We start from the raw sequence: 72,089 nt of genomic DNA, 5'->3' as shown, positions 1-72,089 counted from the left end.
GACCAGATCTGATACGTTCCACTCTCTTCATCAGCAGATTCACCCTTCGCAACTAGAGATATTCCTTTTGTCTTAGCACGCAACTCTTCAATCTTTTCGGAATCGTATGCTTCATCTTTAACTTTTTCCTTCTTCTCTTCTTTCTTTCGCAACATGCAATCGGCTGTGAAGTGATTAGCACCATTGCAGTAGTGACAGTAAATTCCTGAGTCACCTTTCAGCTTTTTCACTTCTTTCGCATCTTTTTGTTTCTCATCAGCTTTCTCCATTTTCTTTGTCACACCCCCGAACCAGACGGCGGAAACGTCCGAGGGCTGTTGTGACTCAATTGAATACCATCACAATGAATATACATGAAACATAACATCATTCATCACCATGCATTGAAATAATACAACTGGTAGCGTTTACATTTAGTACATTGTTTCATAACATTACATTCCCAAAAAGTAGATTGTTCGATACTAGTTAAACTAACAACAAGACATCACTGGGTACATTTTTCCTGTGATTTACCTGTTACCTGAGATTACAAGTATTTTGAAAAACGTCAACATATGAAATGTTGGTGAGTTCATAAGTAATGTTTGAAACATGATGTTTTGTATTATTTTGAAAAACCACCAGAAAATCCGATATTTTCTGTAAAGATTATTGTAAGTAAGAAAAAGTGTGAAGATCCGTAAGTATGCTTGTTTATTTCTATAAGTGTGAAAAATTGTTATACTTGGTATGCATCACGTAGGTGTAAGTGTTGAAACCCCTAGGAAAACCCGATGTTTTCCTAATACTTTAAATTACGCGTTTTATATTTGGTTATACCGTTGCGACGTGTGTATTCGATAATTCCAGGTGACATTGGATCATTTCAGGGTGGTGAGTTGTTATAATCACGCATTAATGAAAATGACTAGCTTACAACTATACAAACGATCCCTTAGGCGTCGTCCGTACTACTCACCTAATCCAACCACCCTGACTTCCCATAGCCCCACAACCTAGGAAGAAAAGAGGTGCGAAGTCCCCGTTAATTCCACGAGTCGTTAAAGGCTATCGTGAATGCGAAAGGCCCTTGGCCCGACTCGCATTTGTGAATTCTCGACTTTGCTAGCAGTACCAAAGGACCCTTGGGGCCCAATAGCACATGAGCTATTGAAAGTCCTTTTACACGGTATTAGGTCGTATAAGACCCAATATCATGTAAGCGCGTTTCCTTCGGGCCTAAAGATCATGTCATTGGGCTAGCTAGGCCCAACAAGCACGATTTGAAACTTTCGGGCCCAAAGATGGTGTATCGACGTCTGGTGAATTCCCACGTGTGTATTGACTTCCCGTAATTTCAGCGTGTGTATTATAGTATCGTCGTGAATAGATTTTTGATTCATTATTGATTCGAGACCGAATCAATTCGTTTGGTAACGATTTTTGGTGTTGAAGGTGTATTATATTTTGTCGGTAATCGTGGTACTAGTATTTTGTCATAAAGGATCTATTGTTTAAAACCTTAGAAATTTTCTTTTTGAAGCCCTTTTCTTGTATGAATTTACACTTTTCACCCTTTATATATAAAAATTTCCATTTTTGTCCTTAAGCCATTTTTCTTGACACTTTAGTATCAAAACTTGTTGAAAAGGTAATTTTCAGCTCAAGTTTACTTGAAAAACAGTTTTAGTCCCTCAAAATGAAGTTTTCTCGGTTGAAACCTCTAATTTCGCAATTTTTACAATTTTGACCCAAAATGGAAATTTTTTGCATTTTTGGTCCCTCTTAAATTTGAAAAGCATTTTTAACCCTTGAAATGGACTTGGTACACTAGTAGTCCCCTGTTTTACAGAAAAGTGCAGTTTCAGCCCCTCTAAATTAAAAATCCCGCAATTTGGGCTATATTGGGCCGAAAATTCATTTTTGGCCCATTATGTTTAAAAATTCCCATTTTAATCCTTCAAAAGAGTAAATTTTCAGAAAATACATTTTTAAAACTGTTTTGACTCATCTCAACCTTCAGAATTTGTATTTTGTCATTTTGGGCCCTTTAGTTTTATATTTTTAGCATTTTGAGCCCAAAAATGGGTTTTAAGCCCAAAGATGTTCATATTAACCAACTTGGTTATTTTTCTAGAAATGATTTGTGTGTAATAATATAATTTATACTTATTTCATACAACTTAATGTAGATCTCGGTTTTAAGGTCTTTTTGACTAGATCCAACACCACAATCACATAAGAACATATATATAAACATAGAAATCACACAAAGCATACATATACTCATAGATCTACACATTTGCTTGTATTCTCCCACCACAAAACTTATAAAAACCGAAAAATAGGGGGTATGAAGCTCACCTTTGGGTGTGGTTTCGGCCTTTAGAAGAAGTGAGAAGAAAGTTTGGCCTTAGTACCTCTCCTTGGAAGATCTCGAACTTAGAGAGTTTCTAGGAGAGTGATCAAGGTTTTTACATGGATTAGAAGAAGATTTTGATAAAACTGTTGGGTTTTGAGCATTCTAACACTCCTAAGTGTACATGCAACCCTGAATACCTTGGATCTATGTTTTCTCTATTATACATGAAAATAAGAACTTCCAAGGTATTATCCTAATCTAGCATACAAAACAATGAATGTAACAAGATAGAATACATACCTCTTTGATGTAGAATATCTTCATGAAGCTTGAGTGCCTAGTGCCCCAAGTGTGACACCTCAAATGGTTCACACAACATCAAATACACTTGGAATAACTTGAGAGAAATCTACACTTCATGAAATCGGCTAGCCCTTCACTAGAGTGATACTAGTCACCGATTTTGTCAAGAATAAGATCTTTATATAGTGTTACAATTGGGGTAAACCCTAATTGTCATGACTTTCCATTTCCTTGGATCCATGGGTTCAAATACACCATGGAGCATCCATGGACCATCCTATGGGTTTTAGCCCAACTTGATTATCCATGGAGCATTAGCCCACTATACAAGTATGGATGATTTACACAATCAACCCATATATTTAATTAGTCTTCTTTTGATCACTTAATTAATCATAGATTAATACTTGATCAATACTAATTAAATAATCTTATTATTCTTATTATTAATATACTAGAACTTATAATATATTAATAACCATAAGTGTCTTCTTTCTCTCATTATAGTCTATCCAAGTGCATGATGCCATGCAACCCAAATGGACCATGCCGGGTCGGGTCAAGTCTTACCAATTATAGTTATGGACTTAGACATTAATCCAACAGTCTCCCACTTGGATAAGTCTAAAACTATTATTGCGTATGACTTCAGGAACCAACTGGCAATCGTAGCTCTTAAAAGCTTATGTCGAACTCTGACCTTGTCGATGAACTCTGACCTTTGTCAATGACTTGTCCATTAGATAAGGGATCATATATTCCTCCATTCTAAATATCCTATGGACTGAGACATGGATTGTAATCATTCTCTCTGTCCATTGGTTGTTTCCCGATTTCCGATTTATGACGACTGACTAATTAAACAAATCAAATCAGTCCTGGCCCGGCCGAGCACTTCCATTTGTCATCATCAAATCATCAGGGGCCCACAGATATCGCTTTTATCCCGAAGGTAAAAGGAATGGATAAACTTCGACTCATATGGCTTGTTCTACTACTTGTTGAATCATACACAAAGGCACGTTTTATAGCACCGAGTTACCAAATGCGTTTTCGTGCAATCAATGTACAACCAACTCATAGTAACAACTCATATCTCTAGGTTTGAAGAATATAAGATATTATCGTCTCATGATCACTCGTGATAAAATCCATGAAGTGATTTCAATGAGCGCGGGTTGAATCCAATACTCAGAACTTATGAGCACTCATGAGTGTTGTAGCCCTTTGTCCAACACCTTAGACCTCTACAAGCCAACCCATGACAGTCTTAATTCATATCTACTTCCAACATATGACCGACTGTGGATGGTTTGAATAACTTAGTCATTCCGGAGGAATAACTCAGTTTATTCGAGAAGTCAAAACATGCAAAGTGAAACACAATAATAATTGAATCCAATATGGTATCAAAACCTATGAACATAAATAAAACACCTTTTATTTATCACCATATGATTACACATTATTCATTGTATACTGTTTCAGCTGTCAACTTTATTCTTGAATTTAAAAACAATAGTTGTCCCATGCTCCAAGCATGTACACTATGTTTTCTAAACACTAGTCATGCCATACACCAAGTATGCATACTATGTTTGTCTATGATCTTTACTTTGTGAACTAGATCAATTGAACATAACTTCAATGATTCTCTTTTCACACTCCCAAATCCTTACTGCAAATGCAAGAATTCCAAATTCATGCCATTTACTGAAATCTGTCAGATTTTAAACTTATATGCATTGAACCTCTTGTAATGATTATGCACAAAGTCAGAAGGACTTGACAACAACCATTACAGACCATTCTAAAGGAGATCAGCTCCTTGGGAACATCCTTCTTGCATTAAGTTTCTTAATCTTAAACAGATTGAAAATTCTAACTTTGAAACATTTCCAGATTCCATTTTGACTATCACTTCTGAACAAGAGTTGCCTCCTTACAGATTATGTCAATATGGTCCTTCCAAAATTATCACTATACTTCCAACTGTCCTTGAGCAACCAATCTTTGGTAAACCTTAGATTGTCCTCGACAACTGTTTAATCCTTTTTAGTCACATCCAGTTCTAAACCTTTTCACTTCTTAATGCCCTAGGCATTTGGAAAATTTTAGAAAGGATGAATATAGCACATGTAATCGATCCTATATCCGAAGCATATGGGACACGATTCGTGATGTCTCACATAAAGACTAAACCAGTCTTTTGCTATAATATTTCCACTTCTATTTGCCAAGTTCTCATAATTCAGATTATGAAAAGGGATGTCGTAATCATAATCAAATTTTAGAACGCAAATAATGGACCCATATATAGAATTTCCTTATGTTGAGCCATTCCAACATGAAATTCATATATATATATATATATATATATATATATATATATATATATATATATATATATATATATATATATCCTTGACTAAATGATTAAAACCTCACGATCTAAGCTTATAGATTTGAGATGAAGTATAATTTCCTCTCCCTTAATTATAGCAAAACAACTCTTTCCCAATTGAAACCTTTTGTTTTCTATAATTAACATTGCTAACTTGCAATACTTATCATAATTATCATGCTCCCACTAACATGATGATTATTAGCATAACACTTATGCTCCCACTAGCATTGACATGTACTCAGAAATCAGCTGACTTTCTTACCAAAGTTCAGATTTCTGATACTAGATTGTTTTGATAAGACTTTATCAAAATCACACACCTTCCCTTAGATAGCACACTTGTGTGTCTAAACAATTATGAAGAGGGATGCCGTAATCATAATGGTTAGACCTTTTTGCCACTTCTCACTAGTCCAGGTTAGTGTGCCGGTAAACCACACACGCTCCACTAACGACTTTGAGAATGCAAATATCACAATTGCTATCTAGCTAAAATCTACTTAGTTAAAGTGTTTCCTCACCATCATTTTCATGAATCGGAGAGAAACCTTATGACACTTAGATTTAATGGTGTATGTGTTCTTATCCATGTGAATTGTCAAAACCATAGTCACAAGACAAGGATAATGACAAATCCAAACTCATATGGATTGAACTCAATCTTAACTTCTTGCCACCTGGCAGCTCAAGGGCCTGCCATTGCTTCCAAGTTGTTGTGCAACACATTGAGAACTCTAAGAACTCATATGCAAAGCCAACTTTAACTGGAATGGGCACAGAATATGTCAACATGATAGGTTGTAAACCCCAAGTCGTGTGCTGGTGAAGAACTTCAGGTTCTCTTCTTGATTAGTTCTTGAGACTTTCAAGAACTCTAAGACTCCCACTATCCTCTTGACCTATAAGACTCCCTTGTCAAATATCCAAGAGATAGTGTAGATTCTAATCAAGACAAACACTTCACACAATTGGCCTAAGTTGGTCTTTGTTTTATCCAAAACATCACAACTTACCCATTTCAAATGTACAAGAGTAGAAAACTTTTACTCTTACATTTGACAAGTGTTTTTAAACATTCTTTAAGACATGTCACTCAAGTTACAATCTTGGATTATGACTCTAAGACTTGTATTGGAACGAAGTATGACTCATCTTTTTGATTTAACCATTTCAACAATTCAAGTTCCTCTTCTTAGTCATAAGAATACACTAATATTTCCTTAGAGAACTAACTTTGATATGGTTTCTTAATCATTAAGATGATCACAAAAACTGATACTAAAGTACTCTCTCATCTTTTCAGATTTGAGAAACTTCTATCCTTCTGCCTAATTTGATTCTTCTTATTCGCTCTGCCATACATTGGAACCTTTTCCAATGTCTCAGAATTACACTTAAGCCTGTAAGTATAACCATATTTACTAAGCTTTAGTAAATTATGACGAATAATCTTATCGATATTTTGTGTTGGACTTAATCAGTGCACAAGAATGTGTACTCGATCCCTTAGTTCGTTACTTGACTCACACATCCATGTGAACAAGTAGTTAGTCTTAATTTTCCAAGACTTGAAAGTTCTCATTCATCATGCTATACAACTTGCATGATTCCAAGTTCCGGTCCAATTGAAACTTGGGTGATGAGAATCTTTCCTTATTTGATAAATTTAGACATTACCACAAATGAAAGAATCAATTTCATATTTCCACTCTTGCTATTAATGGAATCATATAAGCAACAATTTTTCCTCAAATGCCATTGTAAGGATATTTTAAAATAAATAAAAACAAAAATTTTCTTTTATTTTAAAACTTTGCGGAAAAACTTATTCTTATAATCCATATGAAAAACTTGTTGTTATCTATTCTTAAGCAATATCTCATAACTCCTAAGAAGTAGCTCAAGAATCTGATCTTCAACCTATGCGATAGAAATCCATCTACGCCATCAGATTTAGCATATTCTTTCTTTAAGTTTCTTCACTTTTCTTTGATTCTTAAACATCACCATGTAACCCAGTCACATCATGTATCAAGAATCTCAGAATAGAAACTTAGCAGAGTTAGATAGTGGGCTTTACCTGAAGTAGAGTTAAACTTATTGACTTTACCAGCCTTAGGTAAATTTGGCAGCTTCGCAACCAATGCCCCTTTCTTTGGCGATATAAACATATGGACCCTTTGATAATGGTATACGGGACTATCACAGACTTAGCTTTTCTCTTTACCATTTGGTCAACCGAGTTGACTATGGCCGATCCATTTCCATTGGGAAGAGAAAGCTTTACTGGATATCCAATGTCATTATTGTCAATGTCCATCAAGTTTTAAGGAAGTTGATCTTAACAAATAGATAAGATCATTAAGGGTCTTGTCATAGTCTGTTTCATAGGTGTCCCAAAGGAACTCATTATGTGACTTAGAAAGTAGTTGAACCACCAACTTTCTCAAGACTTTGACCCCCAACTCTCCCGGCTTGTCAATATGTGACTACATCTCCAAGATGTAACCACACCTAGACCTTGCCTTGCCAATAGGGCTTGAGTGACCTTAAACTTTTCAAGAACTTGTGGGTTAGTGAGAATAATTTGAAGAGGTGAAGAAGTATGATTTCCAAGGGACATCATCTTCATTTAAGAAAGCTTGTTTCAAGAGATTTGGGAAGATCATAACTGTCTAAACCAGACATTTTTTTTGGAAGATATTTGAAACGACCCAAAAACATGACCCAAAAATTTCGTTTTTCAACATAACCAAAAACCGTAATTTGAGTATCATATCATAAAACCATACATGATGTATCTCAAAATAATAATAAAACACTGTGCGGAAAACTGTATCATATCCATGTCATATAAAAAAATCAAGAACTAAATCAACTCCCAGGATAAAAGCTGAAGCTGTGGTGTGTGCGATGCCATCAACCCAAGCTCTTCCCTCTGCTAGCGGAAATACCTGAAACCAAAACTGAAACTGTAAGCACGAAGCTTAGTGAGCTCCCCCAAACTACCACATACCAAATAATAACATATCAAGCACATATTGGGGCCTGGCCCCCTCCATCGAACCGAAGTCCGAAGCTGACTAACTGGGACCTTGTCCCCTACATCGAACCGAAGTCCGAAGCTAACTGACTGGGCCTTGCCCCCTCCATCGGACCGAAGCCCGAAGCTGACATCAGACCGAAGTCCGAAGCTGACTGGGACCTTGTCCCCCACATCGAACCGAAGTCCGAAGCTAACTGACTGGGCCTTGCCCCCTCCATCGGACCGAAGTCCGAAGCTGACATCAGACCGAAGTCCGAAGCTGACATCAGACCGAAGTCCGAAGCTGACTGGGACCTTGTCCGCTACATCGAACCGAAGTCCGAAGCTGACATCGGACCGAAGTCCGAAGCTGACTGAACATAGCATAAACATATCACTAGCATGAACACACATAAATCCTGTCTGAGCCACGAAGGCATCAGACATGCTAACTACTGGAAGGAAACTCACCTCGTGAACTGGCTGCTGAGTGAATAGCTCTGAGGGCTAACTGCTGCTGCTCCGGTATCTCCCCGGCTACAAGTCCACAAACACACTCAATCAAATACTAAACACTACACTGGGTAAAATGACTCTTTTACCCTTGATCAAAGTCAACTCTCGGTCAAAGTCAACTCACAGTTGACCTGACTCGCCGAGTTGGGCCGCCAACTCGCCGAGTCCCTATTCTCACTCCTCGACCCTACTCGCTGCTACTCGTCGAGTATGGCATCGACTCGACGAGTACTCATTCGATCCAAGAACTCAGACAATCTTCATCCGACTCGCCGAGTCATGTGAACAACTCGACGAGTTGTTCTTGAGCTTAAGGAGATTGCCTTGGACTCGCCGAGTTGTATGAACAACTCGCCGAGTCCCTCCATTACTGAGTCTACCCTCAAACTCGCTGAGTCCACTCCACTACTCACTGGTCCAACTCGACACCGCGAAAAAGGAAGAAATCGGGGACTCGCGACTCGACTCGCCGAATCGTTCTTCCGACTCGCCGAGTCACCGCCATGCAACTAATCTACACTCGATTCTGCTCGAATCCAATACATACAAATGATAGATCTGAGTCCAATAAGCTGATTTACCACGTAAAGTTTCCAACTTTACGTGTACAAACCCATGAACAAGGGAATAAAGGCTAAAAAGGTACTTAAAAGGGTAGATCTAGGGTTATGATGCAAAATAGCTCCAAAAAGACAATAGATCTGGGCTCTACAACCCCTAAATGAACAGATCTAAGGATATCTCGACATAAAATGGCTTCCATATCAACATAAGGCTTGAGAAAAGCATAAACAAGATCTAGAAAGGGTTTTAAAGCATAAAAGGGAAGGAAATCTGAAGAATACCTCAAAGAGCTCTTGCTTTCCCTTGAATCTCTGCTCTACAATCCTTCTCCTTGTTCCTTTCTTCTTCTCCTTCTTCAAGCCTTCACAATTGCACACAAAAATCACTTAGAATCACTCAAGAACGAATTAGGGTTTTCTCACAGCTTTTGAGGGTGAAGGAGGCGAGATTGGGGGCTATAAGGTGGCTTAAATAGTGGGCAACCCGGGGATTTAGGGTTTCTCCCAGACGGACAGACTCGCCGAGTCGCCAACTAACACGTGCTCGAAATCCCGTCCCTACTCGGCGAGTCAGGCTATGAACTCGCCGAGTCCCTTTAACAAAACTTGAAAATAAATACCAAGGAATCATCATACCGGGAACGGGTCGTTACAATATTCAAGATAGTTGATCTTAAGTCCTTAATATGACACCCAATATGAAATATTAAGGCTAGGACCCAACAAACTATTTTATAACTTAGAAGAGGTATGCCGTAATCCAAGCTATAAAATATTTGAAGGTAGGTGAATGACGATTCACTAATTTCCACCAAGATAAACGAAATGTATTATTAGGTTTTTAATTGGTTTTTGAAACTCCTAGATCTTTGAGATTCATTGAACTGTTCAATGGCATGTTTCAATCTCGAGTGTGCCCTTCAGGTTTTGTGACTGGGATGCCGAGGATCACAAAACAAGGTGTGAAGTAACCATGCAAATTACTTGGTACCCTTAAGTGTTTACCCCTCAATCGATGTGCCGGTTAACCACACACGCTCCATCGATACTATGATAAACATCAAGTTACCCTTTGCCTACCTTGTTAAATACGAGTTAGTGTGCCGGTTAACCACACACGCTCCACTAACCGACTTAAACATAGTGCAAAGTGTAATTTCATGGATTAGCACCTTATTCACATTTTCCTAAGTAACTAAGATGGGGTATTACAAAGAGTTTAGTTACTTAGTATTTATCATTAATACTTTTAATGAAGGGAGAATTCTAGTCCTGTCAAACCCGTTCGGCTAACGACCCTCCACTAGTCAAGCAAGCGGTGGGTGAGAGTGGACACCCATTAAGTTGCCATTTTATAGGCAACAACCTTATACCCACCTTATAGACCGGCTTCGTGAATGAGGCGTACTAGCGGTAAGACTGACTTTACTCTTATACATATATATTATTAACTTATAATATTATAAAGTATAAGGGTTGAATTTTAACTTTTAAAATTCTAAGGGCTAACTTGGAATTAAAGTATTCATAAGAGAAAACTTTACAAATTCCAAAACTTGAGGGCAAGTTTTGAAACTATTCAAAACTAATTAATTCCATAACTTATGTGTTTACAGTAGTTTTAATCCAAAAACTCTTCAAGTTCCATAACTTGAGGACAAGTTATGGAAGACTTTAAACTAATAAAAGAATTAACTTTTCTTTATTTTATAACTTATGGAATTAATTAAGGTTACACTTTTTTTTAATTTATTATTTAATGAAGAGACTCTTGGTCCTCCATAACTTAAGGAAAAATTATGGAGTCATAACTCCATTTAATTAGAACTAGACTCTTCATTTTGTAACCTTTGCCAACTATTATGAGTTTTATGAAAATTAAATGTGACTTTTCATATAACTTGACGACAAGTTACAAAAACACATTTTAGAATCAACTCTTAGATTAATTTGGATTGAAAACAACTATTTCACTCAACTTTTCTATTAATCTAAGCAACTCATAAGAACAAGATAATTCAAATCAAACTTTTTCATGTAATTAGTCTAAACCTTAAACTAATACAAAACATGAATCTATTGACAATTATCTTTGAAATTGGATTAGCATGAACATTACCACATCAAAAACAAGTTTATAAGTCCAAAAACATCTTAGGGTATTGTTCCTAGTCCAATTCCAGCCAAAAAAGTCGAATTTATGCTGTCTGGGGGTCCAACTCGTCGAGTGCATGAACCAACTCGGCGAGTTGGATGCATTTTGTCTTGGACTCGGCGAGTCTGCTGGGCAGACAACATGAAAACTCGATTTTTCAGCTCCTTTTGCAAGTATAACAAGAAAACAAGCCTAGGCTCTGATACCACTGTTGGGTTTTGAGCATTCTAACACTCCTAAGTGTACATGCAACCCTAAATACCTTGGATCTATGTTTTCTCTATTATACATGAAAATAAGAACTTCCAAGGTATTATCCTAATCTAGCATACAAAACAATGAATGTAACAAGATAGAATACATACCTCTTTGATGTAGAATATCTTCATGAAGCTTGAGTGCCTAGTGCCCCAAGTGTGACACCTCAAATGGTTCACACAACATCAAATACACTTGGAATAACTTGAGAGAAATCTACACTTCATGAAATCGGCTAGCCCTTCACTAGAGTGATACTAGTCACCGATTTTGTCAAGAATAAGATCTTTATATAGTGTTACAATTGGGGTAAACCCTAATTGTCATGACTTTCCATTTCCTTGGATCCATGGGTTCAAATACACCATGGAGCATCCATGGACCATCCTATGGGTTTTAGCCCAACTTGATTATCCATGGAGCATTAGCCCACTATACAAGTATGGATGATTTACACAATCAACCCATATATTTAATTAGTCTTCTTTTGATCACTTAATTAATCATAGATTAATACTTGATCAATACTAATTAAATAATCTTATTATTCTTATTATTAATATACTAGAACTTATAATATATTAATAACCATAAGTGTCTTCTTTCTCTCATTATAGTCTATCCAAGTGCATGATGCCATGCAACCCAAATGGACCATGCTGGGTCGGGTCAAGTCTTACCAATTATAGTTATGGACTTAGACATTAATCCAACAAAAACAAAGTACCAAAATCATAGATCCTAACTTGATCTTACCTTAGGTGAAGAATTTGTGGAGATATCTCCTTGAAAGCTCCTTAGATCTCGAAATTTTGGAGGAGAAATGAGAGAGTTTCTTGAGAGAAAAAGATCAGTGAAATGTGTGTGTGTGTGCTTGAAATCGGCCGAGAGCAAGAGAGAGAGAAGGAGAAAGGAATGGCTAAGCTTGGAAGTATGTGAGTGCATGGATGTTTGAGTTCTCATGCATGGGTGTCCCATGGATAATGATGAGGTGTCACTCACAAGTCAACTCCTCTTTCTCTTGGGCTTGGGCCGAGAATGGGGAGAGTGAGAGGAGGTTTTTGGGCTTTTTGTCCTTAAGCCCATGTTCTATTTAGGTTGAATGATTTTTGGCCCTATAAAAATATAAGTGTGATTTTTATGCTTTATTAGGCTAGATTAGGTTAATTATGGTCCAAAATGGTTCATATAATTAATCTATTTCATTCTAGGCCCAATATGGCCCAATATATTGAATTAAATGGAAATGGGTCCAATTAGAGCCGATTTAAGAGTTCTAAACCCAAGATGGTCAAATTGGAAGCTTATTGGTCCATTGGGCCCAATAAGGAAGTCCTAGTCCAAAAGTGGACTTAAACAAGAACTTCTAGGGTTTCCAATTGCCTATTGACTACTTGAAATGCTTGCATGGTGTATTTGATTGAATTTTTGTTGTCATAAAGTAAGCATCATACATGCTCTTAAGTCTTTGATTCATAATTTTACTTAATTGTTGTAGTTACAAGGCACAAAATTTCTAGTTGTGACATCATCCTCCCGTTAGAGGGAATTTCGTCCCGAAATTCTGTTTGAAAGCTAGATTTGAGAATGCTAGAATAGGTGAGGGTACTTTTGATTCATTTGATCTTCACGTTCCCACGTGAATTCTGGCCCACGCTTCGCGTTCCACCGTACTTTCACGATCGAGATGCGACTTTGCTTAGTACGCTTCACCTCCCTGTCCATGATTTCAACCGGTTCTTCAATGAACAGGAGATTCTCGTTGATTTCAATCTCTTCAAGGGGAATGAAGAGTGTTTCATCCGATAGACACTTCTTTAGATTAGAGACATGGAACACGGGGTGCACACTGTTTAGCTCTGCGGGTAGTTGCAGTTTATACGCCACTGGACCTATTCGGGCGACGATCTCGAAGGGTCCAATGTATCGTGGGTTCAGTTTTCCCCGTTTCCCGAAACGAATGAATCCTTTCCAAGGTGAGACTTTTAACAGTACTCGATCCCCGACCTGAAATTCTAAGGGCTTTCGCCGTTTATCGGCATAGCTCTTTTGTCGGTCGCGCGATGCTTGTAATCGAGCTCTGATTTGAACGATCTTTTCCGTGGTTTCACGAATGATCTCTGGTCCCGTCAGCGCCTTGTCCGATGTGAGTGCTTTTGCTAGCTGGGTGTCGCCCACCTCAGCCTAACATAACGGTGATCTACACTTATGCCCGTACAGTGCTTCGAAAGGAGCGACCTTGATGCTCGAATGGTAACTGTTGTTATACGAGAATTCGACTAAAGGTAAGTGGGTATCCCAAGACTTCCCAAAGTCTATCACACATGCGCGAAGCATGTCTTTGAGCGTTTCAATGGTTCGTTCGCTTTGACCATCCGTTTGTGGGTGGTAAGCGGTGCTCATGTCGAGATGGGTTCCAAGTGCTTTCTAGAGTGATTGCCAAAAACGTGAAGTGAACCTACTGTCTCTATCCGAGATAATAGACACTGGTACTCCATGGAGTCTCACGATTTCTCGAATGTATAAACGCGCCAGCCTTTCCATCTTGTAGGATTCTTTTATTGGCAGGAAATGAGCGGATTTCGTCAGGCGGTCGACTATTACCCATATGGTGTCTAGTCCATCCGGCGTCTTGGGCAGCTTGGTCACAAAATCCATAGAAATCCCTTCCCATTTCCACTCAAGGATCACCGGTTGCTGTAATAACCCCGAGGGCTTCTGGTACTCCACCTTTACCTTGGCACAAGTAAGGCACTTACCGACATAGGTGGCAATCTCTGCCTTCATGTTAGGCCACCAATAGTATTGTTTAACATCTAAATACATCTTGTCCGAACCGGGATGGATGGAGTATCGCGTCTTGTGGGCTTCCTTCATAACTACCTCCCTAAATCCTCCGAGTTTAGGGACCCAAATACGGTTCATGAAGTAGTATACTCCGTCCTCTTTTACCTCTAGATTCTTCTCCATTCCGCGTAATGCTTCGCTTGCTCTATTTTCTGTCTTTATGGCCTCTGACTGGGCTACTCCAATCTGAGTGGTTAAGTGGGATTGGATGGTTATTGAGAGTGTTTTCGCACGACGATTAAAGTACTCCTTCCGGCTCAATGCGTCAGCTACCACATTGGCCTTGCCCGGGTGGTACTTGATTTCACACTCGTAATCGTTTAATAATTCGACCCATCTTCGTTTCCTCATATTCAGCTCTTTTTGATTCAAGATATGCTGGAGACTTTTATGGTCCGTGAAGATGGTGCACTTCGTACCATAAAGGTACTGCCTCCAAATCTTCAGAGCAAAGACCACGAATCCCAATTCCAGATCATGGGTTGTATAATTCACTTCGTGCGTCTTTAGTTGGCGGGATGCGTAAGCTATCACTCTTCCACGCTGCATGAGAACGCAACCTAAGCCCTGATTCGACGCGTCACAGTAGACCACGAAATCTTCTGTTCCCTCCGGTAGAGATAGTACCGGGGCACTACAGAGGGCTTGCTTCAGGGTTCGGAATGCAACCTCTTGCTTGTCCGTCCATTTGAATGGTACGCCCTTTTGCGTAAGTGAGGTAAGTGGCTTGGCGATCTTAGAAAAGTTTTGAATGAATCTCCTATAGTAGCCTGCTAGACCTAAGAATTGACAGATTTATGTGGGTGTTGTCGGGACTGCCCATCCTTCAACAACTTTGACCTTAGAGGGATCCACATGAATTCCATCTTGGCTAACAATATGACCTAGGAAGTTCACGCTACGGAGCCAGAACTCACACTTGGAGATTTTTGCGTATAGCTTTTCTGATCGCAGAGTTTCTAGAATTTGTCGGAGATGTTGACCATGATCTTTCTCGCTTCGGGAATAGACGAGAATGTCATCAATGAAGACAATGACAAATTTTTCGAGGAATGGTCGGCAGATTCGGTTCATCAGATCCATAAATGCGGCAGGAGCATTCGTTAGATCGAAGGGCATTACGACAAATTCATAATGTCCGTAACGAGTTCGGAAAGCGGTTTTAGGAATATCCTCTTCCCGGACTTTGAGTTGATGGTATCCGGACCGTATATCTATCTTAGAAAAGTAACTAGCTCCTTGGAGTTGGTCAAATAGATCGTCGATTCGTGGGAGTGGATAGCGATTTTTGACAGTGAGTTTGTTTAACTCTCTGTAATTGATGCACATCCTAAAAGATCCGTCCTTCTTTTTGACAAACAGGACCGGAGCTCCCCATGGCGAGTAACTAGGTCAGATGAATCCCTTGTCCAGGAGTTCGCTGAGTTGACTGGACAATTCCTGCATTTCAGCAGGAGCTAGCCGGTAGGACGATTTAGCGAGAGGGGTTGCTCCTGGAACGAGGTCAATTCGGAATTCAACTTGCCTTTCTGGGGGTACTCCAGGAAGATCTTCAGGAAATACGTCTGGAAATTCACGCGCTACTGGAATATCTTGAATGTTAGTCTCTTCCTTGGTTTTATCCACTATGTGAGCCAGGAATGTCAAATCTTTCTTTCGTAGATGCTTTTGTGCCTAGATGCACGAGATGAGGCGAAGGTTCGTGTTAGGTTTGTCTCCGTAAATAACTAGGGTTTCGTGATTAGGAAGGCGAAGGCGAACGACCTTCTCGTGACACATAATCTCAGCATGGTAGAGGCTTAACCAATCCATGCCAATAATCACATCGAAACTCCTAATGGACACAAGCATTAAGTCTATTCGAAAGACGTGTTGGTTCAGGGTTAGGGTACATCCGATGTAGATTTCCCCTGAGGATTCGGTTTTCCCATTGGCCATTTCCACCGTAAAGGTTTCATTAAGCTTCTGGGGTTGTTGTTTTAATAAATGCTTAAACTTATTGCTTACGAAACTTCGCTCCGCTCCGGTGTCAAATAGGATGCATGCATAAGTGTGGTTTAGGGGAAATGTACCGATAACGACTGCGGGATCCTGAATTGCTTCCCCCTGACCCATGGCTAGCACCCTTCTCGTTCCTCCATTTCCGGGATTGTTGTTGTTAGGGCAATCTCGACGGAAATGCCCAGTCCTCCCACATCCATAGCAGGTGTGGCTAGGCCCTACATTGTTGCCGCCGCTGTTGATGTTGTTGTTGTTGCGGTTGTTGCTGTTGTTGTTGCTGTTTCCCTGTTGTTGGTTATGAGGAGGGTAAGCCCTGCAATACCTTGTCGTATGTCCCTTCCGATTGCAGCTGGTGCACTGCAGCTCCTTGCACTCTCCATTGTGATGGAAACCACACTTGTTGCACTTGGGAAGATTACCGGAATAAGGTCTGCGAGCATTCGAAGCAATTGAGGCTGGAGCATGTGGTGTGGCCGGAACTGGTGCGGTGGCAGCATTAACTGCCACTGTCTGCTGCTTCTTAGAAGTTTCGGGGCCCTGACGCCCCTTCCTCTTGTTGTTCTTCCCCTTCTTGCCATCACCTTCTTTCTTGCCTTCAGCCTCCGCTGGCTTCTCACCCTTCTTGTTGTTGTGGTCATACAGCTTCTTCGCCAATCTTTTAGCACTGTCAAAAGTTTCGGGGTTTGCGGCTATCACGTTTCCTTGGATCAGTGAGGTTAGTCCCCAGATGAATCGCTCAATCTTCTTTCCTTCCGAGGTGATCATACCCGGGCATAACAGAGATAGTTCACTAAATCTCGATATGTAGGCATCGATATCCGCATTCCGCACAGTGAGGTTCCACAACTCTTGCTCCATTTTCTGAATCTCACCTCGTGGGCAGTATTCAGCCATCAACATTTCTTTCATGTCCGACCACGGCATGGAGTTGGCTACAGGGAGTGTCATGGCTTCCACGTGTCCATTCCACCAAGTGAGCGCTTGATCGACAAAAGTGCAGGCTGTGAACTTCACCTTCATCTCCTCAGGACAATCGCATATCTCGAATACCGATTCCACCTTCTCGATCCATCGCTTCAGAGTGATCACCCCTCCAGTGCCGTTAAAGTTTCGTGGTTTGACGTTTGTGAAATCCTTGTAGGTACATGTTTTGGTGGGTCCTTGATTCATTCCGTTGTTCGAACTCCCGGCCCCTTGCCCGTTGACTCCTCCATTGTTCCCCTGATGAATTTGTGCCATCGCTGCAGTGACCGCAGCAGAGACCGCTGCCTGGAATGCGGCTGAGTCAACTTCGGGTGGGGTTGGTCCAGGGTTTCCACGAGTAGGTCGGTGAGGCATCTTTCTGTCATGAAACGGAAAGATGTTGAGTGTTTGTGGGTTCTGTGTGGTTGTGATCCTACTGACTAGGTGTATGGTACGAACTTAAGTACTTCTATCATTTAGTATGCAATCATAAATTCGCGACACATAGCAATTTGTAATATCATAACAAAACACGTAAAAGTTTACTAATATTATCCGCATTTGATACATGAAAATTTTGCTCGTAAGAGCATACATGAGTGACACTAGTTCAACAACATAACGGCTCTATGAGTAGTGTAGTCACTTAAACATAGAGTCGGGGTACATAGCATAGTTCCTAATGACATGGTAAGATAAGTCTATCCCTAACACTCCGTGGTGCGTCCTACATAGTGGCGGGGTCATATGCCAAAATGTTGTGCCAGTAACTGAGCCATCTCCGTCATGTCTCCAATAACCTCATCCCTCTCGTGCTCAGCTCGCACTGCACGTGCCTTCATGGCGTACTACTGTTGCCGCAGGGCGGCGATCTCAACTTCGGGAGAGCGGTTCTCCCTTGGGGGGTTCATTGGTGGGGCGGGGTGGTTTGGTTGCGCCTCGTCTACAAACGACGTGGCGTGATCTTTGTCCGGGTCTTGTCCTTCCTCGATGTCATCGTCGGTCTCCCCGAACTCGTAGTCGGTGTCTATGTATTCGTCAAGTCCGACGTCGTGTGCTTCCTTTGGATTCCCTTCTGGTTCATTCTCAAGCATCCCGTGAGCCACTAGGACTTGATGAAACTGGATACCTGGCTGCTCTCCCTCCATGAAGACTGGGGGAAGGTATAAACTATCGTTACTCCTATGACTCTACAACTATGATATAGACTAAACAGACGTTCTCTTTTTGGTGATAAAGGGGTATGTTTTTAGGTTCTCTAGCTATCACGATCTCCTCAGGACGTGTGGTAGTGATACCTTGGTAAGAATGTAGTTGATCAGGCTACATCCGTTCCTTGATACAACTAAGAACAATCCTGGATTAACCGGGATACTAGCGTTATCTTGTTTGATTCGACGTTATGTTCTCGTTCCTAATACAAGCAAGGGTTTTTATTGTTATGTTTACTTGTTTTGTTCAGATTCGAGCTAGTCCCTCTTTTGGTTTATAGTTGCATATCAATGTGTGGTTAGATATGCTAGTTCACTATAAACAGAGCTCTGATACCAACCTGTCACACCCCCGAACCAGACGGCGGAAACGTCCGAGGGCTGTTGTGACTCAATTGAATACCATGACAATGAATATACATGAAACATAACATCATTCATCACCATGCGTTGAAATAATACAACTGGTAGCGTTTACATTTAGTACATTGTTTCATAACATTACATTCCCAAAAAGTAGATTGTTCGATACTAGTTAAACTAACATCAAGACATCACTGGGTACATTTTTCCTGCGATTTACATGTTACCTGAGAATACAAGTATTTTGAAAAACGTCAACATAAGAAATGTTGGTGAGTTCATAAGTAATGTTTGAAACATGATGTTTTGTATTATTTTGAAAAACAACCAGAAAATCTGATATTTTCTGTAAAGATTATTGTAAGTAAGAAAAAGTGTGAAGATCCGTAAGTATGCTTGTTTATTTCTATAAGTGTGAAAAATTGTTATACTTGGTATGCATCACGTAGGTGTAAGTGTTGAAACCCCTAGGAAAACCCGATGTTTTCCTAATACTTTAAATTACGCGTTTTATATTTGGTTATACCGTTGCGACGTGTGTATTCGATAATTCCAGGTGACATTGGATCATTTCAGGGTGGTGAGTTGTTATAATCACGCATTAATGAAAATGACTAGCTTACAACTATACAAACGATCCCTTAGGCGTCGTCCGTACTACTCACCTAATCCAACCACCCTGACTTCCCATAGCCCCACAACTTAGGAAGAAAAGAGGTGCGAAGTCCCCGTTAATTCCACGAGTCGTTAAAGGCTATCATGAATGCGAAAGGCCCTTGGCCCGACTCGCATTTGTGAATTCTCGACTTTGCTAGCAGTACCAAAGGACCCTTGGGGCCCAACAGCACATGAGCTATTGAAAGTCCTTTTACACGGTATTAGGTCGTATAAGACCCAATATCATGTAAGCGCGTTTCCTTCGGGCCTAAAGATCATGTCATTGGGCTAGCTAGGCCCAACAAGCACGATTTGAAACTTTCCGGCCCAAAGATGGTGTATCGACGTTTGGTGAATTCCCACGTGTGTATTGATTTCCCGTAATTTCAGCGTGTGTATTATAGTATCGTCGTGAATAGATTTTTGATTCGTTATTGATTCGAGACCGAATCAATTCGTTTGGTAACGATTTTTGGTGTTGAAGGTGTATTATATTTTGTCGGTAATCGTGGTACTAGTATTTTGTCATAAAGGATCTATTGTTTAAAACCTTAGAATTTTTCTTTCTGAAGCCCTTTTCTTGTATAAATTTACACTTTTCACCCTTTTTATATAAAAATTTCCATTTTTGTCCTTAAGCCATTTTTCTTGACACTTTAGTATCAAAACTTGTTGAAAAGGTAATTTTCAGCTCAAGTTTACTTGAAAAACAGTTTTAGTCCCTCAAAATGAAGTTTTCTCGGTTGAAACCTCTAATTTCGCAATTTTTACAATTTTGACCCAAAATGGAAATTTTTTGCATTTTTGGTCCCTCTTAAATTTGAAAAGTATTTTTAACCCTTGAAATGGACTTGGTACACTAGTAGTCCCCTGTTTTACAGAAAAGTGTAGTTTCAGCCCCTCTAAATTAAAAATCCCGCAATTTGGGCTATATTGGGCCGAAAATTCATTTTTGGCCCATTATGTTTAAAAATTCCCATTTTAATCCTTCAAAAGAGTAAATTTTCAGAAATACATTTTTAAAACTGTTTTGACTCATCTCAACCTTCAGAATTTGTATTTTATCATTTTGGGCCCTTTAGTTTTATATTTTTAGCATTTTGAGCCCAAAAATGGGTTTTAAGCCCAAAGATGTTCATATTAACCAACTTGGTTATTTTTCTAGAAATGATTTGTGTGTAATAATATAATTTATACTTATTTCATACAACTTAATGTAGATCTCGGTTTTAAGGTCTTTTTGACTAGATCCAACACCACAATCACATAAGAACATATATATAAACATAGAAATCACACAAGGCATACATATACTCATAGATCTACACATTTGCTTGTATTCTACCACCACAAAACTTATAAAAACCAAAAAATAGGGGGTATGAAGCTCACCTTTGGGTGTGGTTTCGGCCTTTAGAAGAAGTGAGAAGAAAGTTTGGCCTTAGTACCTCTCCTTGGAAGATCTCGAACTTAGAGAGTTTCTAGGAGAGTGATCAAGGTTTTTACATGGATTAGAAGAAGATTTTGATAAAACAAAGTACCAAAATCATAGATCCTAACTTGATCTTACCTTAGGTGAAGAATTTGTGGAGATATCTCCTTGAAATCTCCTTAGATCTCGAAATTTTGGAGGAGAAATGAGAGAGTTTCTTGAGAGAAAAAGATGAGTGAAATGTGTGTGTGTGTGTGTATGCTTGAAATCGGCCGAGAGCAAGAGAGAGAGAAGGAGAAATGAATGGCTAAGCTTGGAAGTATGTGAGTGCATGGATGTTTGAGTTCTCATGCATGGGTGTCCCATGGATAATGGTGAGGTGTCACTCACAAGTCAACTCCTCTTTCTCTTGGGCTTGGGTCGAGAATGGGGAGAGTGAGGAGAGGTTTTTGGGCTTTTTGTCCTTAAGCCTATGTTCTAGTTAGGTTGAATGATTTTTGGCCCTATAAAAATATAAGTGTGATTTTTATGCTTTATTAGGCTAGATTAGGTTAATTATGGTCCAAAATGGTTCATATAATTAATCTATTTCATTCTAGGCCCAATATGGCCCAAAATATTGAATTAAATGGAAATGGGTCCAATTAGAGCCGATTTAAGAGTTCTAAACCCAAGATGGTCAAATTGGAAGCTTATTGGTCCATTGGGCCCAATAAGGAAGTCCTAGTCCAAAATTGGACTTAAACAAGAACTTCTAGGGTTTCCAATTGCCTATTGACTACTTGAAATGCTTGCATGGTGTATTTGATTGAATTTTTGTTGTTATAAAGTAAGCATCATACATGCTCTTAAGTCTTTGATTCATAATTTTACTTAATTGTTGTAGTTACAAGGCACAAAATTTCTAGTTGTGACATTCTTCCTCTCCTCTCCTCCAGTTTTTGTGACTCCAATTTTCGCATCACTAGCCTTTCCTTTTGGATTAATAGGCTTTTTGAAAAACTTCTTAACTCTGTTGTTTGAGTAGAATGCCACAGCTTCATCATCAGAGTTCATCAAAAATCCTTCATTATCTGAACCATCTTTTTCATTAACATCAACTTTGATACCTTTGAAACAAGAGCCAAAGGACCTCTAATACTTTGTTTTGATTCTTCATACATTTCTGAAACTTCACTTTCATGTGTTTTCAGCTGATTGTAGAGATCATTCAAATGAGTTGTATCAAAACTCTGTTGATTCTTAATCATCATACTCACACTTCGTCATTCCTTGCGAAGGCCCATAATGAAAGTTAAATTGAACTCCATGAGAGACCTTGTGATTCCATACCTATTGCAGCGAAACACAAGCTCATTCAGACGATCATAGTAATTATCAAGAGTTTCAGCATCCTTTTGTCTGAATTCCTTCAGTTCAACTAGACATTGCTTCACAGAGTTGATCTTCGTCTTTTCGCTACCTTGATACTTTTCTTTTAGAGTGTTCCAGATCTCCTTGGCTATTTTACAACTACGAATGTAATTGTAAACCACAGGAGGTAGAGCACCTCTTAGTTCCCTCATGCACCTCTTTTCATTATTCTTCAAACGTTTTTGTTGTTCACCAACTTCAACAGATGTAGTAGATGGTCCAATTGGTTGAACATTAGCAGGAGCTTGCATTGTTCCATCGATACAATTCCAAAGTTCTTCATCAATTCCATTTAAGTAATCCTCCATTCTATCAGCCCACTAATCATAGTATTCTGGAATTAACATCGGAATTTTGGTTGAGGAACCAAGCAAGTGAAAGAAGGAAGTCATTGTATTCATGTTGAAGTTCGCCATTGATGAACACAGAAATTTTTCAGAAAGCTTGAAAAACTTGATGAATTTGAGAATTGATCAACTGAATTGATCACAAATCACTAATCAATTACTCGACTAAACAATTCAAAGACAGAATCAATTCAAATCTGAAGATCAAATTTGATTTTCAAAACCAAAATGCGCGGAAAATTTTGAGTAAAGTTGCTACTCAAAAAGCAAATGATTCTAACACGAAAATCAGATCGATGCAGTTTGAATCCTGCTCTGATACCAATTGAAGAGAATTGTTATCAAGATTATGAAAACAATTATGATTTGAGTGATTGAAAAGTAAGAACACAAAGAGTAAATATTAATCAGATCTTATATTGATGAAGACTGATTACAGGAATAAGCAGAAAGGATATTAATTTGCTTTTTTAAAAGTTATTCTCTACTTCTATCCTCAATCCCTATTTATAGGGAACCTGAGTGTACAAAAAATATACTAAGTCTAAACAATACGCTTCGCATAAAACTGACTTAGTAAAATAACTAAAAATGCGAAACTAAAAAATCACACAATTTGACTTTTACAATTTAACCTCTACAAGTTTGTTATGCAAACAATTGAGAGATCATAGAACTCACATGCGTAGTCAACTTAACGGGAATGGGCACAAAAACAAGAATATGTCAACATGATAGGTTACAAACCTCAAGTCGTGTGCTAGTGATAAACAATAGGTTTTATTCTTGATTATTTCTTGAAAATTTTCAAGATCTTTAAGACTCCCACTGACTTATTGACATATAAGATTCTCTTGTCAAGAAACACTCCTTGACAAACAAATATTCAAGAGTTAGTGTGGATTCTTATCAAGAATAGCACTTCACACAGTTGGTCTTTGTCTTAAAACATCACAACTACCAATTCTAAATGCACAAGAGTAATAAACATTTTACTCTACATTTGATAAGTGTTATAAGCCTTTCTTAAGATTATGTCACTCAAGTTACAATCTTGGAGTATGACTCTAAGACTTGATTTTGGAACGAAGTATGATTCACTTTTTGATTTAACCATTTCAACAATTCCCGATTCCTCTTCTTAGCCATACATGTGCACTTAGAGGATCAATTGTGATATTGTTCCATAATCACTAAGATGATCATAAAACACGATACTCAAGTACTCTCCCTTCTTTTCAGATTGGAGAAACTTTTATCTTTCTGCCTAATTGATTCTTCTTATTCGTTCTGCCACACATTGAAACTTTTTGAATGATTCAAAATTACACTTAATCTTGTAAGTATAACCATATTTACTAAAATTTTAGTAAATCATAAGGAATAGTCTTATCGTCCTTTGTGGTGGACCTGACCAGTGCACAACCAAGTGTACCCGATCCCCTAGTCCTTCACTTGACTCATATATACACGTGAACAATGAATTAGTCTTAATTTTCCAAAGATGAAGGTTCTCATTCATCACACACTACAAGTTGCATGATTTCAAGTTTCTATGCAACTGAAACTTGGGTGATGAGAATCTTTCTTTATTTGGTAAATCTTGACACTGCCACAAACGAAAGAATCAAATCCATTTTCAACATTGCTAACAATAGAAACATACAAACATCAATTTCCATAAATTCCATTGCAAGGAAATGTAAAATAAGATAAAATAAAAAAAATATATTTATAAAAATTGCAGAAAACTTGTCCTTACAGTGCAAATACATATGAAAACTATGTTACTAAATATTTCTAAGCAATCTATCATAACTCCTAAGTAGCGGCTCACAAATCTGATCATCGAGCCATGCGATCAAAATCCATCTCTTCGCGATCAGACTTTGCTTACTCTTCCTTTAAGCTTTCTTTCTTTTCTTTGATCCTACAAAACATCAAAATGTAATCCTATCACATCATGTATTAAAAATCTCCAAATAGGAACTTAATAGATTTAAATAGTGGACTTTCCTGAAGTAGAGTCATAAACTCTGACTTTACCATCCTTATGATCCTTTAGGTAGATAAGACAACTTTGCAACCAATTCCCATTCTCTTGGCAATAGAAGCAAACGGACTCTCTCGGAATGGTACATGGGACAATCTCAGACTTACCCTTTCCCTTTCCCATGTAAAGAGAAATCTTTTCTAGACTTCCAATGTTTCCATTGTCATTGTCCATGGAAGTTTGGGAAGTAGATCTTCCAATCAAATTTGCTTTACCGGTGCGCCAAATCATTTTTGATTCAACAACAATTAGCAAATAGGTAAGATCGATAAGGGATATGTCGTGGTCTGTCATATAGTAATCTTTAATGAACTCACTATATGACTTAGTAAGTGATTGAAGAACCAAGTCAACAACCAACTTCCTTGACACAACGACTCCTAACATTCCCATACTGTCAATGTGTGACTTCATCTCCAAGACATGTGCACACATAGACCTTCCATCTTCATGTTTGCTTGCCAATAGGGCTTGAGTGACTTTGAACTTTTCAAGTCGACGAACATGTGGGTTAGGGATAACTATTAGAGGAGGTGGAGGAAGTGAAGTATGATTTATGGGAACATCATCTTCATGAGAAAAGCTTTTTCCAAAAGGTTCGGGAGGACCATAGTTGTCAACACTAGACATCTATGAGGCAAAAATTCAAGTTAGTTGATTTAAGTCCTTAATATAACACCCAAATGAAATATTAAGTCTAAGACCCGACATAATAATTTACAATTTGGAGGAGGGATGCCGTAATCCAATTGCAAATTATTTGAAGGTAGGTAAATAGCGATTTACCAATTTTCACCATGAAAAACGAAAATGAACTTTAGGTTTTAAATGAACTGAAATTCCTAGATTCTTTTGAGATTCATTGAAATTTTCAATAGAATGTTTAATCTCGATTATGCCCTCTCAATTTTGTGACTGGGATGCCAAGGATCACAAACAAGGTGTAAATAACCATGCAAATTAGCTTGGTACACTTAATGTTACAAATCACCTAATCATTATGTCGGTTAACCTCACACGCTCCATTGATCCATGATTAACATCAAGCTACCCTTTGCCACGCTTGTTAGTCCCAAATTAGTGTGTCGGTTAACCACACACGCTCCATTAATGACTTAGCAAGGTGCAAAGTGCAATTTCATGGAATATCACCAAATTCACATTTTTCCTAAAGTAAATAAGATTGGGAATTTATAAGGGTTTAGTTACTTTATAATTCATTATACTTTTAATGAGGGATTAGCGTCCTATCCTACCCATTAGGCTAATAACCATCCACCACTCAAGGAAGTGGTGAGTGAGAGTGGATACCCATTAAACCACCATTTTATAGGCAGTAACCTTATTCCCCCTTATAAACCGACTTCGTGAATGAGGCCTACTAACGGTAAGACTGACCTTTAACTTATACATATATAATATATTAGACTTTTAATTTTATATAGTATAAGGGTGCATTTTAAACTTTTAAAATACTTGATGGTTTAATCTATTAATAAATTATATTCTTAATTTAATTAAGCTTAAACCATATGATTATGGTTTTAATAATACTCTTTTAGTTAAACATTTAATTAACTATTAATAAAGTCCATAAGAGTTAATTGAACTTATTCAAAAAACATCAAGATGCTAAATCAAATTAAAACTATTTAATTAATTTTAAGTTATGAACCCATGAGTTACATTTTTGAAAACTTTTCAATTTACTAGGGTTTCTATGAATTTAATGTTTCTTAATTGAGACTTTTCAACTTTTAAAACCTGAGGGAAAGTTTTGTAATTGTTGAAAAACATTTGAACTTCATAAATTAAGTAGTTAATTTGTTTTATGAAGATGAGACTTTTCAAGTTCTATAACTTATGGAACTCTTCAAAAACATTAAGACCAATTTAACTAATATTTATTTGTAACTCCTTAAAAAACTTTTGAGTTCCAAATTTGATGACAAAATTTGTAACTCCTTAAAACATTTAGATCAAACTATAAACTTATAAAATAACCATTTTTATCTTTTACCAATTTGATCATAATACAATTCTTGTAGTAAGATAATTTCAAATAAAAAATTACAAATAATTAGCTTTATCATATAAACTAGTAATTATCTAAAAATTTGACAATTTATCTTTTAATTGGATAAGAATAATAACTACCATATCAGAAAAACAGATTTTATGACACAAAACAATTTGTGGTAATGATTCTAATCCAATTGAAACCAAAAAACCTGAAAAACTGCCAACAGATGATCCAACTCGTCGAGTCGGATAATGGACTCGACAAGTTCGTCACTTATGAGCATGAAATCGACAAGTTCATGTATGGATTCGTCGAGAGTAAAATCAAATATCAATCTTATCTCATTGGTGTAATGATTGGATATGGTCCTTTAAATTTAAAAGAATCTTAGCAAAAAATCAAAGGCCCTCTAGACTTAATGAGCCTACTTAGTTGAAGATTATTGGGCTTTTGGGTTTGTATTTAAATTTCAAAACAGAACTGAACTGATCTTGACTTTGATATATTTTACCATAAGTTAGTAACCCAATAGTGGATAGCGTGTTAGAAAATAAATGTTAATAAAAAATAATATTTAACGAATATTCTTGATATTCTTATTGGACGGAAATATGCTATTAATGGATTATTTTACTCGATTATAAAAACCAAAAAACCTTAAAATTTTCAATATCACATTTCTTGTTATATTCGTGATTATACTATTTACAGGCAATGATTTTTGCATAATATTATTTAGCCGTACATAACAATTTATGCTTTAGATGGTTGTGCTGTGCAACTATATAAAACACAATTTGTTGTGTATGGTTAAAAATTATTGTATTCGTATGAAAGAAAAATATGATAGTTTTTGCCTTTAAAATATTACGTATTTGAAAGAGATATCTATATCTATAAATTATATATTTATAATTTAAAATATTACGTATTTGAAAGAGATGTCTATATCTATAAATCATATATTTATAATTTACAAATACTCTTAACTATATCACTTTTGTTTTGTATGAATATATATGAACTATCTTTGGAGAGCTTGCTCTGAGCGGAAATATTTTTTAGAAAAAATAAGTTAATAATCACACATATTTAAACAATGCCAATTGAGATGAGACAAACTTAATTATTTTTAGAATATATGAGTGAACTCATCTTAAAAAAAAATCAAATACCTGGTCTATAATGTAACATTTTTGGTTTAAATTACTTACAAAAACAACATACTGGAGTACTATATTACCAAAGATATGTATGAAATGCTTAAAACCAACCTTTTGCAAGATTCACCACGTGGAGAGGAGACCGACTTTTTTTGTGAAAATGGCTAAAAATACAAAGTCGTAAACCAGTTTTACACAATGTGCAACCGAAAGCACTAAAGGCCAAGCAAAAAGTCTCACTTCATTGTACTTTTTGATGCTATAAACGTACACCAAATATTCTCACAAAATGTAATCAAATCTTTCTACTTTCATTTCAAATTTGGTTTCCTTATGGTGAAAAACAATCTTGCTTCCATCATTGCAATGGCTTTCTTGATGACTATGGTGGTGCACCCGACCGAAGCAGTGGTGTGCAACCTGTTATCATTGAGCCCATGTTTAGGACCGGCTTTGTTCTTCACACCACCACCAGGTTTGTGTTGTGGGAGGCTAAGAGAACAAGCCCCATGCTTATGTGAATATGTGATGAACACAAATTATGGTCAGTTGCTAAGCTCGTTTGGACCTCGTAGAGTAGTTCAGGCTTGTGGTTTGGTTATACCTTCTTGTTATCAAATATAATGTTGTTGAATATAACTATATATTATGAACTTATGTTTGGGTCCAAATCCTTTTTTGGTTCCCATTAATAAATAATTAATGTGGTTTTATCATTTGACAGATGGTTGTTTGAGACTATATGTGTATGAATTATAATGTGATTTTTTTTGAATAATGGTTATTTGAGATTATGTATATGAATTTGGTATATCGTTCATTTAATATATATGAATTTGGATTTTAGAACTATAATCATGTTAGCAACAACATAATTGTGTGATAAAATATAACATTTTGACAAAAATGGATTAATAGTTTGGTGGTTCGCATTACAGTTTATTTAAAGTTTTAAAGTTGTATTTATCACATTTTAATTTTTCTTTGTTTTAAATATCTTGCTATTTTTTTTACTCTTTGATTTACTATAAACATTGTAATAATTGACCAAGACTATATAAGACCTAAGTCTGACTGATTACATACATGTTTATTCTGTTAAGTCACGATGCTGATTTGTTTTTTTTTAAGTTGCTTCACTTTGTTTGTCAAGATCATTAAACAGTTAATTAAACTCTTATTTAACTGTTAACTATTGATACTAAATTATCAACAAAGAAAATTCAAATATTTGATATTCAAATTCCAACCATTTTTCAATTTTCTTGGTTTTCTATTATTCTGTATTTTTGAATTGAGACTTTAAATAACATCATGAGCATTAAAAAAAAAGTGTCAATGGACAAATATGAAAATGATAAGAATGACCAAAAGAACACACTTGTTTAAGTGGTCAAAACTTTTGATTTTTCAGGAATTTTGAGGTCCGCCTAACATCGTCGAAAAACTCTTGACAGCTCCTAACAAACAACTAAAGGCGGTTTTCCTCCAGGTCACTCCTCAAGTTTCATTGTTTAAGCCTCTAAATTTTAATTTTCTCAAAAATTACTTACTATTTTACAATCTATAATCACACGATTGATTTAAATTTTAATTTCAACAAAATTTCAATCGATTTTAATTTCTGAAAAAATGGCAATACTTCATCTTGAACTTTATAAACATTCTTCTTTTGAGATTTTCTAGAACAATTTTTGTTCTTACTTCCATTCATCAATAACATTTCAATTTCCAACGACAACATTAAAATAATATATTATAATTATATTTTACATAGTACAGATAAAATATAAATGTTGTAATTATATAGTGAGTTGTCCATATATATTTATCTTATTTGTCCGAATAGCTTTAGTCACAGTCTTGCAAATTTTATAGATGCTTTATGTGCTATGTAAATATGTAAATTTTATACATCATCTTGCATATTGTTTTTTCATGGTCTATGTAAATATGTGGATAAGTTTTCCTCGAAAATAATTTAAACAAAAATTTATAATGATCATCATATCATGATATATTGATATATAATTATAGATGACGTTCTGAAACTTCTAACTCGTGCCAAATGATGGCCTTAAATGTTTTAGAATCATTTAGAACTTGACCTAACAATTCAATGTATATCAATTGTCACTTGTTACTTATCAGTTATCATCGTCGATCATAATCACCCAATTTAATAAAGGAAAAGAATGGGAAAACCGACTACGACTAACTCCTTAACCAAATATAATTGGATATATGTATTTTCTTTAATTAGATGATTATATACAAATGCTTAGTAAATTGTTAACGTAGAAGAAAAGCAATTGCAAAGGAATAGACATGGTAGGATTGAGTCATGACACCCAACTAACATTGATCTTAAGATTCCTATATACAAACCAAGTAAAGAATAATCTAAAATCAAGTCTTTTAAAGCATAACTTCTCATATATTTGAACTTAATAAGTGGACTATGTCTATCCAATCTTCTAACATTGCAAAATTCAAAACCCATAAGTCACATTATCTTCCAGTTGAAGCATATAAATCACTAGCAACTTCATAAGTGATAATAACATGTGATATCTTTTTTGAGTGACCCAAACATATAGGGAAAAGCATTAAAGGAACATCAACACCTTTGCTCACTAAGTTATCATATGTTGATAGTCTATTCTAATATCTCCAATTTAATGTTTACTTTCCTTAGGAGTTAACATCATACCATTCAACACTACCACATCATCATGGTTTTCTAGCTTCACTAACCATCAAAGAATCATAAACACCAAGATTCCACGTCCACCAATCTTACACTCCTGAAAGGTGGAAATCATTGACCAAACTCCTCATCTCCACCATTTGTACTTCTTCAGCTCCACCTCGAATGTCATGTCACTAATTCCAACGCCAAGAATTTCCATCCAGTCTATTTTTAAAGCAACAATCTTTTTGAAAGTTCTAAATAAAAAAAAATCTTAGGAATCTCACTATCAATGGCAACTCTCCAAGCCAAGCATCCTTCCAAAATAAAGTTAACTAACACTCTCCTACTTTTCATTTATAATCTGCTTGAGAAAAAAATTATATTTCATGTAGTTGATTAATAGACCAACTGTCCTACTCCAAACACCTTTAGAATAATTTGGAGACCGTAAAAGTTCAAAACCAACATGAACCCTTTCTGTAGCTTTTATCACTTTGACCCATAACGCTCGATGTTCACTCAAAAAAACGACATCTTCATTTTTACAATAATGCACTAGTAAAAAAAAATGATAAATTAAGACCCAATATTGAGACCATGTTTTTCTTTATTGGCTAAAATCTCTTCCCACTTAATCTAGTTTATTTTCATTGGCTTCACCTCCCCAGAAAACCCTTTTTATTTTCCCAATTTTCCAAGTGTTTGTTAACAATGCCAAACATGAAAAAATAGACATGTAATAAATATCCAAAGAACCCAAAACCGACTTCAAAAGCATAACCTAACCAACGATAGATAACATGTTTACCTTCCAGATCGAAAGATTCTTCTTAAATATCTATATAATATGCTTCCACCCACAAATCTCATCATGTGAGCTTTAATGGAAAGTCTTTAATTACCTACATACCATCCTGGTTGAACTCTCAAATATGCTAATTGATCTGAACTCTATTTCTTATCACATACCAACCTGGTTGCATTAAATTCTATGTAAAATTCTCAGCAATACTCAATACTTCTCACAAGCTTGGAAGCGTAAATATATGATTTTTACAGTTTATATCAGAGTTAAATCCCAACACGTAACCAATCTGATACTTGTTACTTTTAACAGTTGACAAAAACAATTATGTATTCTATTAACTGATTGAATGGAATTACAAAACCCTAGCTAGGTGATCAGACTAACAAGAATTAATATCAAACATTCATTAAGTTCAAAACGAAAAAATCTAGATAGAAACACAAAACGAAAACCAGGTCTGATAATTGATCTCATGAAAAGTACCAGTCTATGCAGAACTGAAAACTAAGGTTTACCCAGACATGGGTAAAAATGAAACTAAACTAATAAAAAGAAACATTTAGTGATTAATCTAGATAAACAAAATTTGTGAGATGATTCACAGTCTTCAAATCTCCAAAAGTCACCGAAAGGTATCAGAAATCATCTTCAGAAAGGTATTCTGCCATCTAGAATCGTCTCTCCTTTGTATCTGATAATGATGGTTGTATTTATAGGCGAAACGGAAACTTCCGGAAAAAGAAACTGATAACATGCAATCGTAGGTTTTTGAATTTTTACCAGATTTGCCCCTAAATGATGTAGGATGCTTTTTCCGACGTTCCTAGAACTTTGGGCAATTTATGCGATCGTAGATATGCCATATGCGATCGCAGGTTTTGAGTTTTTACTTCATATGACTTCTAGACGACTTATTTTGACCCTAGGAAACTTCATGGTAGACATGTGATCGTAGGAAAAACATACGATCATACCTACGATCGCATTTTAGGCCTATGTAATCGCATATTTGGCCTTTTTTCACAAACATTAAAGTCGTCCGAAATTGTTTCTGGTTTTTAGAACATTTTGAATCTCGCCAATCGGAGTTATAGTTCATGAGATATCGTCAAAATACTAATAGGGGTCAAAGTTGTCAGCAACATCCTTTAGCTTCAGATTGTAGAATCTATCTTTGTATGATCAATTACATTGAATTTTTTTCTTGACCAAAACATTTTGCACGCATTCCTTAACATCTTCCTTTAGCTCCAACTCCATTTAGGCTCCAAATATGCATCCAGCTGCTCCTAAAGTACTGCTTCACTTGAACTATCTGAAATTGACATAAAAAATGCTAGCAGTACAGGAATTCTGATAAAATACTTGAGCTAAACATTATTTAAAAAAATGAAATGAAAATGTACAAAGTATGATGCTAGATGATAATAAAAGTACCCTAAAAAATGCATAAAATGACATCTAACAAATCTCCCCAAACTTGAACCTTACTTGCCCTCACGTAAGAAAAAAAAAGGTTAAACATTATAAACAAATGGAAAGATATAGATGACCTAAAAAGAATTTAGAATAAAATAAAAGAAACTAAAAAATTAAACTAAAATACTTCACTTTTTTTTTTCTCCACATGATCAAATTTCACAACAAGGAAGCTCTAATGAAATTACTACCTAGACAACAGTCTGAATACCTTATTGCAGATTCAGAATTCATATTTAATAAGTTAAACCAAGCTTGAGTAAATAACTTTTATGCCGAATTAAATTTGTGAAAATAGTGTATTTTTAAAAATAATTTCATGAAAATTCGATTATAAAAACTTAGCTTGACCAACCCATCCTTTTTTTTCGAACTCGTCCAGTAAATGCGGTAAGCTCCATTATGGACAGAAAATCCAAGCTTACCATATGATTCCACTATCGAAAGATCAATATCATTATACCACACATCTTCTTTGTCTTGATCAACTCTTCAGATTTAACTTTGCTTGCTTGTTGATTTCAACTAGAACTTGACTTGGATTTAACTTTGAATTTCAGATTTTTCAAGTTGCTTGATGTACAATTTCTAACATATATATATATATATATATATATATATATATATATATATATATATATATATATATATATATATATATATATATATATTGACTGGGCGCGAATTTTACTTTAAGGCCCACCATATCTTCAATACTTCAAAAATGATAATAAATTATGGGTATAACTAGAGTTCCCTCCCAACCTCAAAAGGCGCATAAAGTATAGGATTCAGTACTTTAAGGAATGATACGGGTTATTCAATCTATGTTCTTTGTAAGGCATCTAAGGAAATTAATTCTAAAACACTGTTCATTTTTCCATCCCTCACTTCCATTGTAAAAATTATCTGACTGTTATGTTGGTTCATATTGAAAACATTTAAAGCACTTGAAAAGATAACTCTTTAAAATTGATTGTCATGAGACTGTTATTTTCGGTAACTATCACGATTCATCTTAACAGAGCTATCGAATGTAAATATATATCCTCATCTTATGTAAAAAATTTCAAAAATTTTCATTTGTTATAAATGTAGAAAATAAATAAAAAACTAAAATAACTAGAAATAAAACTTTTTTTTGGGTTTTTTTTATGAATGTAGAAAAATAAAAAGGAAAATATTTTTTTAGCTTTTTCATATTTGTATATGAAAATGCAATGCAAAAAATAAAATGCAGAAAGAAAAATAAAATTTGAAATTTTTTTACCTCAAAACTGAAAAATTAAATTTTTTTAACAAAAAATGCAAAAATTTTTAACGCGCTCCACAAGTTTAAAATGATGCATTGTCCTCAATGCTCAGAGAGGAATGAAGTATTCAATAAATCATATAAAAATAAAAATGGTGCAGCTAGGAATGAGTATACCTGATAAGTTTGTAGAAATCTGATTTTGACGAAGATGTGGCGAAAAATCTGAATTTCAGCAACTCTGTCAATCCTCTTATTTCCCTAAGTTTTCTTGGAACTGCTGCCATCTCTTTATAGAAATTGTAAAAAACTAAAAACTAAAAACTACTCCTCGAGTTGCCTCCCAGAAAGCTGACCATTGTTAAAGTCGTTGGATCGACTTTGTCCAACCAGATTATTAACTGGTGTGGGTGGGACTTCTTTGAAACTCAACTCTCTTCCTTGTCACTCCAGACCCCTTCAAATATGGCAAGACGAGTGGATCTGGAACTTGTTCAGCAGACTCGAAAGACTCCGAATTGTCTTTAAATATTTTTTTTTTCTGATTTTCAAACTTCTTTCTCTTTCTGATCTTCTTTTTATTTCCATAATTCTTGTCATTCTTCTTTTCAAATTTTCTTCTTTTTAGAAAATTCCTCAGTAGAAATCATCACTTTTTCTTGAATCCTTTTTCCATAAATCCTCTTTTCTTCCTCCCCAAGCTTATTTCTGATCAACTCCATCTTTGGTGTTTCTTCATCAGAAATATATCTTCCTTCTCCTTTTCAGTTTTATTAGCTCCTACTAATTTCTTTTCAATAGCCAATTTCTCTTCTTTTTCGCCAAACTTTTCTTTTTCCAACTCTTCTGATGTGTCTGATAAATTCTTATCTACAAATATTCCTTGCACATAGGTATTAGACTTACACCAGCCCTTAGAAAAAGGATTGTTGGTACACAAATAATTAACAAAAATATTATCAGAAGGAAAATTATCACCATTAATTTTAAAATTAACCACATCCTCATCAAAATCCATTGAAATCATGACATTAAAAACATCTATTTTTGTTTTTGCAGTTTTCATAAGTGGCATTCCCAAAATGATAGAGTTTGTATCTGAAGTGTCCAAATTTCCCATGTACAGGATATAAAAATCAACAAGAAAGATAAAATTATCCATTTGGACAAGAACATCCTCTAGTACACCTTTTGGGTATACTGTCGAGTGGTCAGCCAACTGGATATTTGTCCCGGCCTTTTGTAAAGTTCTTATTTTTAATTTTTCAAAAACAGAAGAGGGAAGGACATTGACTGAAGCTCCAAAGTCAAGCATGGTATTTGAAAAATTAAGGTTCCCCAAGTTACAAAGGACTGAGAAAATCCCCGGATCTTTGCACTTTGGGGGCAAACCTTTTTGCAAAATAGTAGAAATATTTTCGCCAGCTTTAATAATTTCATTAAAATTCGTTTTTTCTTTGAATAGCATAAATCTTTCAGAAACTCAGCATAACGAGGGATGTGTTTGATAACATCTAAAAGTGGAAGATTTACCTCAACCTTGCGAAAAATTTCAATGATGTCTTCATCCCCTCTTTCGTACTTCATATGCTTTAGTCTTCATGGGATTGGAGGTAAGGGCTTATATTCTTTCAGATTTGACTGGACTGGTTTTGTAGTTTCTTTTTCTTCCAAATTTTCAGATTCATCTTCAACCAACACATTTTCATATTCTTCCTCTTCTTTTTCATGCTCTTTTGCAGCTTCATTTTCAACCAGAACTTCTTCAAAATTCTTTTTCATCTTCGTCTGGTTCAGATGCGCTTGGGCTTCCATAACTTTTCCGACTTCTCAAGGAAATAGCACTCACATTGTGCTTTGGATTGTTTTTAGTGTGCTCCGATAACTTTCCTTGAGATTCCAAACGACCCACATAAGTGGCAAGTTGGGTGCTCGTGGCAAGACTCTTCACAATATCTTCTACGACCACGTTGGAACTATTGGGTTGCTGATGCGAATTCTCGTTATGAAAATTCGTACCCTGACAATTTTGTGATTTGGATTCTGGAAGTTGGGCTGGTAATTCGGTTGCTGATAATTTTGATGCTGATGGAATCCGGATGGCATCTGATATTGTTGTTTCTGCTGAAAATTATTCTGATAGCCTCCAACATATTTGACTGGAGCAACATCCTCTTGCAGTAATGGACACATATCTATCGGATGTTCTGTCTTCAAGCAGATACCACATGGTTTCTTTGCAGCCATTTTTTCCTTTGTCAAGAGTAGAATAAACTTTGTCAGTTCAGATATCTGAGCTAGCAAACGAACATTGCTGACTTCTTTGACACCCCTTGGCTTATCTGGATACCACTCGTCTTCGTTTCCAAAATGCTTTGACTCTATCGCCAGTTTTCGATAAGCTCTCGGATTTCTATTGGCGTCATATCTCGTAAGGAACCACCACTAGAAGCATTTATCAGGCACCTCTCCATGGGTGCCATACCTTCATAGAAGCAGTTGTAGAGTTGGTAATCATTGATCCCATGTTGTGGACACCGAACCAGAAGCTTCTTGAACCCTTCCCAGTAAATATGTAAAGCTTCTCTTTTTCCTTGTTTGATACCAAGCATTTTTCTTCTGAGAATGGAAATTCGTGTTTCTGGAAAATATTTCTCTAAAAACATATTCGCAAGTTCTGTCCAAGTGGTAATTGAACAGGATGGGAGTTCATACTGCCATTCTCTTGCTGAATCTTGAAATTAAAAGGGGAATGCCCTTAGCTTTATCTGGTCCTCAATGACAGCATGAGGCTTCATTCCTGAACAAACCACATGAAATTCCTTAAGTAATTTATGTGGGTCTTCGTTTTCTAGACCTTTGAATGTGGGAAGAAGATGAATCAGCCTAGATTTCAACTCAAAGTTCTAGGCTTCTAGAAAAGAAATACAGAGGGGCTGATGATTAACTTCTTGAGTAGCCCACTCTTTGAGAATCTTTTCTGCTTCATCTCCACTCATACATGATTCTTTAGATTCGGTTTCTGAAGAGTCTGTGGTTCCAGATTTAATGGAATAGGGTGGGGAATATGTTTTATAAGGACTATCAGAAGGTGAAGATGGGGGTACTTTCAGAAAATACTGAAAATTCGGATTTGGTTCGTTCCACAAGGGAGTGCCTTATGGTGTGATGATTTTTGGAGGTACGGAGGATGATGATGAACCAAAGAAACCAACTGATTGTTTTTCTTTGCTACTTCTTTCTTCAGTTTCCTTGTAGTTCTTTCAATTTTTGGATAAAAAACTAAAGGTATACCTGAATGGAAAATTATGGGCATAAAACTATTAGAAAACACCGTGTCCCCGGCAACGGCGTCAATTTATTAATCCGGTAGTCGCACCCGATTTAAAAAAATAAATTTATCACTACTGGTTGCACTAAAAATATAGCACGGGGAAGCAGGGTCGAATCCTAAGGGACACAGCCTAATGGTCAATACCTTTTTTTGCATCAGACACAATCTAGTAAAAAAACATAAAATATAAAAGGCGTTTTTGAATTAACTAAAAAAAACTAAAATTTGCAGTGATATTAAATTAAACAAAAATCAATATTAAAAACAATTTCAATTCTGCTACGACTTTCCTAATCATGCAATCAGTTTAGATCTGGTTATCCGGAATGCGTTCTATCTAAGCTGGTATTGAGAAAAACTAACAAACTCTAGTATAATCTCTTTGACCTAAATTAGTTAATAAAAAAAAGCTCTTTGAATTAACCCTAACTTTTTACTATTCAATTAAACAAGCTCATAATTAAATCAGTAAAATTGTATTAAGTTCTATATAAAATTCTCTACAATACTCAATACTTATCATAAGCTCGGAAGCGGAAATATATGATATTTACATTTTATACCATAGTTAAATCCCAACACGAAACCAATCTGATACTTGTTACTTTTACCAGTTGATAAGAACAATGACAAATTATATTAACTGATTAACTGGAATGATAAAACCCTAGCTAGGTGATCAGACTAACAAGAATTAAAATCAAACAATCACTAAATTCAAAAACGGAAAAATCTAGATAGAAACACAAAACGAAAACCAGTTCTAATAACTGATCACATGAAAAGTGCTAATCTATGCAGAACTGAAAACTAAGGTTTAGCCATACATGGCTAAAAATGAAACTAAACTAATAAAAATAAACATTTACTGATTAATCTAGCTAAACTAAATTTGTGAGATGATTCGCAGTCTTTAGATCTCCAAAAGTTGCTGAAAGGTATCAGAAATCGTCTTCAGAAGGGTATTCTGCCGTTTGGAATCATCTCTCCTTTGTATCTGATAATGATGGTTGTATTTATAGGCAAAACGGAAACTTTCGGAGAAAGAAACTGATAACATGCGATTGCAGATTTTTGAATTTTTACCAGATTTGCTCCTGAATGATGCAGGATGCATTTTTCGATGTTCTTAGAACTTTGAGCCATTTTTGTGTTATCGTAGGTATGCCATATGTGATCACAGGTTTTGAGTTTTTACTTCAGATGACTCCAGATGACTTATTTTGACCCTGGGAAACTTCGTGGGAAACATGCGATCGCAGGAAAAACATGCGATCATACATGCAATCGAATTTTTGTCCTATGTAATCGCAGATTTGGCCTTTTTCATGAACATTAAATTTGTCCGAAATTGTGTCTAGTTTTCATATAATTTTGAATCTTGTCAATCAGAGTTACGATTCATGAGATATCGTCAAAATACTGACAAGGGGTCAAAGCTGCCAACAACATCCTTTAGCTTCAGATTGTAGAATCTATCTTTGTATGATCAATTACATTGAATGTTTCTTAACCAAAACATTTTCCACGCATTCCTCAACATCTTCCTTTAGCCCCAACTCCATTTAGGCTCCAAATATGCATCCACTTGCTCCCAAAGTAGTGTTTCACTCGAACTATCTGAAATTGACACAAAAAATGCTAGTGGTACTACGGCAATTCTGATAAAATATGAGTTGAACATTATTTAAACAAATGATATGCAAACGTACAAAGTATGATTCTAGATGATTCTAAAAAATACCCTAAAAGATGCATAAAATGACATCTAACAAACGGGTTTGTGAACCCGATTCCTCCCCCTCCCCTCTCTCGCTCTCTTTAATCCTTGTGCATTGAGTAGTTATTCTTCTTGCTTTAATACTTGTACCAAACTAATTTAGTATGTTTTTAATTAATTTGTGAATTAATTTTGTATGTTTTTAATTTTTTAGTTAATTAATTTTAAATGATTTTAATTAGTATGTATTAATTTTAAAATTAAAAATTGAGTGGGTTAGAAAGGATATGGTTTCCATGTGTTGTGGCTTGGGATGGTTGGAAGAGAAAGGAGAGAGAAAATTTGATGTGAAGCTGAAGTGGCAGCGGATTTGGTGAGTTAGGGGGGAAAGAGTCCCTCCTCCGACAATTTTTTAATTATAATAAAATACCTAGCTATATAATACTTTAATGAAAATAATCAATGTTACATAGTTCAATTACCATAATCATGTATGTTATATCACTCTAGGTTTTTTTTACCAAATTAATTCGTGACGTCCTAATTTCCATGATAAAATTTAAGATTTTAAACTCATGTAAAAGAAACCATTTGTAAAGTAACAGTATAAAAAACATATGTTCCAAAAGTTTACATCCCAAAATCATAGTATGATCATAAGTGTGGAATCATAAATTACGAAAGCTATCAATGTGTATATAGTCACATTTTTGCTAAGGGTCGTTCCAAACATATTTTTGGCCTAGGACGATAAGGGAAAAAATGCCCTTAAATACACAAATTCCATCAACTGTTTTTATAATAACTCAACAAATGTAAGAAAATTACTTATACTAGCTTCTATATAACATTTTTTATTATAAAAATCCATATATATATATATATATATATATATATATATATATATATATATATATATATATATAAGAAAAATACTTCTTCTAGACTTTTGAGATGCAAAATCATTAATAATATCTTCAAGAACAAAATTGTCTCACATATCATTAATAGAGTCTATAAAATTTTTGGCCCACTTTACAAGATGGGCCCTGAATTGTCACCCATGTCGCCTACCCTCTGGGATGGGCCGACTTTTGTCTTCCAACGATCATCTGACGTGTTTGACATATTTAATCCACAATTATAAGTCAAATTTTAGTGAGTTCCCCCTAAAATACCACACACCACAATATACATACAAATGACCTTTTGTCCATGACTGGTCCTCCCCTTTCGCCTTTAGCATACAACTGGTTTGCACCTGGCCTTCAACACATCATTAGTCCGCCCGGGTATCTTGCCTACTTCACAATGCAGGACCACTTTAATCCAACACAAGATATCTCGACATATATAATAAACAAACAAATAAACAATCCAACAACACATGCACCTATCTACACCAGTCTACCTGTCTAACAACCCCTACAACACACATGGATCTCATATGGCACCCTATGCCACGATTGGTAGATCACCAAATAAATGCATAATCGTATGTGATGAGAGGTACGATAGACAACCGAACAGGTGATCCCACTCTAAAGCCATAATCAAATAAGGATCATGCAAGAAATCCTAGATCAAGAGTTCTTATGCTATCCTACATGTCTACATACAACCCCTATGAAACTCAATTCAAAAATCACCAACCTGATGATAGTCTAACCACCATACCACTACTCCTTTATATCCTACCATGCAAGAATATACATTGTAAAACATAGTTTAGCAAGGAAACTCACTTAAGCTAAGCAACCGAAGCTCAACAATAGTCATAACAACAGAAAACCTAACGAAAGCTACCTAATGCCCAAACCGGAACTAACCTTTAGTCATTTACCCATTTTACTCAAGTTTGACCAAAAGTCAAAATCATAAAAAGTCAATGGTCAACAAAATTCAACGGTCAACCAGGTCAACTGGCGCCACATCGTGGTAAGTTCTTATGCATCGTGGCCAAGTCCAGACAAAAAAGTCGTGATGCAATATGCCACCACCCCGTTGGCGCTCCTTGACCACACCGTGGGTTTGGTTGGAATATAATCTCTTCATTAAGATCTTAGTCCTTACAAATCAAAGCTCTTATCCTTAGATTTGGTTCTCCTTATTAACTTAACGGATAAGATTTCCAACTTTATCCATTAAGACACCACCACAAATTAAAATCTTGAACCCTAAATCCAATAAGCTTTCTAAACGACAAGTCTTTGTGCATGAGATCAAGAACTCCCAACATAGACCTTTTCTCACTTAATCGAAGTCCATTACCCAGAAGAGTGTCATATTAAGTTTTGGAGTTCCTCAAACTCCAAGAGCATCCATGAAAGGGACCAAAACCAACCAAAAAGAGCATAAACTTGGATCTAATAGAACTAAGGTCAAGGTACAAGCTTTATATCTTAATAGATACAAAAATCAGAAGGAGATGATGGATCTAAGCTAGCTCCTTCTTTCCACACACCAATATGGAGTCCCTTCTTCCTTAAGCTTCACAAAATCCAAAGAACAAGCTCCAAAACTAAGCAAACAAGCTCACAACCATGAATGGAGGCTAGGGTTTCAAGTTGGTGGATGAATGCCGAAGAGATGACCTAATCCAAGAGTTAATGTCTTTAAATATGAAAGAAATCCTAAAATCTTTGGCTTGGGATGCAACAACAACCACACCATGGTCACCATCTCGCCACATCGTGTTGACCAACCAAGCGTGTTCTTTATACACACACACACACACACACACACACACACACATATATATATATATATATATATATATATATATAGGGTAGCGTTTAATCGAAAACATTTCTTATTGCGAGAACATTTGAGAAACAATTTGGACTAGACAATTTTTTTTAAAATTAAAATCATCAAATAATATTAATGTAAATCAAAAAATAAGTTAAAAAATAAAAAAAACTCACTAACCAACACCACTCACCACCCAAAAAACACCACCTACCACCATCATCACCACCCGTCACCGTCACCGTCACCGTCTCCACCAACCACAACCACCATCCACCACATCACCAGAACCTTGTTGGGTTTTCTACGCATCAAATACAATGTACACTAGGTAGTGGAAAAATCGAAACTACGATATACCTAAGTGTACATGCAACCTATAGATCTATGGTTTCATGTTAAATACATCTACCCTAAAAAATGAAAATACAAAGAAGAAAAACATACCTCTTATGTATTCCTTGATCTCCATGCTTCAGATCCCTTTCTCCATGAAGTTGCTTGGATGAGAGGAAACAAACCATAATCCCTCTAATGGTCTCACACCCAATGACACCAAAGAGTGGAATAAAAAAAACTAGGAGAATGGTCAATTTCACAAACCCTAAGAGGGTTAGAAATCGTCCCTATGGGAGGAGGAAGAAGAGTTGGCGAAACTTCAAGCCAAGGTGCAAGGAAGAATGAAATCCCAAGGCCCTATTTATAGCCATGGATCCCTTCCTAGGTTTTTTACTCCTTCCCATGTTGGATGAAATACCTAGAATGAAATTCACTCCCTTTCCCAACTGGGATGGGGTTATTTTCATCCAACCCTAATCACATAAGGGTTCTGGAATATTCTTGATCAACCAACTATTAGTTAATTAAATATTCAACCCTTTAATTAATTTAACTATTAATTAATTCCCAAAATATAGTTAATAAAACAATTTCACCTTTATTTATTATACTCAATTTGGTTCTTGAGGGCAATCCAAAAGGAGCATGTTATTATTAAAATATTACCAATAGTTAACGACATTGGACACTGTTTCCAACAATCTCCCACCTGGACAATTCATCAACTATATGACGTCCAAAATGTCTCCAATAATCAACAGAGAGTTAGCCATCGAATGCAACTACCGAACTCTTGATCTAATCAAGATTCAACCCTTAGATAAGTGATAAACTATCCCTTTGTTATATGATATATGTATGAATTCGAGACATGGATAGTGTTCTATATTAATATTTAAGATTATGTTTCTCGATATAGATTTATGACGACTACATCTGACTACTAAATTCAACACATCAATTTCAGTCAGGGCTCGGGCAAGCACTTTAGATGTCAGCACCAAATCATCAAGTGGCCCATAGATATAGCTTCTCCTATTAAGGCAGAAGGAACAAATAAACTTCAACTACATATTTTTTTCTATTTCATCATGACACACATGGACATATCCTTTATAACTACCAGTTACAGATTGTAACGCCCGTAGATTCAGGCTAATCAATTTAGAGACAATAAGTGTAAAAAAGGAATTTTTTATAGAAGATTATTTAGAATAAATAATCTTAACCAAGTTATAGTATATGTCACAAGGGTTCCGTACATATAAAGAACACTGAAATCCGAGTTATAAAGAAGAAGTTATGACACGTCGAAGTTTTACGGCTAAACCGACACTACACCACGTAATGTAAAAAGTGAATTTTTGATAAATTACTTTTTAGCTTTAGAAATCTAAACTAAAGTCGTAGTAGAAATCGAACCGAAATCGATCGATTTTTATTCGACAAAATCTAAATGAGAATTGAAGATCTCGTTAATAAGAACTCAACGATATAAATACAGGCGAAAACGGACGTCAGATGACAAAGTTATGAAGTTTTAACGAATTTTAACTGTTTAAGTATGTAAAAATATAACTTTAAAAATAAAGTCAAAATTAGCAAAAAAAGGACTCTAAACAAAAGTCATAGAATACGTCGCCACCTATGTGGGATATAAAGAACGTCAAAAACAAAGCTTGTATCCAAAAGTTACAAAATTTAGAAGTCGGGAATAGGCTGATGCGAATGGTGACACGTGGCTTAATCTTGGCTCTTGCTTTCTCCCCATGGTCGTGCATTCGGATCTCGACAGCTGACCCTAGTACGCGCCACATAGCACTTTAGAAGCCCCGTATACTGAGTACGCCCACTGCACACCAAAGGTACGTCCCGCGCACTCGCATCCAGCCTCCTATAAATAGGTGCGAGGTTCTCCCATATTTTTCACACCTAAGCCTTTCTTTCTATCTCAAACATCTCTCTAAACCCCTCCTAATCCCTAGTACTTCCTAAGTGCTAAGAGGCGAGTCCCAGATTGCCAAAAGGCTCTGAGAAGAAGAGCTTTCGGCTTAGAAGTTATGTCCGTGTAGAGCCCGGTTCTTCGCTAAACTCCATTGTAAGTGAGTTATGCTTACCCTTCTTTAAGTATAACTTATATTTAAGTTCATTATCGTTATTATGAACTGATAAGAAATATATGTGCTAAGTATAAAATATAAAAAGTGTTATTATAATACCTTTTAACTGTTCTTGGTACATGGAATCTGGTTTTAAGGGTCGCATAGGATTGTTGGATTTCAGAACAACTTAAATGCTAAAATAGTCTTGCCCTCCGGTGTTTCATGTCTGACCCCTGTCTGTACATAGTAGTTGAAAAGTATTTTTTAACACTTATAAAATAATATTGCTCGTAAATCTAGACTAATAATTAGTCGCAATAAATATTAGACTAAAATCTAGTAATAATGATACTAGGTTTCGTCGAAGGAAAATAAAATTGTTAGAAGTGAAGCGCTGCCCGAGTTTGGAGTCATCACTTTAACAAGTGAGTGAATAGTCCCTTTCATGAACCTGTTAATACAATTATTGATTAAAATATTATATGTTTGTGTGTAAAATATTTTTTATTTCCTGAAATACGTGTTAAGAGCATATCTGATAATATATGATGATGTAGGATACATAATAAACCTAAATTAATTGAGATGGACATCGGGTAGTATCTACTTATAAATGTGGGTCAGATATACATGGAGGGTCGAACTTTAAGATTTGTCATTGATCCGATGGCATGGATTAGACATAGTCATTTGTCCTTAGTCCGAGAGTATGGAGAGGACATAGTTATTTGTCATTAACCCAGGAGCATAGATTAGACATCGTTAATTGTCCCTAATCCGAGGGTACGGAATGGGTGTAAGTATTGATCTGGAGCATGGATTAGACATACCTGCTCTGGGAGTATGGATGGGGTAAAGAGGTTACTTTTAGATCTGAGAGTATAGATCATGTCATTGTGAGGATTGACGGGATGGGGTAAAATTGCTTATATGAGGTGAAATTGTATATATATTGTGAGTTTCTATATATATATATATATATATATATATATATATATATATATAGAGAGAGAGAGATGATCAAATGAGAACACCTAAAAGGTTGAGAACGCGAGAACAGTTATGGACCAATCAATATACAAGGGTATATGGGTAAATGTGTATTTTAATTAAATTACAAAAAATAAATTAAAATGGTAAGTTACTAAATTTTAGGGATTCAAATTATTGTTACTAAAAACGAGAATTATTAATTTTTTTATATTATTAAGTAAAGATAAAAAAATATTTTATCAATATTTTCTCTAAATTAAAAATCAAAATATTTTATCTTGTTTTACCTAATTCATGTTCATAAATGAAAAAAAATATCAAACTAATTTATCTTGAATACATAAACGACTTGCTTTAGTTTTTATTAAGTATTGTCATATTTATAAGTGAAGATGCCATGACTAGACTAATTTTTTTCCATGAATTGAAAACAAAGAATGTTTAAGAATTTATCATTTCATTCGAAAAGAATAAACCACTAATCATAATCATAAATGAATACAAATCTAAACAAACTCATTTCATTACAGAAGAATAAACTTCTACTCATAATCATAAACGAAATACAACTTTATTTTAACAAAATACAAAACTTCTAAATTTCTACACTTCCAATGGTTATATTCATTGATACATATACCACTAATCATAAATGAATTCATATGTCATTATTTTTCTTCAAATTTTCTTGTTGCTACCATACACATAGAAACAAGGAGAGGCACCCTTGATCATGTTGTCGATTTCCCAACTTAGAGTTATCCTTATTCAAAATATCAAGCTCTTAGATTAAACCTATTCAAAACATCAATCATTAAGGTATAAACGGATGCGATTATAATATAGTTCTATTCATTGATGATTAAAGTCAAACAATCTCTTTATAAAATCTGATTTATCAATTTTTACATTCACTTGAGAGTCTTCTAAATAATCTTGAATGTTTCCTAAAAGTCCTTTACTATCCAAAACACCTTTGATGAACTTGCCACACCATTTTCCTGAATTAAAAAAAAAACAATTTTATAATACAAAATCACAACAAAAAAAGTTGTATTCAGAAATGAATCATGTTACAAGCGGTAATGGAAGATATACAATCAATAAAAAACTCTATTAAAAAAATAAATCATGTTACAAATAGTAATGGAATATATACAATCAATAATGAATCCAGTTGATCGTATCGATAACTTTAAATTTCCATAACAAAATACAACCAACAATCAAGTAAAGATGCAACCAAGTAAAGATGCGATAATGAGAAAAGTGATTAATCAACAAGAAGGATTCTAATCATAAGAAATCATGTGCATTTTTTTTATCTAAATGTGCAGTTTTGGATCAGGAATGTAAAGTGAAGAAATCACAAATGTCGGGGTTTAAAACTCCGAGGATGTGGGGTAGGTTTTCACAAACCTTTACACAAATAAAATTCATTTGATTCGTGAAAACTATGAGCAAATAAATCAACTAGAAAGCTTAACCTAAGTCATTAAATCATTGCATGAAACCCATTTTTTTAAGTTCTGAAAATGATGATTGCTGCATGAAATTCATTTGATTCATGAAAACTATGAGCAAATAAATCAACTAGAAAGCTTAACCTAAGTCTTTAGCAATCACTTATGACCACCCAACAATGGCACGTACCGTTCCGGCGTTGGCTGATCGTACACACTGCTCTGTTCTGCTCGTTTCAAAACCCTTTACTCTTTTAGAAAAACTGTTTTATTGTGAAAAATTTCTCAAATTCTCAGTTTGAGTTCAAATATGCCCGATGGTGCATCCAAATCCCTCAAACCAAGGCTCTGATACCAACTTGTAACATAGTAAATTTTCAAAACAATTTTTCATTTTAAACACATAATTCAATTCGTAAAGAAATCCCAAAAATCCAACGTTTCACATATTATCCGAATAAAACAAATCCCAAGATCTCAATACATAAAACCCCTCAGTGTGTACTACTTATGTTGGCGCCTTCCAGCGATCCTCGCTGGTACCTGAAACACATATCACATAACACGGTAAGCATAAATGCTTCGTGAGTTCCCCAAAATACCACATATAATACATACGCCACTTGAGGCTATAGTACGACCCTCTGGTCGATGTGTCTCAGCAGGACCCTCCAGTCCCGTAGCTCGTTGGACCCTCTAGTCCGGTTATAGCTCGTTGGACCCTTCGGTCCGGTCTGTATCATTGGACCCTTCGGTCCGGTCTATATCGTTGGACCCTCTAGTCCGGTCTATACATCACATAGCATACATATATCACAATGCACATAATCTCATACATACAAATAGCACACAAGACCCTCCGGACTACACATAGATACCCCTCTAGGTAATATATAGTGAAAAGACTCACCTCGGGTAACTCGGATAACCTCGTACACGAATATACTGATCTAGCCACCGCCTAATCACATAAACAATATCCTAAATAAATAATGGCTCTCAAAGGCTAGATTAAATCCCTTTCTACCATCCCACAGAAGGGTAAAAGACCATTTTACACCTCCTTGACCTAAAATTCCAAATGTTGACTAAAACCCTAAAAGTCAACGAAAGTCAATAGGGGCAGTACGCGGCGCGTACCAGCCCTTGTACGCGGGGCGTACTCCGGCGATCCAGAATTGGGGTCTCAAACCCTTACGCTGCGCGTACTGAGATTTACGCCCAACGTAAGTCTCAGTTTCATGCTCTTTTGGATTTTTGGTCTTAAACGGTTAAGACATAAACTAAAACTCCAGATCTGACTTTTCTAAGGTCACTTAATCCATAAAGTTGAAACCTTTAAGCCTTTGCATGGCTGTAAAAGTCACCAATCACTCTAAACAACTTTCCTCTTTCCCCATGAAGCCAATATCTCATGCATGACTTAATATCCACGTCAAAGATTGGATTTTTATGAACCTACAACTCATATTACTCTGAAATATGGCAGATCTTAGCTTATCGAGAGCATTTGCTCATAAAGTCTCCACCTTGGGACCAAAAACCCTAAAAAATGGTCCATGAAGCACAAATCAAAAATGACAAGGAAAGCTTTGAGCTTTTTACATCCAAGTAAAGATCCTCCCTCTGTAGAACTCAGATCCAAGCTTGTACTCCAACTTCTAGCCTCCACAAGAACCTCATGTTCTTCTTCTCTAACACACAAAGGCACTTTCTAGCTCAAGAACACTCACACACTAGCTTTAGAATGATAATATTGCTCTCTTAGGGTTTCTCTCTGTGGAATGGTGGCTGGGGACAAGACCATCTTATTCCTTTTATAGTCCACAAGCCACAATTAGGGTTTGCATCTGGGCTAGCTATGCCCAACGTACCTAAGCGAGTCCGCATCCAAACTAAGCGCATGAGTACGCGCAACGTACTCTTTAGTATGCCCAGCGTACTTAATGGCCATAGTTTTTCCTTTAAGGGCTAAACTTGACAACTTGGAAAGGAAGAAGGGTTAAATAGATATACCTGAATTTCGGGATGTTACATGAACCTACTATACCCATTGTGCAACCTGAGTTGAATGAAGGACAGTCAGAAGAAGGAAATTACAGTAGAATCGTTAGTCAAGTTGAACCATCAGTGGTTAGAATAAATAACCAAGACGAAGGAATTGAAAAGAATGGTTGCAAGTATAAAGACTTCACAACTTACAAACCATCAACTTTTACTGGGAAAGAAGATCCAATCAGAGTTATGGACTAGATCTCTAAGATGGAGCTAGCTTTCATAACATGTGGTTACCTGGGCAAGCTACAAAACACTTATGTTGTGCGTCAGTTTATGGGTGGTGATGTTCGTTGGTGGAACACTGTGGGAAAGATCATAAGCCCCAATGAGCCACTACAACTGACATGAGAAGAATTCTTAGTACACTTTAAACGCAAGTTCTGCTCAGCCCAAAACATGCTAGAGCTAGAGAACTAGTGTCTGACATTGAAAAATGGCAACATGTCCATTCATGAGTATACCAATGCCTTCATGGACAATATGGAGTTTGCCTTGCGCATCGTACCTAACGAGCTAACGAAAATCGACAAGTATACAAAGGGACTAACATGGGAGTACATTGTGTCAGTATGCCAGGCACCTACTCTTGAGGCGACCATCTAGACTGCTAAGTCTGTTGAAGAAATGATCGAAGGCAGAACGGCCAATAAGGTTGAAGTTGGCGAGAAGAGGAAGTATTATGGGTCTTCAAGATCCAAACACGAAAATAGGTTCCCAAAGTCTGACCCCAACAACAATAGGTATGGGGATAATAATGAAGAAAAATGGTGTGACAAGTATAGAAGGAAACACATTGGGAGATGCTCCAAAGAGGTGACCCGCTTCAAATGTGGGAAAACTGGTCACTATGCCGACGAATGCACGACCAAGAGAGAAGTTTGCTTTAAGTGTGGTGAAAAAGGACACTTCAAGCAAGACTGCACAAATAGGGAAGGAACTACAAAGCCAAATGTACCACTGAAGCCAAAGGAAAGAGCATTCCAGATGATCCTTGACGAAGTAGGTGACAATGCAAGGGATCGGGATTGAGAATCTATACATCCAAAGATTGTGATATGAAGAAGCCAAAGAGATAGTATCATGTGATGTAGCCTAATATAAGAGGCATAGTGTAGGGTGAACTTGAGTGTCTATGTAATCGTTTCAAGAAATAATATAAACCTTAGTTATATTATCTGATGTGTTAAATGAATATGTGAAAATCTTGTATGGTGACTTGGTGAACTGCGAGACAATACTTGGTACGAGTATGAGTAGGTGTGAAAAGTAGTAGAGGCCTATACTACTGGAAGCACAGGACTCACACTTGGATCAGGGAAATTCACAAGGTTACTAGGGTGCTAATAAATGATTCCGTTTTATTCATGTATGTCGTTACCATTGTTTCGGTAGTGACTAACAAGATGAATGCTATTCCGATCCTAGTGGTCATATCACATCGATTCCGACTAAGATGAGTATGCTACGTGGTTCAGAGAACCAAGATCGATGTAGCATCTGACTTAAGCTAGATGATTGAAGTGAAAGATAATCGAAGTGGTCAATAGAAGTATTATGATCGGTGTTAAAGTAAGAAGCTTGTAGCTAGAAGTGCTACATGCTATAATGTGATTATATCACAATAGAACGTGAAGGAAGGTATATTGCATTCTGGAATCTGACTCTAAAATACCTGAGTCTAAGCATTGTATCATACAATAAGAGGTCATTAGAACATGACCCATCGGTTTGTTACAATAATCGAAGTAAAGTATGTTTGAGAAGGAGCAAGAGTCTCCAATAAGGATTGATTTTGTAACTCGAAGGCTACAATGGAAAGTCCAACATAGGATAAAGAGCAGGTCAAGAAGTCCAAGAGTTAGATACTCATTTGAAAGAACATAAGAGTTACGGTTATTACCTAGGATGAAAAGATAACATGTGAAGTCACTATACAAGACTTCTTTTTTTAATGATTCCGGGACGTAATCATCCTAAGGGAGAGAAAATTGTAACGCACGTAGATTCGGGCTAGTCAATTTAGAGACAATATGTGTCAAAAATGACTTTTAAATAAAAGAATATTTACAATAAATAATCTTAACCAAGTTATAATATATGTCACAAGAGTTCCGTACATATAAAGAACGTTGAAATCCGAGTTATAACGAAGAAGTTATGTCCCGTCGAAGTTTTACGGCTAAACCGGCACGACACCGCGTAACATAAAAAGTGAATTTTTGATAAATTACTTTTTATCCATAGCAATCTAAACTAAAGTCATATTATATGTTAAACCAAAATCGTGTATATAGAGAACGTCCAAATCTGACTTCGTATGAGTAAGTTATGATATTTCTAAGATTTAGCATGACAATGCATAACCCGGAATTCGAATTTTTGATCGATCGATTTTTAGTCGACACAATCTAAACGAGAATTAAAGGTATTGTTAATAAGAACTCAACGATATAAAGACAGATGAAAACAGACGTTGGATGACAAAGTTATGAATTTTTAACGTATTTTAATTGTCTAAATCTATTAAAATATAACTCTAAAAATAATTAAAAATTTGGCCGATGAAGTCTAAAAGAAAGTCGTAGCATGTGTCACCACCTACGCGTGGATATAAATAACGTCAAAAATGGAGTTTGTATGCGAGAGTTACGGAACTTACAACTGTTGGGTTTTCTAGGCACCAAATGTACTCTAAACTAGCTAGTAGAAAAATCGAAACTACGATATACCTAAGTGTACATGCAACCTATGGATCTATGGTTTCATGCTAATTATATCTACCCTAGAAAACAAAAATACAAAGAAGAAAAACATACCTCTTATGTAGCCCTTGATCCCCATGCTTGAGATCTCGTCATCCACGAAGTTGCTTGGATGAGAGGACCCAAACCAAAATCCCTCTAATGGTATCACACCCAATGACACCAAAGAGTGGAATAAAAATAACTAGGAGAAGGGTCAATTTCACAAACCCTAAGAGGGTTAGAAATCGTCCCTATGAGAGGAGGAAGAAGAGTTGGCAAAACTTCAAGCCAATGTGCAAGGAAGAATGAAATCCTTAAGGCCTTATTTATATCCTTGGATCCATTCGTAGGTTTTGTACTCCTTCCCGTGTGGCATAGAATACCTAGAACGAAATTCACTCCCTTTCCCATGTGGAATGGAGTGATTTTCATCCAACCCTAATCCCATAAGGGTTCTGGAATATTCCTGATTAACCAACTATTGGTTAATTAAATATTCAACCCTTTAATTAATTAAACTGTTAATTAATATCCATAATATATTTCCAATTAGTTTCTAATTAACTATTAACCATAATAATTAATAAACCAATTTCTCCTTTATTTATTCTACTCAATTTGGGTCTTGAGGGCAACCCAAAAGGACCCTGTTATTATTAGAAATATTACCAATAGTTAATGACCTTGGACACTATTCCCAACACTCATCACCACCACTTGCCACACCACCCTCACCCACCACCAACCAAAACCACCACCCACTACCATCACCACCACCCGTTACTAGTATCCCCACCACCAATCATACCACCCACCATTATGACCACCATCCCCCACTACCACCAACCACTACCCATCACCACCAGTCGCCACCACCACCCATCACCCCCACCACCACCCATCAGCACCACCCATCAGCACCACCCGTCACCACCACCCTATCCATTACCTACCAAAACCACCATACACCATTACCACCACCCATCACCCACCACCCCTTCACGTCATCACCACCCACCACCACCCATCTTCACCACTACCCACCTCCCACTACCTGTAACCACCACCACTACCATATGTGATTAAATGCATATAATCACATAAATCGTATGTGATTATATGTATTTAATCACATAAATCACATGTGATTAAATACATATAATCATATTTGATTATATGTATGTAATTACATCTAATTCTTGAATCGAGTAAGCTAAAATGAATCTTGTCGACATAAATCATATGTTATTGGATACATGTTATCATATGTATCTAATCACATATGATCATATGTATTTAATCACATATGATTAATGTGGACAAATTTTTTTTTCACATATTGATTTAATAGTTATTCTCGCGTATATAATAACATGTAATTATATGTACTTAATCATATATGATTTATGTCGTCGATATTTAATAGTTATTTTCATGTATAAAATCACATATGATTATATATATATATATATATATATATATATATATATATATATATATATATATATATATTTAATCACATATATTTTATCTGGACAATATTTATTGTCGTTTTTTGTATTCAATAGTTGGTCTCATGTATTTAATCACATGTGATCATATATATTTAATCACATATGGTTAATATGGACAAAGATCTTTTTTACATCTTGATTTAATAGTTATTCTCGTGTATATAATCCCATGTGATTATATATATTTAATCATATATGATTTATATGGTCAGTATTTAGTAATTATTCTCGTGTATATAATCACATATGGTTATATGTATTTAATCATATATGATTTATATGGTCAATATTTAATATTTATTCTCGTTTGTATAATCAAATGTGATTATATGTATTTAATCACATCTGTTTTATCTAGACAATATTTATTTTCGCATTTACAACTCAATAGTTGGTGTCATGTATTTAATCACATATGATTAATGTGGAAAAAGTTTTTTTTTTCATATCTTGATTTAATAGTTATTCTCGTGTATATAATCACATGTGATCATATGTATTTAATCATATGTGATTTATATGGTCAATATTTAATAGTTATTCTCATGTATATAATCACATGTGATTATATGTATTTAATCATATATGATATATGTATTTATTCATATATGTTTTTTATTTTTTGATATAATAGTTGTTCTTGTGTATATAATCGCGTATGATTATATATATCTAATCACATATAATTTATATAGACCTTATTTGTTTTCACGTTGTCGATTCAATAGTTTTGTCATGTATTTAATCATACGTGATTATATGTATTTAATCACATATGATTAATATGGACAAAGACCAACTATTGAATCAATAACCTAAAAATGAAACTTGTTCATATAAATCGTATGTGATTAAATATCTGTAAATGCAAACCTATACTAACCTAAAAAATATATTCTTCGGCTCTAAGAATAACTTGGAAGTAACCAATAAGGAATTAATTAATAAAAACAATGACGATAAACCCCCAATTAACTAATAGAGATAAATAAACTCATGACAAACCATTTATTGTTCAAACTCTATGATCAGTGGAAGATAAAAAAAAATGGGACCCTTTTTATAAAATATTTCAACTTGAAGTCATCAATCGATCAAATACGTAAAATTAAATGTCAACCCACCTTGGAAATGTTGAACTGATATGATTAGAAGAGGTAGGATTTGGTATGTATTCAAAAAATTATAATGTCATGTATTGCTTATATTGAAATATAAATAGTATTTTAAGTGTACATTTAACGCTTTGTGGTATGAGAAAGTGATTTGTAAGTTACAAAAATCAATTCTATAAAAGATTACAATTAACATATAAAGTTAAAGTAACAGTTCACAATTACATATTTACACATGCAAGTCAAAATTACCTCAAAAAGTCAAAGATGATTTTGAATGTGCAATTTGAAAATGCATGGCTGCTTCAATTTGGGAACATGGCTACGTGAGCTAGAAAGTGATTTAGGCGCTGTTTGATAGTTGCTGACTGAGTTAGATCTGACTGAGTCAGGACCTGACTGGGTCTGAAGCTCTGACTGTATTTGTTTCTGACTGAAACTATATTGTTTGATTAAGCATCTGATTGGCTGTGTTGACTATAAAAAAAATGACCATTTTACCCTTTTATTTTGTTTTATGCCGGATAAAATGAATATGTTTAATAAAATATTTGGATAAAATTGATGAATAATCATACAACATCGAATTAAGCATAAATAATTTTAAAGTCTGTAAACACAGTGTTATCAAAGTCTATACACAACAAATGTTACCAAAGTCTATACATGATTGTAAACAATCACACCAGATCTACACCTAACCATTGCTTTATGTTTGCCCTTTCCTACATAACTCTTCAAACTTACAACGTTTATCATCAGTAGCATGAATTGGTCAAAAGTTATAAACCATAATCTTATTTTTCTTTCACAACCACACTTGTTTTTCTTGAAAACATCAACAAATGTCATATAATCTGTAAATAAACAAAGTAAACAGCAAGATCCATTGACAAGCTTGTCGATGACTTTTGAAATAAACACTATAAACAAAAATCATATTTATGAATCATGATCATTAAACTCAAATTCACAACCAAAAAATAATCATTTCACACCAAAAATAATGATCCCAAATCATCCCTGAAGCCTTTACCCCACAATCATACATCATTCCAGTAAACGAATTGCCCTATTTCGAACCCAATTAAGCTCAAGGTTTTTTTCAAATTAAAAAACCAGGGCAAGAAAAACTGAATCGGACCTTTGGTAGCTTTGAGAAAATGAGCCATCGCAGATGATGAATTCTTGGGAGAAGCAGCGAACCGTTGAACAACAGAGGAACATAGAAGTAAAAGAAGCAGGGTCGATGTAAGATGGTGCTGATGGTCGACGACGAAGAAGCAAAATCAATGTTGAAGAGAGCTGATGGTCGTGAATGTTGATGATCAATAGAGAAGAAGTATAGAACGGTGAGGGGAGAACAGAGAAAATATGGTCAGTAACAAAGAGATTGAGAGCGATGAGAGAGACTCGATGGATATCAGGTTAAGGCTCCTTTTGATATACTGTATTGGTGGCGTTGGAGGAGGAAATCGATAGACTATAAGAGGAGTGGCAGAGAAGTCTAGAGTGGTGAAGGAGAAGGAGAGCGATCGAGGTGGTTTGCATAGAGCTAATGAGAAGGAGAAGGACTAACGAGGGAATAAGTGTGTATACGATTTGGTCAACATCTTTTTTTAGAGGACTCGGTAAGAGTTATGGGGACCGGGTAAGAGGGTAAAAAGGCTACTATCAAACGTTCTTACTGGACCGAGTAAGAAAAAATCTTTTACTGGACCTACTAAGAAGTAAATCAAACAGACCCTTCTTTTACTAATTCAGAATGCATATATGAACAAATATCGATTCCCGCGTCTATAGGGAATGTGCCAAAAAAAGCCCAAAATCTAAAGGAGAGAGGATTCGATTCCCGCATTCGTCAGTGATGGACTGATGGGGATGGGGATGGGGACGGGGTTAGCCACTCGAGAATGAGAAAAAGGATGATTAACTCCGCCCCATCCCTGCCCGATTTCCATCCCTAGCCGGGTAATTCACTAGGCAAACTCATTGCCTAATTTATTTTGATGTGTTTTAAGATTGAAAACTATGAGACTATGATTAAGGGATGGTTTTTTAGACGGGGTACTAGAACATTATTATAATACTCATGATTGACACCTCACATTTTGATTAACTAAGCTTTCGAATTACTTTTGGGACCATTTGTTATCCACTACAAGAAAAATCATGAATAGCTACAAAATTTTTTTACGGAATCAAAATCCGTAACAATTTTAGTACGGAATATGCTATAGAATGGCTTGTCGTAGCTATAATGCTACGGAAGCGGTTACAAAATTGCATTCCATAGCTAAATCCTAAATAGCTATGTAAAGTTTCTACGGAATCAAGATCCGTCGCTATTCTACTATGAAATATGCTACAAAATGATTGGTCGTAGCTAATTTGCTACGAAAATAGCTACGAAATTGCATTCCGTAGCTAAATCATGAATACTTGTAACGAAATTGAAACCTGTAGATATTTTACTATAAAATAAGCTACATAATCTTTGGTTGTAACTCGTTCGTTATGAAACTTGTTATAGAATTCATATTCGTAGCTACTTGGCTAGAAAATTCGCTACGGAATCAAAATTTGTAGCTAGTTATCTACAAAATTGAAATCCGTAGTTATTTTGCTATGAAAATTTGCTACACAATAAAATTTTGTAGTTAATCTACCATGAAACTTGTGACGAAAAGATTAATCATAGTTATTTGTGTATACGACTTGATTCGAAACTTGGAAAATAACTACGAAATCAAAATCTGTGGCTATTTCTCTACGAATTATTCCGTAGTTAAATAGTTACGTAATATATTTCCCGTAGCAAAATATATAAAATTATTTTAAAGGGAAACTAGAAAAAATCTTAAAACAAAAGAAGAAAATGATATCATCATAATTTAAAAAGTTATGATTTTTTCTTAATTACCTAAATAAAAAGTATATATATTACGTCTCATTATTTATTTTTACTTACGCTACTTTTCCCCAAATCATCGCAGTAACCCCGTTAAGTGTTCCCTCGTTTTCTATCTTTGACTTTGGTGGAAGCAGCATAATTTTCCCCAAATCATATCATACGTATCACATTTTCACATTTGGAAGCAGCATAAGGCGATCACGCATGAAAAGGAGTATCTATGACCTCGGTGGCAAAGTTGATCCGAACATCTCAGTCATTTGCGGTGTAATTAGGGTTCTGAAAGGAAACGACGACATGTGATTGTGCAACGAGGTTGTTAATCTTAAATGAGAAACGGTTCGATCAAATGGCGGAGGGAAGGGACGTCCGTGAGATCCAGTCTAGCAACCGTTTAATTCTCACCTCCCTCAACCTAAAATCGTACTCTCTCTCTCTCTCTCCCTCTCTCTCTCTCTCTCTCTTACTTCAATTGTAGTCCAATAAGCCAATTGACTTAGGGTTTTACACGGATTGGTGTTAAAATTGTTAAACAATCGATTTTTTTATTCAAAGCACATTGAATAGGAATTGAATTCTTCCTATTAAGTTGTCGTTATAACGATATAATTTGTAATTTCTTCGGCGATGCTCTAGTATAATTTGTTTAATAAATCTTGTTCAAGAGTTGAATGCGAGAAACAGAACAAAGTATGTAACATGATTTTTGTTTAAGCCAATTATTGTGTTACTGATTAAAATTTTGTAAGTTTTCCTATAAAATTACTTGAATATAATAAAAAATTCTCAGTATTATGCCTCTCCAAGAGTCTGGTTTCTGAGAATAATAAAGCATATGATATTCTACTTTGTTTCTGTATGCATAATGTTTATTATCTCAAATAAAGTCAAGCATTGCTGGAAAGGATACTGTTAGGGAGGATGATTTTGATGAACTGACTTCCGATTCCATAGTTAAAGATTATGATATATCAAGCATATCAGGTTCAGAAAATGAAGAAAACAGAGAATTTGATGCAGTGATTCGACTAAGGGATTGGTGGGAAGTATGAAGCAGAAGATTTTTATGCATCTATCCAATGGAGAAACGATTTCATTCTGGAAGTGCTTGCTTCTTGGTGACTCTGAGAAAATTCTCTTTGAACATGGTTTACATGGGTTTACAAAGGACGATAATACCCCTTGTGTGACAGTGAAGGAACATGATTTTTGTTTAATAAATCTTGTTCAAGAGTTTAATAAATCTATTGATGCTGTCAAGCATAATTTCATTGTTGTGAAAGTTGACCGCATGAAGGTGCAATTATCTACTTCAACTCATCAGTGTCAAAGATGGAAAAATCACAAAAGTAAGTAAACACATTAATATCCTTAAGCTCTTTATTAACATACTTTTGTATTACAGGTTTATGTTTTTTGGTTCAGATTCATATAATTTACATGTGGATTTTGTTTGTTTGCATGTAGCCCTCTTCTAATCCACTGGCTTTGACTTTTAGTGATGCGTTTCTTGCTATAAATAAGGATGACATTCCATCTGGAAGTGGACCCCATATGTTTGTGAGCTATGTAGAAGAATGGTTTGTTTTTTTTTCTCTTTACCTAATATACATATTGCTTAGCATCATAACTGTTTTGGAAATATCTGCTATTTCTTGCTAATTCCATGTTCTTTTTGAATCATACACAGTGAGATTGCATTTGTTGCTAATAGGAAGAACACAGATCAACACATTGTGCTATTTGGTTGGTCTTCAGATAAGAATAATGAAGCTGAAATGATAGAAATCACAAATGATGCATGGATTCCAACAATTAATCTTCAAGGTAACAATGACATCTGCTAATAATCTTGATTAATTTATTTCAATAATTCTAATAAAAATTGCTTCCTACATCAGAAAACAGTGATGATAATCTGATATTGGCTGAAGAGAAACTCCGCCATGAACACGAACAACAGGTAATCTACTTACTTTGTAAAATAAAAAAAAGATGTAAATGCCCAAGTTTACTTGCTAATTTATTTTCTACATGCAGCTTGAGGTTGAACTGAGCAGAGAGCGTCATGAAAGAGATTTGAAGGAGAAGTATAGACTTGCTCGTGTTATGGAACATAAGGTCTGTATTGTAATTTGTATGTAATATCTTGTCATATTTTCTTATAAAATATTCATGTATGTGCACAGATGGAACTTGAGGAAAAAGTTGTGAGCAGGCGAAAGGCAGAGTATGATAGAATGAGAGCTGAGAGAGAGGAAAGACTTGGCCAAATCCTCAAGGCACGAAAAGAGGAAAGGGACCTAAAAAGGAAAATGTTGTTTTATTTGAAGACTGAAAAAGAAAGGCTCAACAAGCTTCGTGAGGAAGAAGAAGCCCGCAAACGTGAAGGTTACTTTTTACTTTTTCTTTTTGTAAATTATATTTTGCAATTTTGGCTCGTCCCTTCATTTTCAAGTAAAATAACCAAAATTGGAAACATTATGTTTAACTTAGGGGCCAAAAAGAGCCCTTTTACTTTGGAGAAGGACCATACTTGTTACAAGAACCTCAAATAAGGACCAAATTTGCTTTTTTGGCATAACATTGCAAAAATAGGCAATACTAAACAAATAAACGTTGCAAAAACCTCAAATACGTTAAAAAGAGCATCATTAAAGACTGAAATTGCAATAAAACTGTTTTGGGACCAAAATTGTATAAAAATATTATTTAGGTCCAAAAATGTAGTTTATGTAAAGCTGAAAAAATCAATACCTATTTTTGCTGATCCAAACACTTTGTTTGTTTGGGATTTACAGAGGTTGAAAGGTGCAAGAAAGAGGAGGCTGAACGGAGGGAGCAGTTGGATGAAATAGCTGAAAGGCAAAGGAAAAGAGAACAAGAACTTGAAGAAAGAGAGAGGCTTAGGAAGGAAGCTATCTTACGTGGAACACCGCTCAATGACCCAACCAGGCCGTTCTGAGCTTCAAAGCTAAGAATCTTAATTGAAAATTTAAATGAAATATTGCTAATTTCCATATAAGGTAGATGATTTTATTAACATATATAAATATTTTATTATGAGAATTATAAATAATATAATTGCACTAACGATTGTATTTGACAGAATAGCAAAGATGATGGTTCAGACAACAATTTGATTGGTCAATTTGGTGTGAGATTTTATTATGCCTTCCAAGTTGCTTGATGATAACATTATGTATAAGATAACATTTTATGTATAATTTGTAGCATTTTGATGTATTGGATATTATTATAGTTTCTATAGAAATACTACTTTTGATATTATATTAATTTTATTTTTATAAATCGATATAGATAGTTGAATTCAATAACCAAATTATATAAAATAATGGTACAAAACAATTGCTACGAAATTTGCAATAGAAAAACTGCTACGGAATTGACTACAGAACAATTTCTACGGAATTAGCTATGAAACAATTGCTACGGAATTAATTACGGAACAATTGCTACGGAATTAGCGACAGAAAAATTGCTACAAAATTTGCTACGGAACAATTACTACGAAAATTGCTATGGAAAAGTTGTTATGGAATTGGCTATGGAAAAATCGCTATGGTATTAGCTACGAAAAAATCGCTATGGAATATGCTACGGAATTGGTTACGGAAACATTGCTATGAAATTTGCTACGGAATATGCTACGGAAATGCTATAGAACTCAAATTGCAACGGATAGATGTCGTAGAAACTATCATAGCAAAATTGCTACGGAATTATAATTTCGTAGCTAAACAGTTTGCTACAAGAAATAAAGCTACGGAGTCTAATTGAAAATTTACGTAGCAAATTCCGTAGTTATTTGGCCTTAGCTACGAAATTTTATGTTTTTGTTATGGAATTTTTCCGTAGCTAAATCGGAATTTTCTTGTAGTGATCCACATAGCTTTTAAACCCTAGAACTTTTATTTTAAAGCTAAAGTGGGGTTTAAATGTTTGTTTTCTAAATAGTATTACCATACCAAAGACTTATAATAACTTTAATAGAAAACAATCTCCATTTTGTGGTTCTAAAACCTAACCGAGAGACAAACAAGTGCAAGTCTAATTATTTTGTCAAAATTGAAAAATGTTGAGAACTTAATGTTAAAAAACAAAACAAAACAAAAATTTAGTTTCGAAATTAAAAAATAAAAATAAAAACCTAATTAGTGATTTTTATGTTATTTTTTTAGTTTGACACGTCGGCAGTCAGATATTTAAATATGACATGTCAACATGTCACACTGGTGGCAACCCGGTGCCGGTAAATGGTCAATATTGCAACAAATCTTAAACATAATGTTTAAATTGCAAAAAGTGTCAAAATCAAAATAATAATAATAATAATAATAATAATAATAATAATAATAATAATAATGATGATTTTTGTGCAATTTTCAGTTAATTAAAATAAACAGAGAGGGTTCTGATCATCTCCAACATACGTACAGATTTATATATACAAAAACAAATCTAATCATCTTTAAATTTTATATGATATAATTCCTTTTTTTTCTTCCATCTCGTTGCGTATATCAAAATTGCTCATGCCTCATGCATGAATTTAGCTAATCTCATTCATTCACGTAAACCTACATTTATAAATAGAGCACAATTCAATGATTCGTCACATTTTCTGAAACATCCACATTTAAAGATGAAGTCGTTAGCCATGGTTGCACTTCCATTGTTGGTGGTATTACTAATCAACGGTGCAACACAGACCATGGCTGTCTCATGTGACCCCACACAACTTGTTGCATGCTTGAATCCGATTGTTAAAGGAACACCACCACCTTCAAGGTGTTGTAAAAAGCTCAAGGAACAGAAGCCTTGTCTGTGTCGATACGTGAAGGACCCAAGTTTTGGCAAGTTTGTCAACTCCCCTAATGCCAGGAAGGTAGCAGCAACATGTAAAGTTCCGTTTCCTAAATGTAAATCTTGAATGTGTAGCTACTTAAAATTGAAGGCAATTATATATATATATATACGTGAAACATTGGGTTTATTGAATAAAAGTATGCAATTTAAATTTATCTGAAGGTGCAAGAAATTGTATATGGTTAAGTGTAACAAATTACACCTCATCATCAAGGATAAAATCGACAACTTCCTAGAAAAAAGTTGTACATAATACACAAACACCGATACATTGAACAGAGACGTTGGCCTTTCGTGATATCCACAGGCCGAAAACAAGTTTCCAGTTAGTTTCATAAGAACCCTTGTGGTTTAATTATGACCATTACCAACCCAAAATATTTCGAAATAACAAACTAACCTACAGGTTCTTTTGAATCTGCTTTTCATTATTTAGCTACAATCGGAAAACAACCGGTTTACCCTTAAATGTAAAAGTGGTATTGAACTTGTTAAAAATATTTAGAAAATGTTGTTTATATGCAATATATGCTGTATATTTTAGGCAGGGGTGACAATTGATGACATCACATTAAAAAAAATATAAGACACGAAATAAAATTGAGACGAAACTATAATTTGAATTAATGTTCGTGTCGTGTTCGTGTCAAATGTAAAAAACAGAACGACGTGTCGTGTCGTGTGCGTGTTCAAAATTCGACACGAAATTGACACGCTTTAACATTTGTTTGACGTGTTTTCCGTGTTATGTATGATTAAGTATTAATTAAATAAACTAATTGTCATTTTATATTATCTTTGTCCTGTTTGTCGTTTTTTAATTGGGTCGTTTTCGTGTTACTTCAAAAAAACAAGACATCATGTCGTGTCGTATAGCATTCGTGTTACATAAAACATTGTTGTGTCGTGTTATGTCAGATAAAAACACGAAACAATGACCCGATTTTCTACCTCTAATTTTAGGTGCATTACATTAAGAAATAGGTAATTGAATTGAATTACTTTTATATAAGATACATATTTTGTATAAAAAATAAAATAAATCATTTCAAATTCACATTCTATTAAATAAAATTACATGATTGATTCATATGGTTTACGAGGAGTGACATAGTGAGGACAACTATCAGAACTGCTACGTAGTTTTATAATTTTCAAACACGCATCCAACTATTAATTCCTATAACAAAAATGCGACAGATAATCAGGCTCACCTCTTATTTTGCTCCTCCCTCTCTCAAAAACCCTAGTTTCTAGGGGTAAAATTGGTATGATACCGTCCATTTAATTTTTTTCCTAAACCGTCTACCGTGCAAATTATAATTGGTATAAAAAAATTCTAACAAACGTACCAGGCATAATTGGTGCCAACTTATTTGACTACCAATAAGTTCGGTTGGTACATGTTGGTAACGATATATACCAACATGTTTAGAGGTTTTGTGAAGGAATATTTCAATGTTGTTGAACACCGTGAAAGTTGAATGAGGCTTTTGTGAATGGATCAGATTATAAACACGATTTAGAAAGAGTTTATTAGTTTCTACCACGAATTTAAATTTTTTTAGTAACGGGGAAAAATAGGGCACCTCAACATTAATTTAAATTTTAAACTTACCTAATACGGTAGATGGTAAGATTAGAGCCTTTAAATCTTAAACATCAAACACACTTAAACTTGAAATATATATATATATATATATATATATATATATATATATATATATATATATATATATATATATATATATATATATATATATATATTGAATTGGTTGGTACGATACTACTATGGTATTGACAACGTTGTACCATTATTGTACCATGATTATGTAATTGGTATGCTACTACCAACCAAACATGTTGGCTACCAAACATAATAGTTACCAATATTATTGGTTCGGTTGGTAACATATTGGTTGGTTTTTCGTAGTACATATTTTTCATCCCTACTAGTTTCGATCGACACTACTCTTCCCTCACCAACGATCCATCTAAAACACCGTTCTTACAGTCACTAAGAGGTTGTTTGTTTTTTAGAAAAATCTCTTCAGACAACTTTTTGTTGCACATCATAGCACACGCGCAACACTTGCAATCTCATAGCAAATTGTTTTTTGGAAGGTTTCGGATTACAAAACATCTGTGCATGTTCTGCTCAAAACACACTTGACTTACCTCTTCAAACCTCTTCAACTTTCATGTTTCCAAGTGATTTTTTTTTTAGAAATTTAGTATAACTTATTTCTTTTAAACTTTGATTTTCTTTTTAAAACTTTGATTTACGGATTTCATAAAATTTCTTTGTATAGTTTCCACAATTTTTTATAACGTAATTTTGTAAAAAAAATATATTTAATTTTTTAAAGTTTTTTTTACCGTTTTTTTAAATAATATTTTCAGTTTCGATTGCATCTTTTTTAACAAGTGTGATTCTTTTACGGATTTTCTAGACATTGTTTGCAATATATTTTTTATTTTTTTTATAATTTTCTTTTTTTATGTTCTCTAAAATTAGTTTTTTCTAGAAAAAAAAACTGATAGCTTCTTTTACATTTTTTAGATATTTTTTATAGAAATTTTATATTCTTGTTTTATACATGTTCTTTTTAGTATTCTTTCATTGTTTTAAGACTAAAATTATTTAAATTTCGGTGTTGAGAACTATTTTCAGTTTGTAAAATCATTTTTATTTAAATTTCAGTTTATTGCAGTAGCTTGCAGATGTTAAAAAAGAAACAAGCTTTTTATTACAGGCTACAACTGTTTGGTCCTCCTCTTCTGATGCAGAGGGTTGTTGAGGTCGTCCATAGACTTTATGAATTTTATCTTTGAAAAAACAAACAACACCTAACTATCATCTTTTCGATGACGTCATGAGATCCGGAGATTGAAGAAGGAGGTGGAGGCGGAGGCGGCAACTTGAAGAACAGTGGTAGAACCCTAATTAGTAGCTATAACTGGAAAAGGAACCTGAATATATATATATATATATATATATATATATATATATATATATATTATTTTTAGATTTATTTTGCATTTTAAAATTATTTTTAGATTTGGTCTCACAGTCTCACAAAATTAGAATGGTCTCAAATGAACCTGAATATATATATATATATATATATATATATATATATATATATATATATATATATATATATATATATATATATATTTGTCATCCAAAAAAAAGTTCTTAAGGCTAAGCCCATATGACTTTCATGAAAGTGCACCATGTTCCATGAAGGTGGATTCAATCGTTGTTCTAATTTTCCTATCTATTTAACACATAAACATGCCGTAGTACTTTGCTTCACAAATTTATGTAAAGGTTCTTCTACACGAAAAAATAATTTCGATCTATTTTAATAAATAAATATATTTTTATTATATATTCACACTCTTATTTATTTTGTTATGTATCGTTTTGTGGTTATTTTAAATTAATTATTTTCCATATGTTATTTTATGGTTTTTCACATAGTATTTAAATGTAATAGTTATAATAAATTTAATAATAAATAGATATCAATACTATTAGAGGACTTACCTTTTAATTTTTAAATTTCTAAATTAAAACCTCATTAGTTTCCTTTGTTTATTTATTTATATTATATGTTTAAATGTAAAAGAAAACAAAAAAACTTCAATTTTAATAATTCAATATTTTTTTATTTTTCTTATAAATTCAAGTTTTTCAAATATTTAAACCTTTATATTTTTTTAAAATAAATTCATACGTGAGTCTCATAATCAGTTTAGTTTATAATTAACATGTTTTATAATGTTTCACCTTTAATGGTCATATGTACGTACATTCTAAAACCCGTTGTAGGGATCCAATTAATCTGGATGGCATCTGCATAATTCATCTCTATGATAAATTTAAAAAAGAATTAGATGAAAAATTGGAATTTGATTTGTAAGTATAAAACATATTAATTAATTTTCTAACATTAGTGGATTACAATGTATAAAATAGATAATATTATCACTTAATATTTCCTGTTTTAAAGACTATTTAAATAGCATCAACTAACTGTGTGGATTCTAGATTGTCTATTATTTAAAATCACCAAAGAAGAAATAAGTTTTGGTTTTTAATTAAATACACTTGGGAGCATATTCTTCCAAATATCCATTTGAATGTTTATTGTAACTGTTGATTTGGATTAGTCGATTTTATAAGTAACAAAAAGAGTGGATCAATAATCGGTTAAAATAAATAAATATTTGAGTTGAAGATAACATGAGTCGAGTTAAATTCATATGCAAATATATTACTTTTCAACAAGCTAAACTTTATATATAAATAATATTTTGTTTAAATTATATAAGTATAATATAACGTATTTATCTTTAATAGAAAAATGTATGTATTTTAAGCTATATTTAACACGTTCAACACAAAAAATCTTTAATTTTAGCTTTTTTTTTTGTAAGGCCTTTATTGTAGTTAGCTAGCTATAAATGTATCAAAATTAGAACTACTAATTAATATCATAACTTCTAAAAAAATACATGACAATGAAACATATAACACTAAAACCGACACAAAATACATCCAATAATAATAATAATAATAATAATAATAATAATAATAATAATAATAATAATTGTTCCCAAATCCCTAAATTAAAGTATAGCCAAGAACTATAAATGGATAAAACCTCCACCGGTGGTGTATTTAGTTATAATATCCACATAACCCTTGACACGTCACACTGCCTTCAGTTTTGACCTACCCTAGTCGCCATCTGATGACTACCCATATATTTCCACGTGGCTTCCACTCCTTCCTCCCTATAAATACATATCACCTCCTAACCTTCCATGTCATCATCAAGTTCCACAACTACAGCATCCGCGGCGCCTCGATTGTTTTCGTTCTCATCTCCCTTTCTATTTCTCAAACAACCGCCATGTCAACCTCTGATCTCGCCGTCATCTTACCTCGTGTCATCATCGTATCTAGACGAAGCCTTCGCAAGAACAAGTTCGTTGATTTCGTAGGTACGTATTAATTAATTTCTTTGCTAATCGATCCCACCTGAACCACGAGAAATTCGGATCTTTTTCTTTATGAATGTGGCTGTGCTTTTGATTAATTACTTTCACTCTTTTCATCATATATTTATCATAAATCAATCGTCTTTTTATGAACAAAACGACGGAATCATGTCGATAAAACGATAATTAATTGAGATAGGTGTTTTTTTAATTATCAGGCGAATATCATCTAGATCTTATAGTCGGATATGGAGCTGTTCCGGTGATCGTACCCCGAGTGGCCGGTGTTCATACGCTGTTGCACAGTTTCGAGCCGATCCATGGAGTCCTTCTGTGCGAAGGAGAAGACATCGACCCATCGCTATACGAAGCTGAAGAAACCAATCTCTCCCCGGAAGAATTGGAAGAAATCCGGCGTCTGCATGTCAGCGACACCGCCATTGACAAAGAAAAAGACACAATAGAACTATCGCTCGCTAAACTTTGCCTCGAACGAAACATCCCTTATTTAGGAATATGTCGAGGATCACAAATCTTAAACGTCGCATGTGGTGGCACCCTTTACCAAGACATCGGGAAAGAACTAACCAAAAGTCGGCCGCAAGAAAACAAAGTGATCCATATGGATTACGATAACTACGATGGCCATCGTCATGTGGTTGAAATTGTAAACGACACCCCTTTGCATCAATGGTTTGAAGAGTCTTTAGAAGACAACATGGAGATTCGTGTCAATAGTTATCACCACCAAGGAGTTAAGAGGCTGGCCCACCGGTTTAAGCCAATGGCTTTTGCATCAGATGGTTTGATCGAAGGTTTTTATGATCCCGATGCTTATAATCCTGAAGAGGGTAAATTCATCATGGGTTTACAGTTTCATCCTGAGCGAATGAGAAAACAAAATTCAGATGAATTCGATTATCCTGGATGCACTGCAGCTTATAAGGTAATTACTCTATTAAACAGTGAGCACCATCATCCCTTTTCAAAACCAGATAATCAAACATTTTGTAATGAATTATATGTAACATGATGTGTAATGTTGTAGGAATTTGTTAAAGCGGTTGTGGCATATCAACAGAAGCTGAATAGCACAACAAAGGTGCCAAAATCTTTAAAGCTTGATAAGGAGTTGGAGCAAAAGAGAAAGGTTATTGTTCGAAGCTTTTCTCTTGCAAGAAACTTATATGAAGGAGGTAGCAATATTCGTCAACCTAAAGAATCTGATCTTAGACCAGGAGCAGAATTTCTTGAGGTATGAAATATGTACATAATAATGGAGTTTGGTTTCATTTTTTGATTCTTTTTTTCTTTTTAAGCTTTTGGAATTAATTTGTTAATTTCAGTCAAATACAGCATTGAGTTTGCAACAAGAGACGAGGTTGAAGCAAATGGGAGCAACAGTGAGGAATGCATCTTCATACATGGAGAGATTGAAGTTGAATGAAGATAGAGAGAAATTGGCAAGAGTTGTGATGGGGAAGATGACAATTGAACAGTTATCTGATTTAAATATCTTCTACCACATGATGGGCCAGATTTGTTCTGAAATGCTGGAGAAACATCAGCTTCAAAAAACCAATGATCAATAATAATCTTTAGTTTTCTTTATCAAGAATCACATGAATCTTGATGAATTAACAATAATAAAGATCAATCTTGTTGTTAACTACCCGTCCAGAAAGATTTATTAAGTGGTGAATAACATGTTACTTTTCCATTTTCACATGCATCTATCTATGTTGTCACTATTTTCCACCTTCTTTGTTGTTGCTTGACAGTTGGAAATGGGCCTGTATTAGTCAAACGATGTCCTGTTGGTTATATAATATTAAATAAAACAACATGTCTAATTTACTAACAAGTCAAAATCAATTTCCCATTTTATCCAACTAAAGTCAACAAAATCATACCTAAATTGATCATGGAGCGAATTTTAAAATTTTGTATTAAAAATGATAAAGTTGCTCTCACATTTCACAATTTTCAGTGAGACCCATGATCAAAGTATGATGAGATGGATCTGATCATTGAAATAAACTCGAAATTGTTCGATTGTTTCATCAAAGATTTTGTGGGCATCATTTTCTGAAATGAAGTTGTATGAATACAATCGTTTTCCAAGTAGGTGAGATTTTGATTTGCAGACTAATCGATTTATGAAATGAAACCATGAACGATTCTATATAGCGACAATATGTCGTCCCTATATCTTAAAATGTCAATAAAAATTGTCAACTCTATAGCGACGACTAATGACGTCCCTATAGGTGCTTATTCTTGTAGTGCATGTGCACAATTCCGTGAATTCGAAGGATCGCTTTTTCTAACAAAAAAGTACGTTAATTTTAGCCGTAAATTCTCAATATATGTCAAGATCACGAATTTTTCCCAATATACACATTTTTTTTCAAATGGCCTTCTTATTTTTTTTAACAAAAATGATATTGTTTTTACTTGATTCTCTTCGTGGAGATACTCTCTTTTCAGCGAGTAGGCTTTTTCATGTGTTCTTATGTCTAAATGACCAATAAGTTAGATTAAAATTTGAAGAGAAGCTCGTTACTTGTGTGTGTTATTATGTCCTATATCGGAAAAAATAGAGAAAAGAAAGAGACACACTGACGAGTCAAGAATGCAATAAAATTATAATTTCATAAAGTAAATGAACACAGAAGGTAAATAAATCTAGTTTAGCTCTGATTGGTTGGAATGTAGCAAAGTTACAAGTACAATGAGTAAGTTCTCTGAAAGTGCGATTCCTATAACCTATGCTACAACATTATTTATAGTGCTATCAACAGTCACAAAAATATACATAGAAACTTCGACATCTAAGTGCTAAAACGTAAGTGCTCTATGAAATACATAGATATATCGAGGGTGTGTAACCTTTGATATAGACAACTCAACAACCTTCGACATTATGATCATAAAAATTCGATAGAATATCTTCACAACAAATTGAACTCTACATTATCCCCCTTTGTGAAGAGTATTCAAGTCTTCAAACAGAAGGTAATGCCTTTACCACTTCCATCGACATCTTCTTTATCTCAAATTACCAACAAATAATCTTCCTTATCTCCTGCCTATCAACATTAGAATTCTTGTACTTTGCAATTCTGAGCAGGATGTTGGTAAAATTTGTTGTCGAATACATGAACATCAGTGTAAAAGAAATGCTTCCTCTGCTTCCCTTTCACTTTCTTACCTTGGAACACCACTCTCAAAGGTTTCAAAATGATCTCCCTGTCATCAAACTATTCCAGGTCCACACCATTAATTATCGACTTTGAATTCTTCCTAGGCTTGTCATATGTTTTGGCTATCTCAAAGTCAGATAAACCAAGATGGGTTGGAAAACAATCTATAAAGTTATTCATATAAGCAAACCCTAATACATAAGCTCTCTTATCATTCACTTGCTTATCATCCAAAGTTTTGATAAGATATTCCAAAGTGATAAGATCATTTAGATTCATCAAAAGGAAATCAACGATGGTGAACTCACATACACTCTGATCTACTCTAATGACCTTGTATCGATAGTTCTAAAGGAGATTCTCAAACACATCATCCTTCAATATGGACACCAGCTTCACAATTTTCTTTAAGGACCAAATCTCCTCCTCTTTCTTCCCAAGCACTGAATTAAACCTCATCTCGACATACTTGAAGTTTTCATCTCCATGGAAATTATTAGCAAGCTTGAATTGTGCAAAAGTAAACATCGTTGGATTATAGGAGGAGCTTAACTTCTTTAGGTAACAGAGGTGATCAACCTTACGTCTTCTAAAACCACTCCTCTTCACGAAGTTATCAAACTTTAAGTACAACTGCTTAGAAGTTTGCTTCACACCATACATGTTTTCTTTCTTCTTGAACACCAACTTTTTCTTACCAGTTGTAAGAGCACTTTCTGGCTGTTCCTTAAAGATGTCTCCTTCTAGTTTATCATGAAGGAGATCATTTGTATTCACATCCAGGTGCTCTAGAAGTAGATTTTCAGAGGCCGCTGCATTCAACAAAGAAGTGATTATAGTCATCTTCACAACTAGAGAATCGTCATCTCCCTTCTGTTGGATTCCCTTGACCATCAATCTTCCTTTGCAAGTTTTACCACCATCTATCTCATCCTTAACATGAAACATCTTCTTGTTTTGAAGTCCACTCAACTTGATATCCATAGCCTTTTCCCAATGCATGGAGTTCATCCTCAAGGCCTCTAGTTTTGACTCATTCTCACACATCAACGTGTCATTGATTGATAGAGAATACCTCACTTGAGTACTTTTCTTGGTGGTCCTCTGGATAATATCTGGTTTGATTTTTGAAACACCTACAGCTCCACCCTTATAACCATTATCACCTGAGCTCCCACTATTTCCAGGTTTATCAGAACTCCCATTGCTTCCTGAATATCTACTTATCATTATACCAGAAATAGGTTTTGCATGATTCTTGAATCCTCCCATTGAAGAATCTGAAGTTGGACTGTAAACACCAGAATGAACTGAACCCGACTTCCCAAACTTAGGTGGATTGCCTATCTTCGCAAAACTGACTTTCTTCAGCCTTCCAATAGAACATGTCTTAGAAGCATCTATCACAATCTTCGAATCTAGCATCCTCCTAATGGATACAGACTTCCTTATCCCCTCCTCACTCATATGAACAAATCTTTTGTGGCATAGAGTGGATGTTCCAACTCCTTCAACAATGCTTTCTTCCTCTTCAGAAACCTCCACCATACATAGTGTACCATGTTTCTGACCCTTAACAATGATCAAGTTTCCCTTCTTCACCTTCCACTTGTGATCACCAAATGTAACAGGATGACTTTCATTATCAAGTT

The 72,089-nt window shown here is 35.0% G+C and overlaps 2 protein-coding genes across 5 annotated transcripts; both read left to right on the top strand.

Annotated features, from left to right (window-relative positions):
• Positions 1-57,452: 57,452 nt before the first annotated feature.
• Positions 57,453-60,583, top strand: LOC145090590 (eukaryotic translation initiation factor 3 subunit A-like). Of its 4 annotated transcripts, none has more exons than XR_013701661.1 (8): positions 57,453-58,674; positions 58,825-58,905; positions 59,016-59,152; positions 59,227-59,288; positions 59,366-59,446; positions 59,515-59,716; positions 60,127-60,351; positions 60,435-60,580. XR_013701661.1 is itself a non-coding variant. In XM_079028734.1 (8 exons), exons 2-8 carry the CDS (start codon positions 58,658-58,660, stop codon positions 60,288-60,290), a joined length of 744 nt encoding a protein of 247 aa, XP_078884860.1. In that variant the 5' UTR covers positions 57,453-57,748; positions 58,310-58,657; the 3' UTR covers positions 60,291-60,583. The 4 variants fall into 4 exon arrangements, 3 of the variants coding, with proteins under 3 accessions (XP_078884860.1, XP_078884859.1, XP_078884861.1); XM_079028734.1 differs by having other exon boundaries at positions 57,453-57,748; positions 58,310-58,674; positions 60,127-60,583; XM_079028733.1 differs by having other exon boundaries at positions 60,127-60,583.
• A 6,464-nt stretch (positions 60,584-67,047) lies between these two features.
• LOC145087402 (putative glutamine amidotransferase GAT1_2.1) lies at positions 67,048-68,957 on the top strand. Its single transcript, XM_079025352.1, has 4 exons — positions 67,048-67,234; positions 67,450-68,177; positions 68,280-68,486; positions 68,578-68,957. The coding sequence occupies exons 1-4, from the start codon at positions 67,144-67,146 to the stop codon at positions 68,821-68,823; spliced, it is 1,272 nt and encodes a 423-aa protein (XP_078881478.1). The 5' UTR covers positions 67,048-67,143; the 3' UTR covers positions 68,824-68,957.
• The last annotated feature ends 3,132 nt before the right edge of the window (positions 68,958-72,089 follow it).

Source organism: Lactuca serriola, chromosome 2 (assembly GCF_051521515.1).
Source record: "Lactuca serriola cultivar US96UC23 chromosome 2, Lser_US96UC23_V15, whole genome shotgun sequence".
NCBI lineage: Eukaryota > Viridiplantae > Streptophyta > Magnoliopsida > Asterales > Asteraceae > Lactuca > Lactuca serriola.
This window is presented reverse-complemented; position numbering and strand designations above follow the sequence as displayed.

What these genes read in the sequence shown, in the direction of transcription:
- LOC145090590 (XM_079028734.1), top strand. An exon ending in GCCATGAACACGAACAACAG is followed by an intron (nt 59,289 to 59,365) that starts GTAATCTACTTA and finishes TTCTACATGCAG; the next exon opens with CTTGAGGTTGAACTGAGCAG. An exon ending in CTCGTGTTATGGAACATAAG is followed by an intron (nt 59,447 to 59,514) that starts GTCTGTATTGTA and finishes GTATGTGCACAG; the next exon opens with ATGGAACTTGAGGAAAAAGT.
- LOC145087402 (XM_079025352.1), top strand. Translation starts at nt 67,144, where the DNA reads ATGTCAACCTCTGATCTCGCCGTCATCTTACCTCGTGTCATCATCGTA. An exon ending in CAAGTTCGTTGATTTCGTAG is followed by an intron (nt 67,235 to 67,449) that starts GTACGTATTAAT and finishes TTTAATTATCAG; the next exon opens with GCGAATATCATCTAGATCTT. An exon ending in GATGCACTGCAGCTTATAAG is followed by an intron (nt 68,178 to 68,279) that starts GTAATTACTCTA and finishes GTAATGTTGTAG; the next exon opens with GAATTTGTTAAAGCGGTTGT.